Source organism: Castor canadensis, chromosome 14, assembly GCF_047511655.1.
Source record: "Castor canadensis chromosome 14, mCasCan1.hap1v2, whole genome shotgun sequence".
Lineage (NCBI taxonomy): Eukaryota > Metazoa > Chordata > Mammalia > Rodentia > Castoridae > Castor > Castor canadensis.
The window spans coordinates 109,617,664-109,689,752 of NC_133399.1; the positions used below are offsets into that span (position 1 = coordinate 109,617,664).

General features: G+C 37.6%; 3 protein-coding genes across 3 annotated transcripts; 2 read left to right on the forward strand and 1 right to left on the reverse strand.

Annotated features, from left to right (window-relative positions):
• The first annotated feature begins 26,072 nt into the window (after window positions 1-26,072).
• On the forward strand, window positions 26,073-29,356 carry LOC141416294 (beta-defensin 13-like). The gene is made up of 2 exons (XM_074053333.1): window positions 26,073-26,130; window positions 29,208-29,356. The coding sequence occupies exons 1-2, from the start codon at window positions 26,073-26,075 to the stop codon at window positions 29,354-29,356; spliced, it is 207 nt and encodes a 68-aa protein (XP_073909434.1).
• Window positions 29,357-54,267: 24,911 nt separating this feature from the next.
• Window positions 54,268-56,468, reverse strand: LOC109674449 (beta-defensin 12-like). Its single transcript, XM_020151403.2, has 3 exons — window positions 56,264-56,468; window positions 55,893-55,934; window positions 54,268-54,441 (listed from the first exon to the last, which is right to left on the reverse strand). The coding sequence occupies exons 1-3, from the start codon at window positions 56,331-56,333 to the stop codon at window positions 54,317-54,319; spliced, it is 237 nt and encodes a 78-aa protein (XP_020006992.1). The 5' UTR covers window positions 56,334-56,468; the 3' UTR covers window positions 54,268-54,316.
• An 8,922-nt stretch (window positions 56,469-65,390) lies between these two features.
• On the forward strand, window positions 65,391-68,838 carry LOC109674450 (beta-defensin 104A-like). The gene is made up of 2 exons (XM_020151404.2): window positions 65,391-65,448; window positions 68,678-68,838. Exons 1-2 carry the CDS (start codon window positions 65,391-65,393, stop codon window positions 68,836-68,838), a joined length of 219 nt encoding a protein of 72 aa, XP_020006993.2.
• The last annotated feature ends 3,251 nt before the right edge of the window (window positions 68,839-72,089 follow it).

The following is a 72,089-nucleotide window of genomic DNA, read 5'->3' on the forward strand; positions in this document are numbered from 1 at the left end:
GGAATGCAAACTAGCGCAACACTTTGGAAAACAATATGGAGACTTCTGATTAAACTAAACATAGATCTGCCATATGACCCAGCAATCCCACTCCTGGGGACATACCCAAAGGAATGTAACACAGGTCACTCCATAGGCACCTGCACATCCATGTTTATTGCAGCACTATTCACAATAGCCAAGCTATGGAAACAGCCAAGATGCCCCACCACTGACGAATGGATTAAGAAAATGTGGTGTTTATACACAATGGAGTTTTATTCAGCCACAAAGAAGAATAAAATTTTGTAATCTGAAGTAAATGGATGGAACTGGAGAACATCATCTTAAGTGAAGTTAGGCAGGTTCAGAAGGCCAAAAATAATATTTCTCCTTCATATGCAGATTATAGACCTAAAGCAAATGCAGTAATGTAATACATGGTAATATATGGGTCACGCACTAAGAGGAGAACACATACAGGAGGAATAGGGAAAGGGAAGGAAACCTAAAACTTGAAAGTGGTTGGTGTGCCCACTGTAGAAGAGCAAATAAAGTAATCTTAAACTGGTCAAGGCCACTATTGGAAGGTGACTGGGAAGTAGTGAAGAGTTCTGGTAGAGATGAACCAATGTGAGTTGTAATACACTTGTGCATGGAAGCAGTGCTAGGAATCTCTCTGTATAGCTGTCTTTATCTCAAGCTAGCAAAAAACACTATGTCTTTCTTATTATCTTTTATGTTTTCTCTTCAACAAAATTGGAGAAGAGGGAAAAACAAGTTCTTTCTGGAAGTGAGGAGGGTTGCGGGGTAGGGGGTGAGATGGCCTAAAAAATGTATATACATATAAATAACTGGATAAACAATTTTTAAAAATTAAAAAAAAGAAGTAGGTTCAACAGTAGTCAGTTGTTACTCCAAGGCAATGTTGGAGCAAGATGACTGGCAAAATGTACCCAGATATGGTGCTTCATCCGTTCCTTGGCTTCTTCACGTTACTATCATTCCCTTTCTACCAGTATCAGAAGATCCAAGATCAAGGCTCAAGCAGTTAATATATGGTGAGGACTTAGCTCTGCTGTCAAGATGGCATCTCTTGCTGTGTCCTTAGGTGGCAGAAAGATGAATACCATCTTTTCACATGTGTGAAAGGAGAAAAGCAGCTTCTTTCTTCAATCATTTTTAAAAGAATTTAATCCCATTCATTAGGAGTGGAGTACTCATGACTCAATCATCTCTTAACACTTTCATTTGGATTTGTTTTAAACATGATTTTTGGAGTCACATATTCAGATCATAGCAATGAAATTAAGGTATTAAATAAGAAGATAATTTGACAAGTAGTTCCTAAAAAGCAGACGAAAGTGAGTTTGGGAACGAGATCCCAGTCCTACTGAGAAGCATAGGGACAATATTAATCTCATAATTATGGGTAGAGGACAATCCATAGGAAATATTTAGTTGGTCCCAATTAAGGGCATGGCACCAAGATGATTAATTTAAACAGATGTGTGGCATATGAACATTTTTGATATCTATTATCTATCTACCTATCATTTATCATTAATGTAACTATCTATTTAGATATATTTATCTACTTATCATTTTTCTTTCCTTCCTCCTTCCTTCCTTCCTTCCTTTCTTCCTTCCTATTTCTATTCCTCCTCCTTCTTCTCCTGTCTGTCTGTCCCTGCCTCTTCTCTTTCTCATTTAATAAGTTGGTTGTAGTCAACTGCCTGAGATGAAGTTAGAGATTTATTAATAGCCTTTTATCGTCAACTTTTATTAGAAATATAAAATGGCTTTGTGATGATTACCACCCACAAATGTGTGGAAAAATAAACCAGGAGAAAGAGGTCATCAAGTTTAGCTGGTCATGTTCTCCCTTCTAAATGAAGCACTTGACAGTGATAAAAACCAGTTATTTTTATTGAAGTATCTGCAGAGGCCAGAGTATAAAGTTTTCTGGGAAGCCTAAGTCTTCAGTCTCAAAGACTGTATTCACCCTCTACACATAGCACTTCAGAGTCCTATGGCAGAGAGCAAGGAGAAGTCGTGCATCTCCCTCTAAGCTTGTAGCATTTTTCTTCAAAAGTGTATCTTGACTGCACAATGGAAGGAGCCACCTGATTTAGATCACTTTGAAGTGCATATTTACCTGGTACAGTTATAAAACACCAGTGATGATTTCTTTCAATGTGTTATAGCAGCTAATCCTGTCAATAAATGAAGAGAGCTTGAGTGTGAGGAGGACATCTCAGACAGTTCTCACTGTGGCAAGGAAGAATTGGGCTCCCCTTCTGTCTACTCCGGTTTACCTTTATGATGTTGAAAAGATGCCTAGCCCATCTGAGTCTCAATTTCTGTGCTATAAAATATATGTTAAATATGTCTTCCAAACAAAAACTTGCTGTGAGTACAATCAAATTAGAAGTAGGCCAAATTTTTTTTCTTAAAAGCACTGGATATAGAGAACTAAATTCAATATGTGAAGCTTTTATTACAGTATTCATCTTTATAGTCTGATTAACAAGAGCAATCTGTTATACTACTTTGTCTACCACCATGATGGGCATGTGTACATAGACCCAACACTTTCATTTTACATTTTCCCTTTATTTCACTTTATTGCCTATCTTGTTGCTTAGCATAAATACATTTTTAAAAATCCATAGAAACTTTAATTTTTCCCTGGCCCATTTTTTGTTTTTGTTAGAGAGCATGAGAACAGGCACCAAAAGGCATATTTACAGACTTTCCATAATTTATTCAAACCACATTTCTTAGATAATAATGGAAAATGAGAGGAATTTACAGAAGTGCATGGGAGGAAATTCACCTTCTGCACCACACACCACGCCTTCAGCAGGTTGTTTCTCTGCAGGGCACCAGGTTCAAGGGTGACTTTGCATTCTATCCATGATCACATCGGGTGTTTGCAGAGGTAAAGCCTCTGTCAGGATAACCACCTTTGATCACTTTCCTTATTTACAGGGAAAGTAGCATCTTTGGGTGCTAATTTTTGTTTTATCTTTGGCCAGAAAGAAGAGAACAGCAAAATGAGAGTTTTGACAGGTCAGCACAGTGTTCATGAGAAAAGGGCAGCAACACAAACACTTATACATTTCTGTAGACAGACAGCAGGCATCTTGATCAGCTTATCAGGATCTGAGGCTTATCAGAAATGAACCTGCTCCCTGTTCTCCTAAATAGCGCCCACACACGTTGGTGGGTGTCACTCAGTTTATAGACTGTCACTTTTCTGGAAAATTCCCAAGAAGAAAAATGGGCATGAAAGAACAGGGTAGGGTAGAGATGGATGTCTAAGTGTTACATGCTTCATATTGCTTAATCCCAGACAGTTTTGAGCTTGTTGGATATTTGGCAAGACTTTGTGTATGTGTTTGTACTATTTTTATTATTAAAATGTGTATAGAAATTAAGTATCCTTAGAAATCTAAACTAAAAACAGTGCAATTTAAAGTCTGAGATCATCCTCTGTGAGAAAAACTACTCTAGACATTACGGGTTCCCACAAGTTCCAATATGTCCTTTTCTTAATTTGAGCTATACAATTTATGCAGAAAGGCCCACATTGTCCACTGTAATTCCTTACATTTCAGAAACAGGGGAGGAGATGCACTTCTCTAAGAAAACATGAAATTAGGGAGATAAGCAGCCCTCCATATCACCTACTGCTACTACTAAAGGTCAAAATACCCTTGAAGCATTCGTTAAGGTGCAAAGTCCTAAAAAACAAATAATTGCTGTTACTGAAAGCATTGGTTTCATATGAGATCTGGATGAGATCATCAGTTTGTTTCTTCGTGCCATGCTGAGATCAATAAATGATTGAAAAAATAAGTGTAGAAAAGGGACAGCTTTAACAGAAGAATTCCAGTGCTATATGTAGATACTACCCCTTTCAGAAGGTAGAACTGCGTTCTGCTCTGCTTCAATGAAACTAGGTTGCTTTCCAGGAATAGAATATGGACTGAGAAAAATAAGAACTTTACAGTAGAAAAACCTTGCAGACATCAGCTTGGCCCAGTGATCAGGGTCAACATTATCTGTGACAATTCTTTTGAGATCATGTACACCGTTACGGTGGGGGTATGCGTGTGTGTGTAGTATCTTAATTATTAGGACAGCTCTGTTTCCCTTCTCCTAAACCCCGTACTCCAATACAATCACATGACTACATCAGGCAAATGTGAATTCTGATTTCAGTTAGCAATAAAATGCCAATGTTACTTTCTTGGTTTTGACAAAAGTGTCATAGTTACATAAGATGTGAACATTAGAGCATCTTGGGAAGGGCTTACAAGAATGCTATACTATGTAATGTTCGGCATATCTCACATTATTAAAAAATAAACATTTTATTTGAAGAAAATATTCAAAAATACTTCTTTTTATTCTTTGACTCCTTAATCACATTATTTCTGCTAGGAATTTTATATATTCATTGATTATATATTAGGAATAGTCCAGCTAAAATAATAGACTTAAAGTACACATTTTCTCACTTCCTTTCCAAACCTAACTTTAAAAAGATTTTGTTTCACAAGAAAAGGCAGATTTTCTGATATCTTGATTTATATACTGTCTCATTTGTCTAATTTATCTCATCTTATTTATTTATTTACTTATCTTACAGAGTGAGTCTACTTTGCCAGAAAATTAAGGTTGCAACCATAAGAAATTCATAATTGGGACCTTTGAAAATAATAGAATATTTATGAGATAATGGAATCCCACTTTATTTCCAGGTTTCAAATGACCTCTTAAACTCAGGTTGTGTAGAATCTTGTCTCAGCTCCCACAACTAGGAAAACAGCTCTCCTGAAGAATGTGTGACTTTGTAATCTGCTCAGTGTAATCCTCTTGTTCCCAACTTCTAGTGAAGACAGCAGACCAATTTGATTGGGTAAATTCTGTGGACAGCAGTGTGTTGCAGAGTTCTAGAATCTGGAACCTGATCAAGTAGGTGGCAGGAGACAGTGACACAATACATTTTGTTCGACTGTGTTCGACAAGTTTGCAGTAGAGGGTATGTCCCTTCCAGAAGACCAAGGTGTACAGCCACTACCATGAATAACAGGAAAGGGACTGGGCACCAGTGACTCACACCTGTATTCTTAGCTACTCAGGAGGCAGAGATGAGGAGGATCATGGTTTGAAGCCAGCTCTAGCAAATAGTTTGTGAAACCCTATCTCAAAAGAAAAAATACTATAAAAATATATATATTGCTATTTACAATTTCACTTACTTGGGCATAGGGATCTTTGACAGGCAATAGAACACCCTCAAAGACACCCCACTGGGATACCCATTTTGTTCCTGTGCACCTACATGTGTGCCCCACTCTCTGCTGTTATGTCCTCCAGCCAGCTGCTGGACCCATGTAACTTGTCCAAGACAGAGTTAAGCCAAGCTTCCCTCTATGGTGACTAGGTGATTTACAGGACATTGCTGTCTCTGCTTTGTGAGGCACCAGGTGCTCAATTTGGAGTGGATGAGAGGCTTTAGCCCTTCAGGCTGCCTGCTTGCACCATGGACTGTTGGACTCTCAAGGTGCTGGTGACCACAGTGACTTGCCTGAGACACCAAAGGGTCAGGCTGTCAACCCCAACTTTCTGCACATCCAAACTCAAGTCCCTGCAGAGTGGATTGTTGGAAGAAAGTGAGAGAAAGGGGAGGCCAATTGGGGCCATATGCACTACTTAGTTGGAGACAAATGGCTAAGAACACTTCCAGTAAGGTAGGTAGGGAAGGAAAGCTGGAGCATTTGTGAGCTGAGGCTCCCAGGTCCCAGCACGTGCTGTACTGTCCCATCAGAGATCATTTACAAAGCACACATTCAAAGGAAAATCAATAAGAATATCAATACCGTGACTTCAAAGAATGAGGCCCCTAGGGGGTGGATGAGGGATTGTGCACTCTGGGTAGGTGTCCATGATGCTGCACTGCTCTGTGTTGTTAAAAATGTCTAAAGACTGAGAAATCTTAGTTTCATCACTCTTTCCTAAAAGTACACATGTATTAACCTAGCTTTTCCTTCCTTTTCTACTTTTTTTGGAAAAACTATAATTGATATCTTTTTTATTCTGAAACTCTTTTTAAATTGTGAAAAAATATTCATCAAAATATTAACAATTATCTTAGAATGTTTTTCTTTCTTCTTTAATCCAGCTACTGGAGCTTAAGTGCCTACAAACCACAGCAAAAAAAAAAAAAACACGAAAATATCAGCACAAGCCCCTTTTTTAGTCAGGAAGTGCTGAAAATGAATTAATGGTCTTGAAAAAAGTTTATGGAAAATGTGGCCAAAGGTTTGTAGAGAGCCACCTTACTAAGCACTTTATACCATGTACAAGTTAATCCTCTCAAGTACCGTGCTGAGGCAGATACCATTATTGTATCTTCATTTTAAAGATAAGGAAATTGAGATTTAAAAAATTAAGCAGTACATCCAAGCTCTTCTATTTGGCAATTCTCTCTCTCTGAAGTCATAGTTCCCTGGTTTTTTTCTTGTCATTTCTTTTTGGCAGTATGAGGTTTAAACTTAATACCTCAGCTTTCTAGACAAGTGCTCTACCACTTGAGCCACTCCACCAATCCTCCATTTTCTAATTATTCTATTTTGTATCCCAGGATGAAGAACAGACTATTATGTGAATAAGAGCAGCAAGTGGCTAAAAGGGGAATTATTTGGGGAGGGGCAATGAGATGGATATTACCTTGGAAACCCAAGTTCCACATGAATAAGAAGGATGTTTTAATTATGACATGATAAATCTTATACCTGCAGGAATTCAGAGTAAACTTGACAAAATGTTTGCTACTCCTCCCCTTTCCCTGAAATATTTATAGATAATAAAAATTAAAGTGAGGAGAGTAAGCATAAACATTTGTTGAGCTCTTGCCAGATCCTACCAGACCTATGCCATCATTCTATATGTTCAAAACACTTTTGCATTAGAATTGTAGTAGAACTTCATGAAAAACCTGGCATACAGGCAGAATACCTGCAATGGTCCTTAATTTCCTCCCGGGAAACTGAAGCTGGAAGAGATGAGGACAGTAACTAGCTCCTCAATCTTGGTTACTAAGGAAGAACTGTACATGACCCCTCGTCCTCTCATTTCTTGCCAGGTATTCATCCCACAAGCTGATCAGGCAGTGAGACACCCTTGGCTGCCAAGGTTATTTTCAGTTATATTAGCTCTTGATCATGGGAAATAGAGCACATAATTGTGTTTTGTTGATTCACTTCACTGATCAAGAGCCTATCCCATTACTTTCAAATATAAGTGAGCTTCTTGTCCTCTCAAAGAAGTCCTGTGTCTCTGTTTTGAAGACTTTCTCCTCCAAGATGATCCCATGTAGGAGGATATTTTGTCTTTTTTGTGTTCTTCATTGTGATTCTTCTGACATTAAGTAAATGGAAATGGATGTGATTTTGATGGGTCAGTTACTAATGCATCATGACTCATCTATGTTCCATCCTAAAAATGAGAACAAAGGTCACTTTGCCACAGTGCATCTTATGAGAATTTCTTAGACCTGTGGTGACGTTTTATGAGAACCAACAGCTGCATATGGTGCTTCCTTTTTCCTTTCCAAGTAAATTGGGACTTTCCATGTTGGGAATTAGTCTTACTGATTGCCAGGAGTACTGGACTTGAGAAGTACAATAAAGAGTGTAACATCATCTGTAGTCCATGTGACACATGGGATTATCTTTTATATAATATTATTTCTTGTGTTGGTACTTTTATAGAAGGTATTTTCCTTTAACTTTAGATTTTGAAGCAGGACTTGAGTATTCCCAGTCATTTCCAGAAAGTGAGTTAAATTTCTCATGTATAATTTTTGTTCTCTCCGGGGAACTCTGGCCCCATTAGCTGTCTCTGGTTGATGGAGTCAAGAAAGGGATATAGAAATGAAAACAGAATTGCCTGAATTCCAGCCCACTAACTCTATCTTCTCTTCCTCTCTTGATAGAACCTTTCTTTGGATTTTAACATTTATCGAGAAACAGCTTTGTTACTTGAACATAATTTTGTCAATGAGTTTGGACCTAGTGAGTTTTCCCATTAGATCACGGTGCAGGGTTCAATGTTATACATGCTGATTAGTTCTCCTGGAGAACATCCCTGTCCATCTCTAAAAATCTTAATCTAGTAAGTTTTGACACAACTGCTTGCTGCTGATGGAAGGAGGATCAAATAAAGAGTAAGGGTGAGTCAGTGAAGGTACAGTCATTACAGAAGAGCTGTTCATAGTGAGTGGCCACAGAGCTTACTTTGCGTAGTCCTTGAACACAGGACCACCATCACATTTTTTCAACTTTGAAAAAATATTTGTTTGTTTTTACATTTTATTGGCATGCATTAGTTGTATAGAGGGGTTTCATTGTGACATTTATATATGTGCATATATATATATATATACATATATATATATATATATATATATAAATTATATTCATCCCCTCCATCCTTCTCCCTCATCTCAATCCCCAATTTTAGAACAGTGTCAAGGATTTCATTGTTCAGTGTTCATACAAGTATACAAACACATAGACTGTATTTGCTCACCTTCACCGTCTCTGTATCTTTCTCCAGACAGGACTTGTTTTACCTTATAAGAAATCATATTGTAAACAGAATTGAGAGAAATATTCTTAAGTAACTATAGTCAACATTGAAAGTTTAAATAGTGTTTCAGAGTGAGAAATCCTAAAAGTGCTTCTACCCAAGTGCTGACTCTGAGTCAAGCACTCTATTAACAATGGTACGTTGATGGTGTCATTTAATCATCAAAACAGTAATATAGGTAGGTACTAATCTAACACAAATATCATCACATAAGTTATTTAACTTGACAACTAAACAAATGAAAAATGTAGAGAGGCATCTCTAGGACCCTAGATAAGTTTTCTCAGGACTCCTGGCCATTATTAGGTTCAGGCAAGGAATGAACATAAAATTCTTAATTGCCTCTTCAAGAATCTTTCCTGAAGATGTCCCTCCTATTTTCTAGCAAACTTTTACTTGTATGCAGTAGGTCTTTTTTTTTTTACTAGGTATTTAAAATTATCCATCTTGTTTTCTTTTAAGTTTTTGTTATGGATAAATTCCAAGCATGTACAAACATAGAATAATATAATACTTTTTTTTTTTACAAAGGCCAATTACCTGAGTCATGAAGGTTGGTTTGGCATCATGCACGAGTTCCCATCCTCTATCTGCAGCTCTAGGCTCAGATTAAGAGGAGGCTTCTCTCAGATATTTACAGATGGCCAGTTTAAAAAGATTTTGCTATTATTTCATGCTATATGTAATATATCTACATGCTAGATGGTTTCTATCATCTAGCTTAAAGGTACATTCACGTTACTTAATTTAACACTGTTAAATTAAGTAAGACATTATGAACATTGGGCCTAGTAAGTCCAACTGACAGTGAACCAAGCAGGTTTGAAGCATGAAAGTGAATACTTTGGATAATGGTCATGTTGGTGACTAAATAGAGGTAGTCAAACTCTAAAAGTTTTCTAGCAAACTTTTACTTGTATGCAGTAGGTCTTTTTATAGTTCTATAGTATATATTTAATTTTTTGTCCTGATGCTTACTTTTGGTGAATGCGAGTTTGTAAACACTTGAGAGCAGAGCTTGTGATTGCCTCTTGCTTATAACTCTCCCAATTCCATATTGAAAAGAGCAGGGGCTCTTCAAAGAATCTGTGCCAGTTCTTGAAAATACTCTATACTCAAACATACATGCTTTCTCTGTTTTGGTGCCTTTGACATGCTCCCCTTCCACAGAGTGCCAGAAAAACCCTCTTTCTTTTACAGGTGAATTTGCTGAGTGTGAGACATGCAGACTTGGCTGGGGCCAATGCAGGAAGGTGTGCATGGAGGAAGAGAAGGTTGATGGATGTTTTAAGCTGAACTTTTTCTGTTGCCAGCAGTATCTGACATATCATACCAGTACTCCTCTGAACTTAGAAGCAGGACTGGATGGATATTCAAGGAAGGCCAAAAATAAGTAAATAAATAGCTTTGTGGCTCAATCAAGTCACACAGTGAGTGAGTGTCAGGATCATTCTTATTTTGTTTTGTCATTTTTGTTTCTTTGTCTTGTTTTCGTTTTGATGTGATCATTCTAAAACTCAAGAGATGTCTGAATACTTAATGGCTATACCTAATTAGTCACTATTCCATATTTGTAGAGTATGTTATAATTTATGAATTCTATTTTCATACTTTTCTCATAAGATTCAATATTACCTATAAGGCAGTTATTATTATCCTTATTTGTATTTGAGGAAATCAAGCAAGACCCAAGGAGGTTGTTATTCACTCAGAGCTAGAGCTGTGTGTAATGATGTGCCTACTACTGCCATGTTGTGTGTATCTATATGAACTATCTCTCATGCAATTAAGAGATAATGGAAATGACATACACATATATGTTAATGGAGTTACTGTACTAAAATACATAAAAATTCTTTTTACCATTTTCATTTCTTGGCATTGTAATACATGTGATTCATCAATTCTAATACTAATGGTAAGTTTTCAAAACAAATCCCACTGACTCAATCAATGCCTGGGGAACACATTTTGCATGTCTCTTCTTGCCATTGAAAGAAATCGGTTAGAGACCAGTTTAACATGTGCAGCACAGAATGTTAACAAGTGATTGACTGTAAAAATTTTGTCTTGTGGAATAAAATTTGTAGCTTCATAAAATAAAGGTAAAAATTATGTGACAGTCCTCAAACTTGATCAGTCTGTTTTAACATTTGTCTTTTTTATACTTTCTCTGTTTTGTTCAGTCACTTTGGCACTATTTTCTACAAAGTGCATTCTCCAGGCTTCCTCATTTCTGGTTAGTTTCAGTCAACACAAGTGTCTGGCAGGGAAATGGTCACTGGAGAAAGGGGAGCACAGGGTATTTCCCCCAGCACCCCATCTCGCATATGGAGGCTCCTGATTTTGTGTCAAAAGCAGACCTCCCACCAAATGTCTGTACCCTGCCAGTCCACACTCCTGGCTACTCAAAGCCCTCCTCCTCAAAAGAGAAGCCCCGTATCCTTCCAGAACCACTGCCTCGCCCCCAGAGCAGCCAGCCTTGGGAGTTTCTGCTATTCAACCTCCTACCTTGATAAAAGTTCTGAAGAAATTAGGAACAGAAGGAACATACCTCAAAATAATAAAAGGTTATACACCTAAAACCAGCATCATTCTAGGTGGGGAAAAAATTGAAGCCACTCCTTTAAAGTCAACAAACTGTCTGTTCTCCCCACCCCTATTCAATAGACTATAGGAATTCTTAGACTAATAAGGTCATAGAAAGAAAGAAAAATAATGAAAGAAAAAGTCAAATTATTCCTATTTGCAGATAATATGATCCTATACTTAAAAGAATGTAGTTTTTATGAAAAAAACTCTTAGATCTGATAAACACTTTGGCAAAGTAGCCAAATACAAAATCAACATAAAAACAAGTAGATTTTGCATATGTCAATATTGAGCAGACTGAGAATGAAATTAGAAAACTGTCATCTCACTGACAAGATTCTCAAAAACTTAAATATCTGGGAATAAACTTAACTAAGGATGTGAAAGACTGCTACAATGATAACTTAAAATCTTAAAGAATGCAATTAAAGAAAACAGTAGAAGATGGAAAGGCATCTCATGTTCATGGATCAGCAGAACTAATATTGTGTAAAATATTATACTACTTTAAGCAATCTACAAATTGGATACAATATCCATCAAAAGTGCAGTGTCATTTTTTAATACAAATAGAAAAATGAATCTTAAAACTCATTTGGAAACATAAAATACCCCCAGATACTAAAAGGAATCCTGACCAAAAAAGCAACACTGGTGGTATCACACTATCGCACTTTATACCACAGATTCATAGTCACAAAAACTGACTGAAACTTGCACATAACACAGACACATAATTCAATGAAAAACAATAAAAAATCCCAACCTAAGCCCACAGAGCTTCAGCCATCGTTGACAAAGGTGCCAAAAACATATGTTGGTGAAAGGCAGTCTCTTCAGCAGTTGGAAAATGGCGTATCACATGTAGAAGATGGAAACTGAATCCCTGTCTCTCACTCTGTACAAAATCAACTCCAAATGTATCAAGGGTTTTAGTGTAAGATCAGAAACTTCAAAACCGGTAAAGGAAAACGGGAAAATGTTGTAGATATAGTCATGGTAACACTTTTCTGAATAGTACCCCCATGGCTCAAAAAAATCAGTGCAAAAATTGATGAATGGTATCATATCAAATTAAAAAGCTTGAGCATGGCAATAGAAACAATTAACCAGAGACAAGAAACAGCCTTAGAGAGTGGGAGAAAATCACTGGCAGTGATTCACTGCATATGGTATTATTATACAGAATATATGACAGAGTCCAAAAATTAAACAGCAAAAGGAACCATCCAATTAATAAATGTGAAAATGAATTGAGCACACAAATTTAAAAAGAAGTACAAATTCTTAAAAAATACTTGAAAAAATGTTTAACAACCTTATCCAGAAAACAAATGCAAACTTAAACAAGACCAAGATTCCATCTCACTCTAGTTAGAATCATTACTGTGAAGAAAACAAAAACAAACAACAAACAAATGCTGATGAGGATGTGGGGGAATATGGACTCTTTTACATGCTGGGAGTAAATGAAAATTAGTGCAGCCACAAAGAAATCAGTATGGAGGTTCTTCAAAGAATTAAAAATAGAGATACCATTTGATCCTCTGTACCACTTCTGGACATATATCCAACATATGCATACAGCATACAATAGATATACCTGTCCACCCATGTTTACAGCAACACTACTCATAATAGACAAACTAAGAAATCAAACCAGATGCCTATGAACTGATGACTGGATAAAGAAAATGATACATATATACACAATGGAGTATTATTCTGTCATAAAGAAGAATCAACATATATCATTTACAAGAAAATGGATGGAACTAGAGACCATCATGCTAAATGAAAGAACCAAGACTGAGAAAGACAAATATTACATGTTATTGTTATCTCTCATATGTGAAAAATGTCTTAAAAAAGAATTAAAAGGAGCACAAAATATAGATGGAGGGAGTTAACACGAGATGGATGGGTGAATGGGTATGCGATTATGATGCACTTTATACGTGAATACAAAAATAAAATAATGAAGCCTGTTAAAATTGTTTATAAAAGGAGAGAGGAACATGAAAATTAGTAATAGAGGGGGTGAATTTGATCAAAGTAAATTATATGCATGTATGGAAACATCACAATGGGATACCTTTGTACAATTAATATACACTAATAACAGAATAGAGTAAAAATGTCAATGTAATTTATGTACTTCTTTCACAGTCATCATTGATTAATATGATGCTACACATTAATAAGGTTTTCTAAAAGCAATGCCAATCTTCACTCTTAATTTTTAAGAGCATTTTTATTAGTTTGTATTAGTCATACAGGGGGTTTAGTTGTGACATTTCTAGATATACTTACAATGTACCTTGGTTAGGTTCATATCTACCACCATTCTCTCATTCTCCTTCCCTGTACTTAAAATGATTTTGACAAGTTTCAGTGTTCTGTCTTCACACATGTATAGAAAGTACATGGAGCATTTTCACCCTGCTTGACCCTCTGCATTCACCTCCTCCATCTACTAGTTTTCTCTCCCTAACAAGAACTTCTTATATTCCTGTCCTTCCTTGTAGAAGTGTCTGTTCATTGTTCAAAGGGGTTTGCAATGGTTTTTGTTTTATCAGTGAGAATATTATATTCTAATCCCCTCTATTACTCTTCCTTACCCTCTCCCCATAACACTTACTATTTGATAGCTTTCAGTTGTTTCATTATGCCTTCTTCCTACACAGGTGCAATGTATTTCAATATTATTCACTTTCATTCTCTTTTCCTCCCCCTCTACCCCCTATTATCCTTAAACAGCACCACTATTGAAAACATTATATGTGTGTGTCTGTGTGTATAAAACATTACATATAATATATATACATCTATGATCATGTTTGTATTTGAATATACGTTTATGTTTTGGATCTATCTTCCTCATATGAGAGAAAACGTGACCTTTGTCTTTCTGACCTGGCTGATTTTGCTTAAAATGATGATCACAAGTTCCATACAGTTACCTGCAAATGACATAATTTTATTCTTCTTTATGGCTGAATAACATTCCCTTGTGTGTGTGTGTGTGTACATGTCATATTCTCTTAACTCATTCATCACTTTTGGGGCATTTGCACTGTTTCCATAGCTTGACTGTTGTGAATAGTGCTTCAATAAACACAGGTGTCTAAGTGTCTTCTTCATTCTTTTTTTTTTTTCATTTTTCTTTTATTATTCATATGTGCATACAAGGCTTGGGTCATTTCTCCCCCCTGCCCCCACCCCCTCCCTTACCACCCACTCCACCCCCTCCCTCTCCCCGCCCCCCTCAATACCCAGCAGAAACTATTTTGCCCTTATTTCCAATTTTGTTGTAGAGAGAGTATAAGCAATAATAGGAAGGAACAAGGGGTTTTGCTGGTTGAGATAAGGATAGCTATACAGGGCATTGACTCACATTGATTTCCTGTGCGTGGGTGTTACCTTCTAGGTTAATTCTTTTTGATCTAACCTTTTCTCTAGTTCCTGGTCCCCTTTTCCTATTGGCCTCAGTTGCTTTAAGGTATCTGCTTTAGTTTCTCTGCGTTAAGGGCAACAAATGCTAGCTAGTTTTTTAGGTGTCTTACCTATCCTCACCCCTCCCTTGTCTGCTCTCGCTTTTATCATGTGCTCATAGTCCAATCCCATTGTTGTGTCTGCCCTTGATCTAATGTCCACATATGAGGGAGAACATACGATTTTTGGTTTTTTGAGCCAGGCTAACCTCACTGAGAATGATGTTCTCCAATTCCATCCATTTACCAGCGAATGATAACATTTCGTTCTTCTTCATGGCTGCATAAAATTCCATTGTGTATAGATACCACATTTTCTTAATCCATTCATCAGTGGTGGGGCATCTTGGCTGTTTCCATAACTTGGCTATTGTGAATAGTGCCGCAATAAACATGGATGTGCAGGTGCCTCTGGAGTAACAGGCTTTTGGGTATATCCCCAAGAGTGGTATTGCTGGATCAAATGGTAGATCGATGTCCAGCTTTTTAAGTAGCCTCCAAATTTTTTTCCAGAGTGGTTGTACTAGTCTACATTCCCACCAACAGTGTAAGAGGGTTCCTTTTTCCCCGCATCCTCGCCAACACCTGTTGTTGGTGGTGTTGCTGATGATGGCTATTCTAACAGGGGTGAGGTGGAATCTTAGCATGGTTTTAATTTGCATTTCCTTTATTGCTAGAGATGGTGAGCATTTTTTCATATGTTTTCTGGCCATTTGAATTTCTTCTTTTGAGAAAGTTCTGTTTAGTTCACTTGCCCATTTCTTTATTGGTTCATTAGTTTTGGGAGAATTTAGTTTTTTTAGTTCCCTGTATATTCTGGTTATCACTCCTTTGTCTGATGTGTAGTTGGCAAATATTTTCTCCCACTCTGTGGGTGTTCTCTTCAGTTTAGAGACCATTTCTTTTGATGAACAGAAGCTTTTTAGTTTTATGAGGTCCCATTTATCTATGCTATCTCTTAGTTGCTGTGCTGCTGGAGTTTCATTGAGAAAGTTCTTACCTATACCTACTAACTCCAGAGTATTTCCTACTCTTTCTTGTATCAACTTAAGAGTTTGGGGTCTGATGTTAAGATCCTTGATCCATTTTGAGTTAATCTTGGTATAGGGTGATATACATGGATCTAGTTTCAGTTTTTTGCAGACTGCTAACCAGTTTTCCCAGCAGTTTTTGTTGAAGAGGCTGCTATTTCTCCATCGTATATTTTTAGCTCCTTTGTCGAAGATAAGTTGCTTATAGTTGTGTGGCTTCATATCTGGATCCTCTATTCTGTTCCACTGGTCTTCATGTCTGTTTTTGTGCCAGTACCATGCTGTTTTTATTGTTATTGCTTTGTAATATAGTTTGAAGTCGGTATTGTGATACCTCCAGTATTGTTCTTTTGACTTGAGTATTGCCTTGGCTATTTGTGGCCTCTTGTGTTTCCATATAAATTTAACAGTAGATTTTTCAATCTCTTTAATGAATGTCATTGGAATTTTGATGGGAATTGCATTAAACATGTAGGTTACTTTTGGGAGTATCGACATTTTTACTATGTTGATTCTACCAATCCATGAGCATGGGAGATCTCTCCACTTTCTATAGTCTTCCTCAATCTCTTTCTTCAGAAGTGTATAGTTTTCCTTGTAGAGGTCTTTCACATCTTTTGTTAGGTTTACACCTAGGTATTTGATTTTGTTTGAGGCTATTGTAAATGGAATTGTTTTCATACATTCTTTTTCAGTTTACTCATTGTTAGTGTATAGAAATGCTAATGATTTTTCTATGTTGATTTTATATCCTGCTACCTTGCTATAGCTATTGATGATGCCTAGAAGCTTCTGAGTAGAGTTTTTTGGGTCTTTAAGGTATAGGATCATGTCATCTGCAAATAGGGATATTTTGACAGTTTCTTTACCTATTTGTATTCCTTTTATTTCTTCTTCTTGCCTAATTGCTCTGGCTAGGAATTCCAGTACTATGTTGAATAGGAGTGGAGATAGTGGGCATCCTTGTCTGGTTCCTGATTTTAGAGGGAATGGTTTTAATTTTTCTCCATTAAGTATAATGCTGGCTGTAGGTTTGTCATATATAGCTTTTATAATGTTGAGGAACTTTCCTTCTATTCCTAGTTTTCTTAGAGCTTTTATCATGAAATGATGTTGGATCTTATCAAAGGCTTTTTCTGCATCTATTGAGATGATCGAGTGGTTTTTGTCTTTGCTTCTGTTAATGTGGTTTATTACGTTTATTGATTTTCGTATGTTGAACCACCCCTGCATCCCTGGCATGAAGCCTGCTTGGTCGTGGTGAATAATCTTTTTGATGTGTTGCTGAATTCGGTTTGCCATTATTTTGTTGAGGATTTTTGCATCAATGTTCATTAAGGAGATTGGCCTATAGTTCTCCTTTTTGGAGGTGTCTTTGCCTGGTTTTGGGATAAGTGTAATACTGGCTTCATAAAATGTGTTTGGCAGTTTTCCTTCCCTTTCTATTTTGTGGAACAGTTTAAGGAGGGTTGGTATCAGTTCTTCTTTAAAGGTCTGATAGAATTCAGCAGAGAATCCATCAGGTCCTGGACTTTTGTTTTTGGGGAGACTCTTGATTGCTGCTTCAATTTCATTTTGTGTTATAGGTCTATTCAGGTGATTAATTTCCTCTTGGTTCAGTTTTGGATGATCATATGTATCTAGAAATCTGTCCATTTCTTTTAGATTTTCAAATTTATTTGAATATAGGTTCTCGAAGTAGTCTCTGATGATTTCCTGGACTTCCATGGTGTTTGTTGTTATCTCCCCTTTTGCATTCCTAATTCTACTAATTTGGGTTTTTTCTCTCCTCATTTTAGTCAGGTTTGCCAGGGGTCTATCGATCTTGTTTATTTTTTCAAAGAACCAACTTTTTGTTTCATTAATTCTTTGTATGGTTTTTTTGGTTTCTATTTCGTTGATTTCAGCTCTTATTTTTATTATTTCTCTCCTTCTATTTGTTTTGGGATTTGCTTGTTCTTGTTTTTCTAGGAGTTGGAGATGTATCATTAGGTCATTGATTTGGGATCTTTCAATCTTTTTAATATATGCACTCATGGCTATAAACTTTCCTCTCAAGACTGCCTTAGCTGTGTCCCATAGGTTCCGGTAGGTTGTGTTTTCATTTTCATTGACTTCTAGGAACTTTTTAATTTCCTCTTTTATTGCATCGATGATCCATTCTTCATTAAGTAATGAGTTATTTAGTTTCCAGCTGTTTGCATGTTTTTTGTCTTTGCTTTTGTTGTTGAGTTCTACTTTTACTGCATTGTTGTCAGATAGTATGCACGGTATTATTTCTATTTTCTTATATTTGCTGAGGCTTGCTTTGTGCCCTAGGATATGATCTATTTTGGAGAAGGTTCCATGGGCTGCTGAGAAGAATGTATATTGTGTAGAGGTTGGATGAAATGTTCTGTAGACATCTACTAGGTCCACTTGATCTGTTGCATATTTTAGATCTTGGATTTCTTTATTGAGTTTTTGTTTGGAAGACCTATCTCTTGATGATAATGGAGTGTTAAAGTCTCCCACAACCACCGTGTTGGCGTTTATATATGCTTTTAGGTCTTTCAGGGTATGTTTCATGAAATTGGGTGCGTTGACATTGGGGGCATGCAGATTGATGATTATTATTTCCTTTTGGTCTATTTCCCCTTTTATTAGTATGGAATGTCCTTCTTTATCTCATTTGATCAATGTAGGTTTGAAGTCTACTTTGTCAGAGATAAGTATTGCTACTCCTGCTTGTTTTCGGGGGCCATTGGCTTGGTAAATCTTCTTCCAGCCTTTCATCCTAAGCATATGCTTATTTCTGTAGGTGAGATGAGTCTCCTGTAAGCAACAAATTGTTGGATCTTCTTTTTTGATCCATTTTGTCAAACGGTGTCTTTTGATGGGTGAATTAAGTCCATTAACATTAAGTGTTAGTACTGATAGATATGTGGTGATTCCTGCCATTTATTTATCTTAGTTGTTTGAAGGTTTGATTGTGTGTACCTAGCTTGATGTTACTCTCTACTGTCTTGCTTTTTCTTATCCTGTGGTTTGGTGCTGCCTGCCCTTTCATGGTTAAGTTGGGTGTCACTTTCTGTGTGCAGGATCCCTTGCAGAATCTTTTGTAATGGTGGCTTTGTGGTCACATATTGTTTTAGTTTCTGCTTATCATGGAAGACTTTTATTGCTCCATCTATTTTGAATGATAGCTTTGCTGGGTAGAGTATCCTGGGGTTGAAGTTATTTTCATTCAGTGCCCGGAAGATCTCACCCCACACTCTTCTTGCTTTTAATGTTTCTGTTGAGAAGTCTGCTGTGATTTTGATGGGTTTACCTTTGTATGTTACTTGTTTTTTCTCTCTTACAGCCTTCAATATTCTTTCCTTAGTTTCTGAACTTGTTGATTTAATGATGATATGTCATGGAGTAGTTCTATTTTGATCTGGTCTGTTTGGTGTCCTGGAGGCCTCTTGCATCTGTATGGGAATATCTTTCTCTAGATTTGGGAAATTTTCCGTTATTATTTTGTTGAATATATTACGCATTCCCTTCGCCTGCACCTCTTCTCCTTCTTCGATGCCCATGATTCTCAAGTTTGGTCTTTTGATGGAGTCATTGAGTTCTTACATTTTCTTTTCACAGGTCTTGAGTTGTTTAATTAATAGTTCTTCTGTTTTTCCTTTAATTACCATTTCATCTTCAAGTTCTGAGATTCTGTCTTTTGTTTGTTCTATTCTACTGGATTGGCCTTCCGTTTTGTTTTGCAATTCTGTTTCGTTCTTTTTTCTGAGGTTTTCCATTTCCTGGCAGTTTTCTTCTTTATTGTTGTCTATTTTTGTCCTGAGTTCATTTATCCATTTATTCATTGTGTTCTCTCTTTCACTTTGGTTTTTATACAGTGCTTCTATGGTTTTCTTTATTTCTTCTTTTGCTTTTTCAAATTCTCTATTTTTATTGTCTTGGAATTTCTTGAGTGTCTCCTGTACATTTTGGTTGACTCTATCCAGTATCATCTCTATAAAATTCTCATTGAGTACTTGTAGTATGTCTTCTTTTAAATTATTCTTGTGGGCTTCATTGGGTCCTTTGGCATAGTTTATCTTCATTTTGTTGGAGTCTGGATCTGAGTTTCTGTTCTCTTCATTCCCCTCTGGTACCTGTACTAATTTTTTGCTGTGGGGAAACTGGTTTCCCTGTTTTTTCTGTCTTCCAATCATTGTCCTTGGTGTTGTTACTGTCCCTGTACTGTGTGTAATTAAGTATTTTCTAGCTTGTAATAATAACAATGGTAATATTTAGAATGGAAGAGTGAGCTGAGATGGAAAGCAAGAAGTTAAAGAAAAAGAGAAAACAAATATACAGACAAGAGGGAGAAAGCAGAACAAAGTATCAGACAAGAGAGTTTCAAAGGTATAAACAGGGAGTGTTAGTGTACTAATCGACAGTAAGCTGAACAGACATTAGAGAGACAGAGAGAGGATTGAAAATCAAAGACAAAAAAATAAAAAATAAGTAAATGAAAGTAATATCTATATATAAAAATGAATTAAAATAAAATGGAAAATAGAAAATTAAAAAAAAAAAAAACTTCCAAGTTTATATGCAATGCAGTTTCAGTCTTAATAATTTGGATGTCCGTCTCAATCTCCAGTCCTGGAGTTGGTGCCTCAGATGTTGTTCTGTAGTTGTCTCATCAAAGGGGATGCATAAAGTAGAACAAAACTACACACTCACACACACACACACACACACACACACAAAAAGCCCCACCAAGTGTCCCCAGTTCAAATGCAATACAGTTTCAGTAAGTTTTTCGGCTTGCAGGTGTAATTCGGTTGTTCTCTCATCAAAGGTAGGGAGAAAAAGGAAAAAAAAGCATCTGGAGACAGTTCTGAGAGTGGTATCTGCAACTGTGGCTTGCCTGCCTGCTGCTCTCAGCCTGTAGCTGGCGGCGTTATTTATGCAGATCTCTGGGGTGAGCTAGCACTCACCTGGTCCCACAGGCTTTGTTTGCTCAGAGTTCTCCTGTGCGGGAGCCCCTGCTACAGGCTTTCCCCTTTCCAAGCACTGGGAAAGGTGACACTGTCCCCGCGTTGTCAGGCCTGCGTGTTTATTTACAGTTCATGTGGGAGGTGGGTCTTCCCCCCTCTCCTCTGAAGTTTTCCTCCCACTGCCACTTTCAGAAGCTTTCCTCCTCCTGCTTGCTGGGTGGTGCTGCTGCTCCTGCCGGTGCCATATTTGTTTACAGTTCACGTGGGAAGTGGGTCTTCCCTCCTCTCACAAGCTTCCCCGCTCCTGGTTGCTGGGCGCATGCCCCGCTCCTGCCAGAGCCTCTCCGGCCTGCCTGGCTTGTTTATTTACAGTCCCAGGAAGGATTCCCTTCCCCCAATCTTCAGCACTCAGGGTGCCCCACCCTCTTTCCAGCGTGTCTTATCTGTTCTTATTGCTTATTACTCAGTTTCTCTTTTTTTTTCCCGGGTGGAGGTCAGTCTGTCCAGGGGGCTATGCTGCTCTGACTCAGGCTTGTCTGTGGGGCTACCGCGGTACCACAAAGCTCACCTGGTCCGCGTCTTCCCAAGCCGTATGGGCACCGGCCACTGGCGGCCCCGGGGGCCCTCCTCGTTTCTCTGTTTAAAGTAAAGTGGAGATTCTCTGTGCCGGCTGAAGATGTGGAGGGGTCAAAGTTATGCCTTTTCTCGGTGATTATGCCTGCAAAGTGTGTCTCCAGCATCTCTCCAAGATTTCACTATAGGAGGGTCGCTTTCTGCTTCCTACCTCTAGCTGCCATCTTGGAATCCTGATCCTTCTTCATTCTTAATTTTTGAATCTACTGAGAGTTGATATTAATTCAATTTATCTGAAATATACAGTAGAATCTTGCCCTCCACTGTGTTTCATTTATGCTATTTTTGCTGTCTATAAACTCACATGGTTTTAATTTTAAGAAGCCATATACATTTCAAATAAGATATAAGTATTATTTTATATTTTCTCAGATAGCTATCACTCCTTATGTGTTTCATTATAAAGTTTCCTTCTAGTATGATTTTCCTTTTTCCTGAAGAATTTCCTTTAGCCTGGCTTGTAAGAACTCTCTTGTGAAGAAAAATTCTTTTATCTGAAAATGTCTATATTTTACTTTAATTTTAAAAGATATTTTCCTGAATATTGAATTTAGGTTGACATTTATTTCTTGAAGATTTTCACTTCAACAACTTAAACATGTTGTTATGTTGCCATCTGACCTTCTCCTTATTTTATGATAAATTAGTGGTGTTTCAAGCATTGTTCCTTGGAATAGAATATATTTCTGTATTTCTTCTGGAAAGTATTATTTTCTTTCTGTTTGAACTTGTAAAGTTTGAGTATGATGGAGTCAAGCACGAAATTTATGATCTCTGGGATTTGCTGGTTACTTTGTTTTTAAAGTTTATGTTTTTCATCAAATTTAAGAACTGTCAGCCATTGTTACTTTTTATTACTTTTTACTCCATTCTCTCTCTCTTCGTTCTGGGACATCAATTGCAGACTTTATATAGGTAGTTTTGTATGCATATTTAAAGTCTTCAACATGGTGTTATGAGATACAGTGGAGATAGTACATCAGTTACTACAATGGAGTAGATGAACATATAAATCCCTTCATTGTTCTTTTTGTGACAAGAATGGGTAAAATTTACACATTTAAATAAATTTAGTAAAGTTGCATTTCAGATTCCCTTTCTTCATTTCAGATCTTTCCAAAAGACATGTCTTCAAATTCAGAATTTCTTTCTTCTGTTTGATCTAACTCGCTGTTGAAGCTTATCTTTTATTTCATTCATTGAATTTTTCAGCTACAAGACTTGTTTCATTTTATGATGTCTTTGTTGAATTTTGCACACAGATCATGAATTATTTCCTCAATGTATTTAATTGCCTTGCTGTATTCTCGCATGTCTTTCTGAGTTTCCTTAAATTCATTATTTATGCAATTCTTTAATTGCTGTTGATTGAGAGTCAGTTACTACAGAATTTCCTTTGTTAGTGTCATTTTCTCCATTTTCTCAATTTTCCTTTGTCCCTGCATTAATATGTGCACATCTGTTGAAACAGTGGTCTTTTCCAATTTTATAGAGTGTCTTTTTAAGCACAAGGCTTGTGTCTTGTTAAACAATTCTGGCATCTTTGAAGTGAGCATAGTTTCATTTTCTTAGGTAAATGTGTATATAGATGTTCCATCAAGTTAAGGATGGTGACTCTGAGACACTCTAGTACCTACGGACCAGGGGCAGAGATGCAGCTATGACTGTGTTTCTGGGGGTCACAACACAGCACAGTGGTGTTCCGGAGGTTCCAGCTCTAGGAAGTATGAAGCAGCTATAATTTGGTTTCTGGAGTGAAAGGGGTACAGCAGCAACTTTGGCAGAGGACAGGTAGTACTGTGTAGTGACAACTCAGCATCTGGAATGATGGGACTCAGCAGTGTCCCAGGTCCTGTGATGATGGTGAAGTGGCAGTAAAGGGAACAAAAATGTATGGACAGAGCAGTGCCTTGGGTTCGGTGGGGATTCAGGACAGCTCAGCAGTTCAGAATCCAGATGATTGATTCATATGCAGGCAGGCAGGGCAATGCAGCTGCTTGGTACAGCTTGGTCAAGGGTTTATTTCCCCCAAGAAGCCAGTCACCATATGTGTTCAAGTTTCAGGATCATGGCTGCTCCTCTGGGGTGAACTTCTGTTAGAAGGATGAAACTCTAGGTTGTTTCAGCCATGGGGGGAGGGGGAAGCACAATTATTCCACTGGCTAGAGTAAAACTTCTCCTCTGTCATAGAGCACCTGGTCCAGAATGTCTACTTTGCCACATGGGCTTGGGTGCTGGGGTCATAGTTGCTCTGATGTATCTAGGCTCTGAACACTCAGGGGCAGCAAGCGGGATGCAACAATTGAGCAGTCTCTGGGATGGAAAAAAAATGGAGTGCTTCCTAAGGAAGAATGTTCCCACAAGATTGGGAGCTGCAAAGTTCATCTGGGGAATGGTGTATTACCATATGTGATTATGTTACTATAATTGTAGAGTTCATGTATAGAGAGATGCAGTAGGCATGGGTTCTCAGAGGCAGACACACTTTAGTGGTGGCTTTGGTGTCAAGATGGCACAGCAGAGTAACATTTGGAGCATGAATAAGGAACAGAACATGGGCTCCTTTTTGGAGTAGCGTAGCCAAATGAAACTTAGGAGTCTCTCTAACTTAGATAAGGCCTGAGCAGATGGCAGGATATGCCAATATCAAAGGCTGAAAATGTCCATAGCAGTAATGCAGGATTCTGGGGGATCCTGATCCCCTCTTCCACAGAGAGAAGTCTGTCCAAGTAATGAGCTGTCCAGAGACAAAGCTTTTCTTTCCCTTGTCTCTTGTGCACCACAGGATTTCTGCTACTCCCTTGCTGTACTCTACAATTGTTTTTAGTTACTCTGCTCAAAATTCACTTGGTTTTCATAGTTTCTATCCTATTTGTGAAAGAGGTCAGCCTCAGGCATCTCTGGTTAGCATCCTGTTGATATCTTCCCTAGAATTCACTGATTTCGATGTTGCCCTAAAACACTGTGAAGACTGGATTTCAGGGTATTTTTTTAAAAAAATCCCTTTGTAACTCATTAAGGATTGCATAATTTTTATTGATTCACTGACTTTTTAAGCTGTAATATTCACAATTTTATCTGATCTATTCAGTCAAGGTTTTCAAATATTTTGTTTTTATGTATAATTTCAATATGTATAGTTTGCATTGTCTGATGAGATTTTTTAACACCTCATTTCAAGTCTCTTTCCTTTTCCATACTCAGTACATTGAATGGGTATGTTAAATTCCTTTACAGATCATACCAGCATTTAAGTTATGTCCTGGACACTGATTAGCATGTTGAAGTCAACCTGAATGTTGTTTCTTTGAAGGATGTTCATATTTTTAACAAGAGGCTTACAATGTTCAATCCAAATTGCAAACACTGTCTTGTCCATGATGGGTAGGAACTCAGATCTCAAGGTTTTCTTGTTTATCCATTTGTTGTTTTGTTTTTTACTTTAACTGGGCTACTTTGAGATGGCCCTGCGCAGGCATGGTTTAGAAGGACCTGAACAGAGTTAATTTACAAATAGAACCCGGGGTCAATTCTCTGGATCTAATCCTTTGAATATCATCTAGTATCTGTGACTACCTTGTGTCCTAAATTCACAAAGATGATAGTGTTTTTGTTTTGTTTAGCTTTAGCATATTATTGTCACACTAAAATTACAGAGAGATTATTCTATTTTTGTCACTTTACCATTTCTTCAAAATGTGTCTGACTTTGTTTCATATCTTTTAGATAAATCATTATTTCCCAGAATAATATTTATTGTTAGTAGGTAAATTGGTTTCTTAGGATTGCAATTTACTGGAAATAGAATCACCCAAAGTTAAGTCTTTCAGATAAGTATCCTACTTAAAACACTTCAATGACTTTCTTTTGGATTTAGGAGAAAATTAAAATCTTTTAGTACTCCATATTTGTGTTATATAAATAAACATATTTGTTTTTTAATACACGGATGTTGAAGGAAGGCTATTTCCATAAAACATGAAATATTGGCACATACATTTATGATGTTATTGTCATAAAATATCTTACACTTGCATAAACTTTAAATATTTAATATTTCTCATTTAATTGCTTGACTAGTCAGGATTCTCCTAACTAGACAGCTTTCAATAATCAAATCAAGCAACACACATATTTTGAGTACCATTGTTACAAAGCACTGATGCAAGGAATGACTAGGAAAAACAAGAATGAGAGGGAAGCTGTTCTCCTCTATGGAGCTTACTGTCTATTTAAGCAGATAAATTTTTATATACAATAATTCTTAAAAGCAATTATACCACACACTAATTAATAACTGTTGAATGAATATTATAAAAGAATAAAATGTAAAATATTAAAGTGAGCAAAAAATGGAGTGATGACTATAAATCCTATTGAAGTGGTGAAACATGAGGCAAAATTGAAGGAAAAATTGGAGGAGTCTAGGCAGAGACACAGAATACGGTGTTTCAGACAGGAAGGTAGGATTCTTTCTCTACATTACATTCCCATAAATGTGATTTAGGTAAAATCTGACCTCTTAGCCCACACACTATTCAATAGAGCATGGAAAATAGTTCTCTCTTAGTGAACATGACAAAGCAAAGTTGATTTGCAGCCATTGCCAATGCAGAGCTGTATAAAGTGTGTTAGTCAAATTCTCTTGATAAAACAGCTGGACTCTAGGCACTACCTTCTTCCTTATCTCTCCACTGATACCTGAAGTCATGAGAATCTTTTCCTTATTTTTTGCTGGCCTCATTATTCTTGCTCAACTTTTTCCAGGTAAGAGGGAAGTCCTTGGAGGGTAAGGTCAGAAATCTGTTCAGGATCTGACTTTTAAGAAGAAATCTACACTTTAGCAAAAACTCATTATTCATGCCTCTAAACTGTAAAAGTCCCAGGCCAAACCAGTTCCCAGAAAATTTTTCTGAGCTCAGAAATAAAATAATGTGACCACGCGGACGCAGATCATCTCCAACTACAGAGGTATCTACTTCATTTACCTAATAGCTCTATGAAGAGGTTTGGACTTTTAAATGTCATTCCTGATGAATAAATTTAATCCATCTCTGTATAAGCCAAAATTATTGCTTTAAAGTGATATAAAATATCAGAGGAAACCTCCAAATACATTTGGTAATTTAGGGAAGTACAACTTTTGTAGCCTAAATTAAAGAGAATGGTTTTGTAGTAGGCTGTTTTTCCATGTCTCAGTAATTGGTACAAATCTCTCATCCTTGGATATTCCAGACCATCTGTTGGTTCTCTCATACTGATGGAAAATTCCTTCACTGATACCATTAACATCCTCAGTTGTTTGATCTCAATATTTTGAATCATTTAAACTGATCTCTCTAGTCCTCCTTAACCATCCTCCATTCCTTTAGTTATGAAACCTTTCTTAATGTGGCTTCACCATGTATACCAAAGTTCCCTGTCTCTTCTTCATGACCTTTGAACTTCTACAGTTCTTTATTATATATATCAATCAGCCTGAGTAGTTCTTGCAAACCAATAGATATTGAAAGTGTGCTTGGCATTACGGGCAATTGTTCTGAACACTATAAGTTAGTAAAATAAAAAGATTAAAATATAATTCAAGCATGGACTTTTTCCTTAATTAGCTTGAAGCTTATTACTCTATTATTTCTGTTACTAAACAATATACTATCTGTAAGTGCAAATACATTAAATAAATTTTAAATGCATAAACAAGTACAAGGATGAGACAGGAAAGTACACAAATAAATAATTTTACACAAAATAATTTTCCTAAGTGACATAAAAGATACAAAGTACAAAGAGAATCCGTAGAAGTAAAAGTTTGATTATAAGGAGGAAAGGTTCCCTGGGATGTGTGATTTGCATTGAACTTTTGAAAACAGAAAGGGCAAGAACTAAAGAACAGGCAAGGAAATGATGGCCTTATGCTTGAAGCTCTCACTTACAGAATTAATTCCTTACCTCAGTCCTTAGTCCCATTCCATAGATGTGAGAAAATGGATTAAGGCTAGAAAACACATTTTAGGCTGTCTTTTCCATTCTTTCCCAGCAGGATTACAATTTACTGAGATCAGTGTAGATGCTTAATAATTGCTTTCTCCAAAATTCAGCCAATACATGTTTGAACCCAAACAATAAGCACAGTCAGACCGCCAGTTATGACCACCATCACCTCAACAATCACATAGAATCTCAGACTTGAAATGAATTTGATAACAGGTGTAAGGGAACACAGGTTATTGGGGGAACTAGTTGAGCTTGAATATTAGTTCCAGTCTCACAAATTGAGATCATTGCTTCAGTGTCCTATCTATAACTGGGAATGTTGATGGGGTTGTTGTTGAAGACTAGTGACATTATTAATTCGAACAGGGAAGAGACTAATTTGGTATTATAAAGAAACTTAAAAACAGATGAGTGAAAACAGTGGAAGTTTGTTTCTATTTAATGTAAAAGTACTAGCAAATGTAAATTGATGAGGTTGGGCAGGGCTCTTCATGAATTCATGCTGGGATTAGGGCTGAAGGTCAACCCTGCCATCCTAACAGCTCCAAGACTACTCTAAGAGTATGGATTAAAATGTATGGAAAATGACAATAAGAAACTCATAAAATTACACTCCAAATTCATTATTCCAAACATATTCATATAGTCACATGGAAACATTGAAGCCATACAAAGCTCAAAACTAACATTTTTAACTATGTATCCACATTTCCAGCTTAACCCATAGCTTCTACTTCTAAAAGTCTCAAGGGAAATGCCTGGGGGACAGTATTACAATCTATTTATGAAAGTGCTTCAACGATGCCAGGTACATATGCTGTGCTATGTTAGAGCTACCAATCACTATTGTCTTACTGTCATTTGTTCTTATCATTATTTTTCTTATTCTAGGACCCAATTCATTATTTGAGCACCTTATACATATCATGTAGCAATTAGTTCTATAGATACTTACTAAGTTTTAATGATCTGCAGGTGACTTCAATGTACTTTGGACTATTTAAAAAATTCCTATTATTTTCAGCAGAGATCTAAGCCTCTAAAACTTCTTCCCATTGGTATTAGTCCTAACTTGATCACTGTCAAGTCCACATTCTTTTCATCATGGTAATGTTTCAGGGACATGACAATGTAGGTAACCTTTTTGCCCAAAATTATTCTTTCTGAAAATAAAAATTGTTTCTTTTCACAGTAACTGCCACTTATTTTAGCTATTTCTCCTAAGAATACATATTACCATTTTTTAAAAAAATTCACTTCTCCTTCAAAATAATTTTATTCTCTTCAACTTACTCTCTGTTTCTAAATGGACACAAATTGCCTTTGCTCCTGTAAATTTGCTTGCCAGAGCTAAATGCAGGATTACATTACATTGGTATTTTTAGCAGAGTGAGAAAGGTTCACGTCTTCTATTTCTAACACTATGAAACTCTTAGCTCATATGACAACATACTTGGTGTTTCATTCATCTTTCTATAATGTAAATTGCCCAGTCTTTTCATTTGTTGTATATCAGACATGTTTAACTTAGAAATACTAAAAATGTTGGGAAGTATTATTTATTGGAATTGGAAAGTACAGTGACACTTTACTGGGAAGAGACATTTGCTTCTGTATAATCTATCTATGATTTTGGCAGGGGAACATTTTGTTTTTATAAATAGTAAGAATATTGGGTATAGTGTACCAAGGTCTGAGTTTAGACATGTCTGTTCAGGTCACACTTGGTTTTCTGATCTTTAGATTAATACTCTATCTCCTTGAGATTTGGTAACAAATAACTCTGATTTGGGCCTGGTAATACAGTTTTGGATTACAGTAAGTAAAAACTAAATTTTTTTTTCACATAGCCAGGGGAGGAGTTTATAGAAGAATATATTGTGCAAAGCTGAGTGGTCGCTGTGAAGTTGAATGCCTTTCCTTTGAAGTAAAGATTGGAGGCTGTAGAGCTGATTTAACACCATTTTGCTGCAAGCAAAGAAGACACTTTAGAAGCTAAGCACCAGGTACCAGAATGAAAGAGAAGACACTCTGGCAGTATCTGTTATATCAGTGGAGCAAACTTTTCTGGATCTCCTCTCTTCAATCTCCAAAATTTGGATTTTGTGCAGTGCTGTCAGTCCAGTTTTTAATGTTATACGAAAATATCCTTCCTAGCCTTTAAGATTCTCCAGGGCAGACACAACAATTCAGGTCACTTTTGTACCCCTCTTCTTGGTACAGAGTCTATTAATTAGTTTATTGAGTGATAAAGTGAGTGAAAAACATCGATAAAAAAGATAGCAAGGAAATGTTGGATAAGTTGAAACAAACTGTCCAAACCAAAAAAAATAAGAAACTTTGCAAAATCCTTCTTGTGTTTCTCTGATCCTTTCTCTTTCATGGAAGTGGTGTCCTGGAGCTTACTTTTACGTTAATTTTCCAGAATTTGGAATCCCTGTTTTCAGACCCAGCACAATATCTTTCATAGTCCACTTCATCATGGAGGATCTCCTCCTAGAAGAGAAAATATGCAGTCCTCAGCTCTGCTCAGAAGGATTTCCTTGTCTATTCTGTCAAGCCACTCTTTAGAGATGTAAAGAAAAGACCCGGGAGCCATAAGTCCACTATTTAAATGGCAGTACCATAAAAGATAGAAAGAAAAAGAAAATAAAGAAAGAAAAAAAGAAAGGAAGGAAGAAGGAAAGAAGGAAGGAAGGAGAACAGAATATAAGAGAAAATGGAAGATGAAAGAATGAAAAAGAGAAAGAGCAAAAGTAAGAATGAAGGAAAGAAAAAAAAAGAAAAGAGAACCAAACAAAACAATTATCTGGAAGAAGTCTGTAAAGTGTTTTATCTAACCTAGAGAAAAGGTTAGATAAAAAAGAATTAACCTAGAAGGTAACACCCACGCACAGGAAATCAATGTGAGTCAATGCCCTGTATAGCTATCCTTATCTCAACCAGCAAAAATCCTTATTCCTTCCTATTATTGCTTATACTCTCTCTACAACAAAATTAGAAATAAGGGCGAAATAGTTTCTGCTGGGTATTGAGAGGGGTGGGAGAGGGAGGGGGTGGAGTGGGTGGTAAGGGAGGGGGTGGGGGCAGGGGGGAGAAATGAACCAAGCCTTGTATGCACATATGAATAATAAAAGAAAAATGAAAAAAAAAAGATTATTCTATTATTTCCAAGTGTCTTCATGGTGTTAAATTTTGTCTTATGAAACTATACCTGAGGACGGGATGGAAAAGTTGGATAAGGTACTGGTTTGGATCAGAGGAAAATTCTCAGTTTGTGGGAATTTCACAAAATTTACCAGCTTTGTCAGAAAAAACTAATGGCCTTTGAGAATCTTACATGTATTTCGGCCTTCTCCTCTCTCTCTTTTTTTCCATTTTGTTTTCTTTCTTGCAATGCCAAATATTTTGAAATGTAGTAAACACTTTCCATCTCTGCAGGTTTCATACCCTGTTTGCTTCTTAACCTATAAAAAATGTCTTCTGTCTTCATCAAACAAATAAAATCTGTCTTTATAAATACTTTCAGAACACTAAAACTCTGCTGGTTGTACCTATTGATCCCTTTCTCCTGCCTCATAAAACTCTGGCAAATTATTATCGTTTTACTATCTGAAGAGTTTTACCTTTTTAAAAATTGTCAAATAGCATACAATCTTTCCAGATATTCCTAAAGGAAGCCTGTGTCCTAGGCTGGACTTGGATTAGCACCCACTTACCCTTTCTTGGCCAAAATACACCTTGCAAACATTGCCCTGTGATCACTGTTCATCAATGTTTTCTGGCTAAGCGGGAATGTCCCGACTGTATGAAGTCTTCTCAGGGGAACCTTCACATAAGTTTCATATCCCAGAATGACTCTCAACAACAACGTGCAAGGGACACCACACGTTCCTTCATCTAATACTGCATCTTTATGTACAGGAGACCCCACGTAAATAACTGGAATTGCCCCATCATTGAGGGTCTGGAACTCTGCAAGGTTAATGTGAGCAGGATATGGGTAAAATGTACCTATGGATTTTCAACCCAAACACAATGAGTTTGTGTTCCACTTTTCTCACTTTGCACTTCTGGATTGGGATGTGTGCAAATGTGTCCGGGCATCTGTGGGTGTCTAGACCAGCACTATGCCACTGTGATTTGTTGCATGAAAATGTGTGATTGATCTGCAGCAAGATACTTCGGATTTCAAGATACAGCGCTGCCTCATTCTATATTTGAAATATATGCAAAATCTTGTATTAATGTTCTGTATGAGTTATATAAGTTTAATAAATGTTTTATTTTTGACCGTGCTGATAATTTGCATAGTGTGTGCCCTGGTTGCCTTTGGTTTGATGCTTACTGGCTGTTCTTACGCGATCTAGGTAATGTTTGGAGGAGATAGAGATATCTATTTGAACCTCCAGGAGTGAAGGATGAAAATGTGCTGGACTGAAACTACATCACAAATGATGGTTGTAGAGCTGGCTCCTTCTTCCTTTCATGATGCTGAGTTCAGGCAGCCAGGTGGTAACCTTTGGAACTCTGCTCCACAGATACCCATGCAAAAATATATCTTGTTCTGAAGATTAACTTAATTGAATATGCAGCATTCTTTCTTTGTATCCAACTATGACAAATTTTTAAAATATTTGCAAACAATATAAGCTTGTATTTGGAAAAACAGTGATCAGAGGAGATATTTCTATCTGCTCTAAACATTACCTAGATCATGTCTGAATAAAACAACACATGGAGATAGAGTTTATTTTCAGAAAACTGCCTGTCAAGGGCAAGCCCCTGGGTTCCAACCCAATATGTAAAAAACAAACCAAGTGATTTAATTTCAAGTAGTATATACTTCTATAGAGCCAAAAGGAAATCATTCTAAGAGTTACGCCTTTTTCTTTTTCATTTTCATTTTTTATTTCTTACAATTTATAGTTCAGATTACAAATTCTTCTCACTTTTTCTATAAAAATGTTTTTTATATTTGCAGTTTACGTAAAATTTTTTAACTTGACCAGTGAAAACAACTCACATGGGTTCTTATTATATGAGATGATTGAACAAAAATTTTTTGGGAGTGGGTGGTAAGGGAGGGGGTGGGGGCAGGGGGGAGAAATGACCCAAGCCTTGTATGCACATATGAATAATAAAAAAAATTTTGGATTAAACGTAAATAGATGGGACAGAGTGAGGGGACATATGCATTTATATTTATTTTACATAGAGAAATCTATATTGTTTTATGTGTTTTTCATTGTTCCATATTTAACTATTTGTGTTTCAATATTTTGGGAAAGGAATAGTCTCAGTGCATGTCATTTGATGCACTTCATGAGCCAGAAGAAATACTCAATAAGACTGAGACCCAGAAATCTTTCTCTCCATTGTAGTCAGTAGTCATGGTATAGCCATTTAATATTATTTTTCCTCTGTCAAGAGGAGGGACAGAGAAAGGATCTAGTCCAGAAATTTTCCGTAATTCACCAAGGGAGGCAGAGGCATAATTGGAATAAAGTGACAGAATTCTGTGACTATCTGAGAATGAGTCTCCCCACTGGTATTCCTGGGTTTATCCCTTCTGTTTTCTCTCTTCCATTTTCCCCTGTGAATGAAGGATTTGTTAATGGTTCCCATCTGGCTAATAGGAAGCCAGATTGTGTGCTTTGCAGGTGCATAGTACCCTTTATTTTTCTTTTTGGTAATTGCTTCTATGTCTTCAATAATGTGCAAGTGAGGATATGTGAAGGGTTTTAATCTGATGCCACCAAAATTTAGAAACTTACATGTAAGAATATTGAATTTTGCAATGACTAAAACTCATTAGATATCCTCCTATCTTAAATTACCATTATTCAATTAGCTCCTTAGAAATATAAGAAAATGCTTTTTATCCAACAGAACAACAATTAAATTTCTCCTAGAACAATATGGCTAAATCCTGAATTAAACATGGAGAAAATAGTAAGTACCCTGCCTTCCAACCTAGTCATGATTACCCTATCAAATTACATGGGAGAGATGAGAAAATATCATACTGAACAGGAAAATTACCTGCCTAACCAGTGATCCAAGGACATACAGATCCAACATCCATGAAGACTGACTGGCTAAATGCCTTGTATGGGAGGGTGCCTCAGAGTTAACAAGAGGAAGAGCAAGCAGCACAAGTCTCTCCTTGTATTCTCATGATTTTAGTCCATAAATTGCCCTTATGAAGAGGAAGGGGACACATGGGCAGGGACAGGGAAGTCAAGAGATGGCCACTGAGATTTGCAAATAAGATCAATGTGAATTACATTAATTTATGAAAAAGTCATATTAAAGCACATTAACAATTGTATAAGAGTAGTCTCTTATATCTTGTTTTTTTCTCATATTTATTGTTTCATAAATAATTTTCATCATTTAATCATAGAATATTTAGTACTGTTTGTGTATAAATATCTTTCAATGATTTGAAATTATAAAAAATAAGATCCAATGATTTCCTTGCATTTGATGAGATCAATCAACATAAATGAATTAGATTTTAATAAGCTTGATGGACAATTCAATAGATATACATAAGAGTTTTTGCACTGTAACAAAATGTATAATTTATTATGCATTATGTAGTTTTTCATTATTCCATTTTGAGCTACTGTTGTCATTTTTCTTATTAGATATATATCATTGGATGTCACAGATTTGTGTAAAATTGCAAAATGCTTAGAAATTGTAAACCAGCAATCACAGCACTACTTACATGAGATGATTTGCATTCACAATGATTGTATTACAGGCTATGATTGGATTGTTATATTAGTAGGGGAGGTGAAACAGACTGGTGAGGAAATGGTAATGTTTAGAGATAAATATATAAACATACACATATGTATACACATACATATTTTACAAGTATTTCCTAAGTCATGTGGGTATATGTGTATATGATAAAAATGCTTTCAAATGGTAAAAAAAGGGTAAGGATATTTTGTTTCCAAAGATGAGGAGGTCTAAAGGGATTGGATTAAACTAATTGGATTAGACTAATTTGCAATCAAGGACCCTGGTTTGGACAACCTAAAATTCCTTTGGGAAGCAACTTCCTTTGTTACAATTTTCTCCAGCAATCTGGACACTGCATCAAATCCAGGAACTCCCTCCAACAAAGTACAGTCATTTTCCTCCAGGGTAATTGGACTCTTGTCATTAACATGCTCCATCAATAATTGACACACCCAGTCTTCAACATTCCCAAATTTGGGCCAAAATACTGAATGTTTTAATATTGGTTCTTAGGTCCAAACAAAAGAGAAATATCTTATGAGCTTTTGTTTCTTTGTACACTAGTCTGGGGATTTTCTCTCTAATATTTGATTATAAGTCCCAAAGTAATATGAAGGAGAAATTGGTCTTTCTTTCCCTCAGCTTCTTTCTTCTCTTGAGTTGAATTTTTATTTCCCATCTTGGGTTCATGGCTGTGTCCCTAGGTAGAGACTCATCACCTCTTCTTGTGTTAGAGGTTTCTTGCACTCTCCCCAAATCACTTCCTCTGACTCTGGCCAGCTCCCTTGCAGGAAGAAAAATGGAATCACAGGTCAGGGTTCTGCCCTCATTTCATGTCTTGAGACATGTCTCAAACATACACACATACAACCTTGGAGATGTTCCAACCACCAAGGGATTACTTAAGTTTTACATCCTTGATCTGTAGACAGGGTTGCCTGGCAGCTGCAGTACTTGCTATTAGGGACCTTCCCTGCATTGATGAGTGACTCTCAACCTTGGATTCATTTTTGCCTGTTGATGGTGAATCTCCCCACTCTGATACTGCAGCAACTAGGTAGAAGGACACATCTCCAAGAAAGGGGTCCCCATGTCACCTATGGTGACAAAATTGAGCTCTGTACAGACCACCAAATTGTCACTGTTTCGGGACTCCCAAACAGTGATCAAGAGAAAAACTTGAGAGTCCCTCAGCAAGGCAAAAAGTTTTATTTCTGCAGAAGGTTTTGCAACCTACAAGAAGTCTAGTAAGCAAGTATACTGAGTGGGAATTCCACTTGGATTTTCTCTCTAATGCAACCTGTCCTCAGAAGAATTGCTCCATGCTTGGGTTCACAACTCTTCGTGATTGGTTTGGGGTAAGGGAGGGGTTGACATTTACAGCTCTGCACAAAAGTGAAACTCAGGGCTCCAGGAATATGAATCTGAAAGAAATGAAACTTCAAGTCTGTGAAACTAAAGTGGCTACTGATTCAAGATGACAGTGTTTTGGTTAAGCTACTTTGACAAAAAGACAGATCTAAATCTTACAAAAGACAATGAAACCTCTTGAAATTGCTTGAATTGGGGCAGGAAGGGATCCAGGTAGAGAGACAGAGGGGCAATCTAACCAATGTACAATGTTAACCTATCTAGAACTGTCATAGTGAATTCCCTTGGACAATGACTATATGCCAATAAAAATATTAAAAAAAGACAAATAGAAAAAGAAAATTTAAATAAGCTGTTGGCAGAGTGAAGCAGTCATATGGGAATATGTTTATTTTTCTCAAAGAATATCTAGGGCTGGGGACATGATAGAGGCCCTGCACAGAAAGCACAAAACCCTGAGTTCAAACCCCAATAACATAAAAATCAAAGCAGAAAGAAAATCTACATTCTTTAAGGGGCTTTTGTGTTTTTCAATGACCCATTTTAAATTTTTTTAATTATTCATTTATTCATATGTGGATACATTGTTTGGGTCATTTCTGCCCCACCTCCACCCCCTTACCCCACCATCTTCCCCTTCTGCCTCCCTCACTTCTAGGCAGATTCTGTTCTGCTCTTATTACTAATTTTGTTGAAGAGAAGACATAAGCATAATAAGGAAGATGAAGATTTTTGCTAGTTGAGTTAAGTATAGCTATACAGAGAGATTCCTAGCATTGCTTTCAAGTACCCATGTGTTACAACCCATGTTGATTCATCTCTAACTGATCTTTAAAATGGTTACTGATCCCCTTCTCTTGTTAACCTCTGTCGCTTTAAGGTTTTTGTATTAGTTCCTCTGGAGTGGGGACATCAAACGCTTTCATGTTTTGGGTTTTCTACCTATTCCTATATCTCCTGTATGTGCTCTCCCCTTGTCACTGACCCATTTTTAAATGCTATTTGTGTTTTTATTTTTCAATTTTCCTTTTTTTCTGCCTAAACACATATTAGTAAAGATTGGAAGTAGGTAGTCCGGGATTTCAAACTTTCAGTAGCAGAAAAGTCACCTGATGTGATTCCTACCTGCAGTCTTCTGAACATAGAAATGTTGAGAGTCCCTAAATTTGCTTTTGGGCATTAGATAAGAGATTGCCAGGTACCCATGCACAGTAACCAGATTCCCATAAGAAACCAAGACTCAGATACTGTTATGACCCAAGAAAGCATTGGCAAACCTGGCCTGGATCATCTCCACACTACGCAGTCTACACAAAATACCAATAGATTTGGATTCAAAGTGTCACCCCAAGTGACCAGGAAAACATCAGCACATGTGCAGAGTAATGACACAGTGCCACCTCATGTGGAATCTGCCATGTCCTGCCCCAAGTTCAGTAACCCACTGTTCAGCCATTTTTCCAGGCTAACCCCTCAGAATGGTCTTCATAGACTGTACAATGGCAACTGGAACTCAAGTTGAAATGAAGTTGCTGAACACTAAATTCTGCCATTTGTAGGTGATTTTGTTTCCTTATGCAAGGTAGTCTGCCATGGGAATGCTTGGACGTGCCATAGTGGCGAGTCTAGGACTCTCAAGTGTGCCTTTTCTACTACATTTTCAATCCAAAACACTGTGCTTGTGTTTGTTCTCCCTCACTTTGAACTTGTGGGCTGGGATTTCTTTCACTTCCAACATAGCTTTGTTAGAGTATGAACATACAAATGGATCATAGAGCTGGAAACCAAGTTTTGTGGTGTTTGGCATGGATGCAAACATTTTGCTTATTCAGTTTTGTTGGTCACCTTCTTTTTCCCAACCAGATGTGGGTTTTAGCCCTGGACCCTCAGATGTTACTAAACCAAGCAAGACCTATATAGTCCTGTCCATGACACTGAACTGGTAAAGGAATCACCTTTGCTGAATTCAGTTATCTCATACTGGATTTTGACAAAACTGCTTTCCACTGGAAATACTGGTATCTGTCACAACATTGGTGGACGTTGAAAACATTATCCCAGGTGAAAGGAATATACCTCGAAAGGTTACAAGTTTTGTAATATGTTTTATATGAACCATTAAAAATACTTAAGTTCATTTAAACAGACATGGCCCTGTGAGATCCATGACTATAGGAGGGAATTAACAAACAAGTTACTGTTACATAGATAAGGGGCCTACTTTTGGGGTTATGAAAAGGATTTTGTACTAGCTAGAAGTGAGGGTTGCAAATATAGTGCATATGCTGAATGACACCAAATTGTGTACATGTAAAAATGGACAAATTCATGCAATTATTACCTCAATTAAAAAATAATTTCAATTTGATGAAATGTCTTTGACTCAGTGTAAGTGGCCTAATTACTTCAAACTCTAACATTAAAATATGTGAGTCTTTTAACATTGGTGAAGTTTCCAATGTTCAACTTGACACACAATGTAGTCTAAGGGCACAAAGTAGAGACTCATGTCCACTGGGCAGAAGGACAGAGAGGATCATGAGTATCCTCAGCACAGTGCTGAAAAGGCCCATTCACAAGGGTCCCAATATTCTCTAGATCTGCTTCTCACCAGACTGCGGTTCCCTGCTGATGTGGTAGGTGGTTTGTGCTGGTAGGGTGAGTTTCTGTATTTCTACTTCAAACTCAAGTTGAGTTCTCCCATTGTCCTGAGAGAACTGAGTGAATAATCTCTAGGGATCTGATGATACCCACAATTCCACTGCATCTGTGGGAGACCTGCGGGGCCTTTTTCACTAAACTCTCTCCCAGGCAGTGGTCACAATGCCTTGGCTTTCCTTACACATTTTACCTTCCCCCTTCCTCAACCTCTGCAGTATTGAATGCTCACTCAGTAGGTGAATTCTCTTATATTTTGTTCATCCTGGGATTCAGGGATGCCACACGGTCTTCTGAGCCTGGGAATAGGCAGACCCAATACCTGTCTCAAGATCCACTCCATCCTCACCAACTTTTGGTACTGGGTCCTGAAATCCTCTTACCTCCCTTTATTATTCACTAAGTAATGGATGCCCCTGAGTAGTGGGCTGGGGAAGGTCCCCAATTCTGTTTCATGACACTGTTTTTGTTCTTAAATCTTATATCTCAGACTGTTTTTTGGTGTGTTTTTCCATTCCAGCTGTCAAGAATATCAACATAAAATCATTCGGTGAATGAAAAATACTGATAATGAAGATTCAAGGCACAGATTTGAACTCCAAGAAAGTCTTCTACAGGCATGGAAAAAAGGAAAGTTTCACAGATTTAAAGTGACTTTCAAGAGAGAACAGAGGGTCAGAGACACACCACCCAGGGAACTCAATACTCTGAAAGCCTCTACTATGATCACAGAGCCAGGTGACATCTGCATTGCCACTGTAGGAGGCTGATCATGGGATACAGGTAGCTTTCCCTGGATTCCTGACACACAAGAAGTTTGAGTTAAAAATTTTTGTTGTTTGACACTGAATTTTTGAAAATGTATGACATAGAATCAGAGAAAAAAACAGATAACTATTTCATTTTCCTTGACTCACTCTATGTAAGTTCAAAATCCAAACAATTGATGAACATTTCACATATAGCAGACAGAACAGGCTGAAGAAGAGAAGTATGGTGAAAAACATCAACCATATTTTCATGTGAGGCTGGTGAGATGATAAATAAATGGAAAGAGAAATCGTACTCTCTTTTCTTTATAGTGCATACATCAATTCCTGCTATATGTTTTTTGTGTCTCAGTAAAAAATGAAAATATTCAAATAAACATTCAAAGATTATGAGGAAAATGTTGGCATTGAAGGAACCAAAAAGTAAAGCTTTCTTTTTTTTAATGTATTTCTTTCAAATTATTATGGTGTTCTTTTCTGTTAATGTTGGCCTGATTAAAACTGAAGATTATTTTAACTTGCTGTCATGAGTTCCACAGTTCATCTTAACACAGTGGAACAATAGATAAACCCTAAAATGAGAACACAAAACCCAAAGGTGGATACTCTGGAATTGCACATATGTTATGGATCTTCTCTGAAGGTTTCCACCATGAGTCCAGAAGGAGGGAACTGAATATGATGTGAAAAGTTAGAGAGGAGGAATATAGAGTCTTAGATGTACAGAGTGGCAGAGTAAGCACTCCTTAGGACACTGAGAAACTCAATGCAGCAAGTGAAGAAGCCCCAGGCTCCTGGCTTCCCACCTCATCACTGTCTATGTTAGCCTTTTGTTACACTTGGCAGTAGTTCTGTGAAGCACCATAAAATTTAATATACCTGGAAGGCACAGCATTGCAGGGTTCCTAGTTTCCTCCACCTTTTGGAAACTGAGTATCCACCCTTCAAATTCCATTAAGTTTGTTGTATTCCAAGTGGGGAGGGGCTGCTCCCACCCACTGCAAGTGAAAGATAGCAAAATATTCAGGGGAAAGCTTAGGTGTCTGGAGTGTTATGTTGAACTTGGAGTTGGTTTCTCTACAGTGTTGATGATTTAAGATCAGGCTCTTTCTGTAAAGGGCTGGGAAGAGCAACAAGCTACTTCAGCAGGCACTAAGTCCTTTAGTCTTGGGAACACGGACAGTGGGTCCTCTGGATAGTGGCTGCATCAGGAACCTCTTGGCTTTAGTCATGGTATTAATTTATCCTTACATTTTGATTGATTTTTACCATTGAATATACAATCTTAAACACAGCCTGTGTGCTCTGTGCAATTTCACACTACTGACTGCAGACATAGAGCTTCTTTGGCTCCTCCTTCACTACAGTGCACAGACAGCATGAACTCTGCTCCTGAACATCACAGGCCAGCACATGGGTACTGAGGCAAATGGCTAATGAACTGACTTAAAAGAAAAGAGCTGTTATTCTGTGCCTGGCTTATGTCACTGAACTTACTGTTCTCTAGTTCCATCTGGGTCCTTGCAATGAAACATTATGTATTATGTATTTGAGAAGAGAGGCCTTTCAACCTTCCTTCCATAATGAAATTGTGCTTGAGGTAGTGGAATAGATTTTGCACATTGCACTATATATACATGTATGGAAACACCTGTCCCATGTATATGTATAATTATTATTGCCAATTAAAATTTTTAAAGAACAGAATTATTGCTTGCATATAAATTATTTCCTCTTTACATTAATTTTGTTCTATATCAAGTAATTTGTCTGAAATACCTTAGAGACAAACTCTGTATGACACAGTATAACTTGCCTAAACAAACAATCTCTGGACTTCATGCTTGCTAGGTAAGTTCTCTGCTCCTTCAGCTGTGCCTCTGATCCCTGCTCACATGTGTGTTTATTCTCAAGGGTATCTGAAAATAATTTTTATCTTGAAATGCACTTTTATTTATATATTTGTTTTTTTCTGAATAACTTATGAATAATGAGATCTTTACTATTTATACTCCTTGGGAGATATGTGTAATTCACTTTTATTCAATGAAAAATTAGTTATGGAAAAATTTCAGACCTTCCACTAAAATGTCTACTGTTTTACATGAACATTAATGGAGAAAACATAATAAAACTAAAGTTTCAAATTGCAATAACTTCATTTGTATACTTAATATATTTTAGTATGAAAAATGTGAGTTAGTTTTTGGTTATCTATATACCTCCTGGTAATTCTCATATGAATGCTGTGTGGAGTTTGACAAAACAAAATCCCACTATGTAACACCCCTTTTATGCATTTTTAAATAGAGAATGCCTATGACTCTGGGAGAGTTTCTAAAAGTTCAGTGTCAGCCAGTCATTGGGAATGCCTAGGCCGGCGCCCTAAACAGTGTGATCTCCGTATGCACAGCTTCCCTTCTGCTTCAGTGCTCTCATCTCAAGGCTCCTATGCTGGATATTATTTTTAAAATTAATATATTAGCTTCAATTAATACACTAAATACTTTGTAAATGGATGTTGTGCCATGATCACTGTGTTTATGAACAAAGTAGTAAAATTTGCAGATTTTGAGCATATTTGTGGATCACATATGGGATTTTATTTGAAAAGATTGCCAAAGAGAAGGCAATGAGATGAAACTCCTTGGGTTTTTTATGATTCCTTTCATATACCAATCTCACTTGTATGTTCTGCTATCATTATTGTCGGCTATTATTAAAATGTCATTAATGTGTTTATTTGAGTTAAATTTCTATTCAGTGACTCTTGGCCTGATCTTCTGCTTGAAAATATTCTGTCTTTACCTTCCACGCCTCTCATCTCAATATGACCATCTTATAATCTAATAAAGAAAATTATCCATATTACCCAAGGTGTTTCTCCTAACAAGTGTTTATCTTCATTTGATACCTCATTGCCCTGGAAGTGCCAATTTTGAAACATTACATAAATGGATTTTGGTGCTTTTCAACATTTTTATTGTCCCGTTTTCATGGCAAAAATTGTCTTTTCAATGATTATACACAGATCTAGTACATGTGAAAAACAGAGAATAATGCCCACAAAGCATATCCTAAGAAGACAAACCCATCATCAAGTCAATGGTAAGTTATATAGATGTGAATCTGGTCGTAAATATCAAAGAACAGGCAGAGGGATAGTTAGTAATAAAAGTTAATTACATGACTGTAATTAAGTTAACATTAAGTACTTTTTGATATGAATGCTCCAGGTAGATTGAATTTAGTGAGAAGTTAAGATAGTTCAAAGCAATAACCTCAGACCTTTGAAAAGTTAACAATTACACTTAGTAAGTGAAATATATCAGTGTCATCCAAATTAATCTGATAGTCCTGTAACTGGGAAACCATGTGAGAGAAAATATTTTCCTTCTCTCAAAGTAGCATCCAAAATTCCTTTTACCTCTAGACTAGACTGATCAGCCTAGTATTCCTGTAAAAGGAAATTAATGTGAGGATGAGTGCAGAAAAATGATTAAACACACTTCATCTCCTACTCATAGCAGAAATCTCAAACTCCAGAAGATTCATTTAAATTGAATGACTTTGGGGAAGATGCATCTCATAGATATTTATGAACTGAAAATTGCTTGACTCACACAGAAAAGGCACAGTATGTCAGCAACAGTGTGGACAATATCTTAGTGAATGCTCATACAGTAGTGGGCGTGAAGCAAACTAAAGAGATCAATAATTCAAATGTCATATCTATGGGAAAGGCTTAATAAATTTGACAAACTTTAGATAATACAACTTGAATCACAATTCGGAGAGGCTATATGAATGTCACCTTTGTGGAAAAGCCTTCTCCAAATATGTGAATTTCAAGACTATGATGGAATTCACAGTGAGGAAAAACTGTATAAATATCTTTTATGGGAAGACCTTCATTTCCACTTCTGAACTTAGACATCATGTAATAATGCACACTGGAGAAAAACCATAATAAAGATGCCCATATGCAGAGGCCTCCATCCATTGCTCTGACTTTAGAAAACAAAGCCTGTTACATATCTATGTGGGAAGCATTGCAATAATAGCAATGGCCTTAAAACACAAAAGATGAGTCACATTGAAGAGACCCTATGAATGTAGTCTGTAAGGGAAAGCATTCAGCCAACCATCTAGGCTTAGGTAACATGGGAGAAAAAGATTGCCATTGTCATCTGTGTGGGAAAGCCTCCAGTCCATCATGTCACCTCAGTAAGCATAGAGAACACACAATGGCAAGAAACCATACAAATGTCTTCACTGTGGCAAAGCCTTCAGTTTATCATATTCCCTCCATCAGGAGGAGATATCACACACTGTAGAGAAATTGTAACATCATTTTTTTGTATAAGAAGTTATCCTGCCAATAGCTTGGACTTTACAGTCAAGAGGGAGCACACAATGAGAGAACAATGAATGCCTGCCACATATTCATGACATGGATTGACAAAATACTATATACATATCGAACATGGAAGTGACCTTAAACTTAGGTATAAAATTTAAACCTGATGAACTCACCACTACCCATGGTAGTCATTGTGAAAAGTCCTAAAGTGATCCTTACTCCTCTGTCTGCACAAACTCATTTAAGAGCAGGCATATGTGTGGATTGTATGTGGCAATTCCTCAGTCAGTGGTATGTCATAGATGGTGTGTGAGAACTTACCCTATATTATAATGAACATGGAGGTTCAGCCTTTGCACTCAGCTTTAAACACACTGGCAAACTTCACAGGGAAGAACTCTAAGTAAAATGAATATTGGTGTTCCTCTATCTGCAATGTATTTTACAAACATTAAGATGTTTTATTTAGGATAACTACTGTTCTTCAATCAGTATGAACATTCACCCAAACTTCAGACATGGTTATTAAAAAGATGTAGTGAACTAATAGGTATAACACAGAAGTATGGAATGACATTTCTCAAGGAATGTTAATTAATCACTCCGGAGTAATGAGTGAATATGAAATCATGATCAATCCTTTATTCAAACAGCAAAGCATGCGGTACATGTAGTGATTAATATTGGAGATAACATTCAATGTCATGAATGAAGAAAATCCTGAATCATGAAGCAAGTAATGGTCAATAGTAAACCTTTCTCACTGGGGAGACATCAATTTTTAAACCAAAAATGGTATAATTTCTGATTTTACATCACGAAACAATATGTAATAATCCCACAAACAAATTCTAAATAAAATTTTAAACATACAATAAATCACATCATTTGGAATTATTGCAAAATAACTGCTCATCAGAAATATAGTCTATAGAAGTAGGACAGTGAGATTATCTATAATTATCAAAGGTATATTTTATGAGAAACTAGATAAAAATTTAAAATATATAAAATGCAATATAACTAGCATATAGAACTTAGATAACTCATTCCAAATGGTTAAGAAAACATTTTTCATGACGCATATTTAAACTTGGATTTGGTTCTGGACTCTTCTTATTCTCAGACTCCCTTCTTTAATAATCTATTCCTCATTCCAAACTCCCACCATAATTACAAGTCTCCATTCATACACTGGTGACACAACAGTGAACTTCATCTTCCTTCCAAGTTTCTAAGACTGCCATGACTTTAGGTCAAAGGGTCAAGATAAAGAGAGAATATTAGAATGGGTTGATCATATTAAAGACAATATATGAATGTGGGAAATACCACAGTGAAAACCTTTTAAATAATGAACATGGATGTAAAAATGAAGGACAGGGATATAAAACAGATCTGTTTGTGGATAGATACAAGTGTGAGAGTGGCTGGGGAAATGAAGTGCTTACCAATTTTTTTCATTTATTCATATATGTATACAATGTTTGGGCCATTACTGCCCCCTACCTCCTGCCCCCTCTCTCTCCCTCACCACTCTCTCCCTCTCCCCCTTACTCCCTTGCTTCGAGGCAGAAATAGTTCTGCCCTTATCTCTAATTTTGTTGAAGACAGAGTATAAACAATAATAAGAAAGACAAAAGATTTTTGCTAGTTGAGATAAGGATAGCTATACAGGCAGATTCCTAGCATTGCTTCCATGTACAAATGTGTTACATTCTAAGTTGATTCTTCTCCAACTGACCTTTTCTTTAGTTCCTGATCCCCTTCTCCTATTGGCCTCTGTCGCTTTAAAGTTTCTGCATTAGTTCCTCTGCATTGAGGACATCAAATACTATCATGTTTTTTGGGTTTCTTATCTATCCCCATACCTCCCTTGTGTGCTCTCGCCTTATCATGTGACCAAAGTCCAACCACATTGCTGCATTTGCCCTAGATCTAAAGTCTGCATATGAGGGAGAACATACGATTTTTGGTCTTCTGAGCCTGGATAATCTCGCTCAGGATGATGTTCTCCAGTTACTTGCGAATGATAAGATTTCATTCTTCTTCATGGTTAAGTAGAATTCCATTGTGTATAAATACCACATTTTCTTACCCACTACATTCATCAGTAGTGGGGCATCTTGGCTGTTTCCATAACTTGGCTATTGTGAATAGCACTGCAATAAACATGGGTGTGCAGGTGCCTCTGGAGTAACCTGTGTCACATTCCTTTGGGTATATCCCCAGGAGTGGGATTGCTGGATTTTTAAGGGTGCTTACCAACTTTTATGCAAGTAATCACTGTTGCAATATTTTTAAAATGTCAGTGTATATATCATGCTTTAGTAAAATTAGCCACCCCTGTTATTTATTCTTTCTCTTCCATGTTTCCCTACTATTCAACAGCTTATGGTGCATTACATTATATTATATTCATATATAGATGGGTTGTTTCAATATTTTTCATTCTCCAACATTTTCTTTCCCTCTCTTATCTCCTGCAATCCCCTCAGCTAGACCACTAATACAATCTTGTTCTCTGTGTCTCTCTATATAAATATATATTTATGTATATATATACATTTATTATATCATAGTATATTCATACATGATCATATATGTATTAATGCATACATTTTACTTGCAGGTCTAGCTTCCACATGTGAGGGAAAATATCCTTGGCCATAAAGGAGATTCAAATCCAAACAACATTGAAATTCCACCTCACCCAGAGAGAATGGCTGTCTTCAATAACACAAACAACAACAAATGCTAGTGAGGATGGGGAAAGAAGAAAACCTTTACTCTGTTTTTGGTAATGTAAATAACTGCAACTGATATGGAAAACTTTTGAGGTTCCTCAAAAAACTAAAAATAGAACTACAATATGTTCCAGCAATACCACTCTTAGATTCAAAGGAACGTGGTGCAGGATACAATAGAGCCACCCGCACACCCATGTTTTGTAGCACTGTCCACAATGGCCAAGCTTTGGAAACAGCCTGGATGCCCACAACTGATGTATGGAATAAGAAAATGTGGTATATATACACAATGGAGATTTATTTAGCCATAAAGAAGAATGAAATTATGTTGTTTGCAGGTAAATAGATAGAACAGGAGAGCATCATCTTAAGCAAAATAATCCATGCTCAAACACTCAGAGTTACATTTTTTTGTGGTTTTGTTTTTCAATTTTGAATCTTTTGTTTGGTTTAAAATTTTTTGCTTTTCTTGTCTACAATATATGTTTTACTAAATTTTCAGTGGTAAATTTCTTTAAATTCTTTGAAATTGCAAACAACAAGAAGCTATATAATTTTCTCATTAGATGAATGGATACAATGTAATTGGATTAAATTTTAATATGCTGGGTGAAAATGAGCAAACAGTACACATAAATGTTTGTTTTATTTAGAGAGATACACATTCCTTAATTAGATTTTTTCATTTTTCATTTATCTATCTTAAAAGTTTTGGTTTTTTTCTCTATTTTGCTTTTTAATTAGAAACATGTATTATGTATGTGCAAATTTCTTCAAATGTTTAGAAATGGTATACAAGTCAAAAAGCATTCCTTCCAAGAGAAGATTACATTCAATGTAATCAGAGTAAATTTGAATTGACTAGTTGCAGATTTATTGAACTGATGCACAAAAGTTTGCTTTTTAGAAAAATTTATGCACATGATACTATGAGAATTCTCCTAAATCTTGAAGGTCGATGTGTACTTCTTAAAATGCTTGCAAATTGTAAACAGCAAGTTAGGATGTTTTGCTTGCAGACATGATAACATCCAATGTCTTTGTATTAAATTAATTGGAGTAGGTGACAAGAGCAGTCATGTGACACTGGGTGGAACAGGATAAAAGTGCTTTGGGAAGCAACTTTCCTCACTGCCCTTAACTCCAGATCCTGGAAACTTCAGGGATCTTTCTCCAGCATCCACATCTCTGAGAATCTCCTGACAGACAAGAGGAAGACAGCTGAACTACTAGTAGGATCCCTTTACCAATTTAGTGTTCAGATTATTGCTCAGAAAATTGTCCAATGGGAGAAATATGGAGAGCTGGATTTTTAGTGCTTGGGAAAAGATTATTTTATTTTAGTCAGGCATGTTGGTACCTACTTGTGGTTCGAGAATTTGGGAGAGTGTGGCAGTAGGATGTTGAGGTTCAGGTCAGCCTGAGCTAGGTAGGGACTTCAAGTCAATCTGATACGCATAGTGAGACATTGTCTCAAAAAATGAGGATATGTAACTCAGTGGAAAAGTGATTGCCTAGTATAGACCAGTCTTGGGTTTCACCAAAGCACTGCAAGTAAAGACAGAAGAGAAGAGAGGAGAGGAGAGGAGAGAAGAGGAGAGAAGAGGAGAGGAGAGAAGAGGAGAGCAGAGGAGAGGAGAGAAGAGGAGAGGAGAGGAGAGGAGAGGAGAGGAGAGAAGAGGGGAAGAGAGGGGAGGAGAAGAGGGGTGGAGAGGGGGTAAGAGAGGAGAAGAGAGGGGAAGAAAGGGGAGGAAAAGAGAGGGGAGGAGAGGAGAGGAGAGTAAGGGAGATTTTTGTTGTTGTTTTATTGGGGTTTCATGTTTGTCAGACAAGTGCTCTACTGCTCTACTGTTTTAAAGAGGGTCTCACATTTTTCCCTGGCTGGCCTGAACCTTGATCTTCTAATTTATCTTCCCACTGTAGCTGGGATCACAGGCATACGCCTTCTTTCCCAGATTTTTCTTTTTTCTTTTTTATTTATTTAGTTTTTTCTTTTATTATTCATATGTGCATACAAGGCTTGGGTCATTTCTCCCCCCTGCCCCCACCCCCTCCCTTACCACCCACTCCGCCCCCTCCCTCTCCCCCCACCCCCTCAATACCCAGCATAAACTATTTTGCCCTTATTTCTAATTTTGTTGTAGAGAGAGTATAAGCAATAACAGGAAGGGACAAGGGTTTTTGCTGGTTGAGATAAGAATAGCTATACAGGGCATTGACTCACATTGATTTCCTGTGTGTGGGTGTTACCTTCTAGGTTAATTCTTTTTGATCTAACCTTTTCTCTAGTTCCAGATTTTTCTTTTGAGACCATATTTCTCAAAGTTATTGCCTGGGCTGACCATGAAGCATGATCCTCCCCATCTTAGTCTCCCATGTGGCTAGGATTATGGCCATGAGCCACCACTGCCTGGCTGATTATTTCATTTTGAGCAGTATTTCCTTGCACAGAGTCTCATAAAGGAAATCATTCTAAGTGCTAATAAACAGTGGATGTTCAAGTTTCAAGGAAACATTCCCCAATACTCTGATTTCCATGGGAAGGTGGATGAGCAGTGGAACTTAGTAATTTTTCCATGGGCATTGAAACCCTAATTAATTCATCTGTTTAAAAAATACTATTTTGTGCTTAAAGAAAACCAAAATTAGCACTTGAGTAAGACTGAGCTTATATATATATTTTGAGGCCAGCACTGAATTGAACACAAGACTGTGCACCATCCCTAAATACAATATTGAAGTATGATTTGAAGATCTGTTCTTATATGGACACTTGAGAGCTTCCTGGGATTTTGTAGTTCATAAGCAGTGAATAGCCATTTAACACTCTTTGTTCCTCAGGAAGGAGGGCCAGCAGAGGAAGGTTCTACTCCAGAAATTTCCCAGGAGTCCCCAATAGAGGCAGCAGCAAAATCAAAAGGAAGTGACAGAATCCAGTGACTATCTGAGGATGAGTCTCCTGCTGTGACCCTATTCCTTTTCTCTTTGCCTTTTATCTGTTCTGTTGACTTCCACTTCCCTTGTATTTGAATAATAGGATTCCCATTTGTGCATTTTCCAAGTGCCACACTTCCATTTTCCTTGCATTTTCATAATTCATTCCGTGTTTTCTGTAATGTTCCAGTGCGGGCATATTGAAGTAATCTATTCAGATGCCTCCAAATGTAGAAAACTTCATGTAAAAAATATTCAACATTGCAGAAAAACTTTGATGTTTTTGAAAACAACTCATGAACCATCACCAGCTGGGAAAACAACATTGTTCAGTAAAGCTCTCAAGAAGTGTGTAAGAAAGAGACCACAAGGGAGCTTTAGATTCTGAGGAGCGTCAGAATCCACTGTGCAGATAACTCTCTTGGCCTTGTATGATGCTGCTATTTAATGACTTGTAAGCATGTATTTAAAATTAGTTTCAATGCTAAGCAAAATTCTTTCAAAATGGCATATTGTACCTAAATTTTCACTCTCAACAGGGCAAGTCCTTCTTAAAACCACTTCTTTGAAACTATAGTTTTATACAGAGTAAGAGATCTTTGGAAGTACTACAGCTTATTAAAAACTCAAACTCCAGCCATCATACAGATCTTCTGTTGTCACACTATGATAATCTTGTCACCTTGTGATAAGCACTGCTAGATACTGACTTCCTATTTGCCTCTCACTGGAATCACCTGAATTTGTGCTCAAAATCTGAATGTTAAATGTAGGTTATTTAAACCTATCTGACATTATACCACATTCTTGCTAAAAAAAATTCTTACATCTCCATCCTACCACTGTCAACTTTTGCTCTTAATTACTGAGCTATGGGGGAGCTATGCAGAATAGTGTCACCATGCCTGTGTCTACAAGGATTTCCCTATTTTCCTCTACCAGTTTGAAATCTTATATTAAGATTTTTTATCCATTTGGAACTGACTTTTGTATAGCATGAGAGATAGGGCTCTACTTTCAGTCTTTGACAAGTGATGTCCAGCTTTCCAACTGTTGAACAGACTGTCTTTCCCCTACATATATCTTTGGCACCTGTGTCAATGATAGCTGTAGCTGTGTGGTCTTATTTCTGAATTTTTAAATTCTATTTCATTGATTTATATGTCCATTTCTTTGTACAAATTTCAAGCTGTTTTTGTGACTATGAATGTGCCACTCTTTTTGCTCAGGATTGTTTTTGGTATTTGAGGTCTTTTGTGTTTTCAAATGAGTTTTAGGATTCATTTTTCTGTTTACATGAAAAAAGACACTGCAATTTTCATGGATTTGCATCAAATGTATAGATTGCTTTCAGTAGCATAGCCTGAGAACCTTGTCAATGAGATTGTTTTCTAATTCCATTCTCTGTCTGTTCATTATTGACATATAGAAAATCTACTTATTTTTATGTTAATTTTGTATTCTGGTATCATAAAGTGTTTATCAAATCTTAAGAGTTTTTTGATAGAATCTTTACATTCTTTTAGGTATAATATCAAATTGTTTGCAAATAAGGATGATTTGACCTTTTCTTTTACTATTTTTGTATCTTTCTGTTGTCACACTTTCAGGCTAGGAATTCCAACAGTATATTGAATACAAATGGGGAGAGCAGACATTCTTGCCTTGTTCTTTACTTTAGAGAAATGGTTTCAGTTTTCCCCTATTTAGGATGATGCTGGCCATAGGTTTTTGGTGTATAACTTTTATTATTTCTAAGGTATTTTCCTTGTATTCCTAATTTTGTTTGAGCTTTTATCATGAAAGACAACTGAATTTATCAAAGGCTTTTTCTGCATATATTGAGATGATCATGTGACTTTTGTCTTTTATACTACTTATGTGCTCTGTTTCATTTATTGATTTGGATATGTTGAACCATCTTTGCATTACAGGACTGAAACCAGCTGAATCATGATGTATAATGTTTTTAATGTGTTGTTAAATTTGGTTTACAAGAACTTTATTGAGAATTTCTACATTATGTTCATAGAGAAAATTGGTCTGTAATGTTCTTTTTGTTGTCCTTATCTAGTTTTGGTGTCAGAGAAATACTGGTTTCATAGTGTGAGTTTGATAGTGTTCCTTACCTTTCTATTTTATGGAATAGTTTGAGGAGCACTGGTATTAGTTCTGTTTAAAATATATAGTAGAATTCAGCAGTGAATCCTTCCAGTCCTGGGTTTTTTTATGGATTTTATTAATTCACTCAATTTCACTGATTCTTATTGATCTGTTTAGGTAGTTTTGAGCATCTTGGCTCATTTTTGTTAGTTCCTGTGTGTCCAGAAACTTACCTACCTATTAAAATATTGGCTTTTCTAGTCTATTAGAAAATAAGTTTTCAAAGTATTTCCTAAGGATCCTCTGGATTTCACAGTATTTATTGTAATATTTACTTTTTCATTTCTAATTCTATTAATTTGGGTCTTCTCCCTTTTTCTTTTAGTTAGCTTGGCTAAGGGTTGGTCAATATTGTTTATCTTTTCAAAGAATCAAGTATTTGGTTGATTTTTTTATATTGCTCTCTGTCTCCATTAATTTTTACATGATCTTTTTTACTTCTTTCCAACTATGCATTTGTATTTTGATTATTCTTGCCTTTCTAAGAGCTTGAGGTGCATTGTCAGGATATTTATTTGAAATCTCTCTGATTTTTTAATGAAAGCACTAATAGCTATAAACTTGTATCTTAGAACTGCTTTTGCTATGTCCCAAAGATTCCAGTAAGTTGTGTTTTCATTTTCATTTGATTTAGGAATTTTTTATCTCTCCTTTTATTTCTTTAATGAAGCACTGATCATCTAAAAGTAGACTGTATAGTTCTCATGTGTTTGATGATTTTCTATACGTTCTCTTTGATTTCTCGTTCAATTCTCACTATATACAGGATAATATTTCATTTTTCTTTTATTTTTAGAACTTGCTTTATGTCATAAAATATGATCTATTTTGTGTAAAATTCAGTCATTGCAGTTTATTCTCCTGCAGTCTCTGGCCCTCAACATTCTTTTTTTAAATTTCTTTTACTCATATGTACATATAATGATTGGGTCATTTCTCCCTCCTACCTCTGTCCCTTCCCTTTCCTCCTCATTCCCAGGCAGAAACTGTTCTGCCCTTATCTCTAACTTTGTTGAAGAGAGAGTATAAACAATAATAAGGAGGACAAAGAGTTTTTGCTAGTTGAGATAAGGATAGCTATACAGGGAGATTCCTCGCATTGCTTTCATGTGCATATGTGTTACATTCTAAGTTGATTCTTCTCAAACTGAACTTTTCTCTAGTTCCTGATCCCCTTCTTCTATTGGCCTCTATCACTTTAAAGTTTCTGCATTAGTTTCTTTGCATTGAGGACATCAAATACTGTCATGTTTTTTGGGTTTCTTACCTATCCTCATACCTCCCTTGTGTGCTCTTGCCTTATCATGTGAGCAAAGTCCAATCCCCTTGCTGTATTTGCCCTTGGTCTAAAGTCCACATATGAGGGAAAACATACAATTATTGGTCTTCTGAGCCTGACTAACCTCCCTCAGGATGATGTTCTCCAGTTCTATCCATTTACTTGTGAATGATTTCATTTTTCTTCATGGTTGAGTAGAATTCCATTGTGTATAAATACCACATTTTCTTAATCCATTCATCAGTAGAGGGGCATCTTGGCTGTTTCCATAGCTTGGCTATTGTGAATAGTGCTGCAATAAACATGGGTGTGCAGGTGCCTCTGGAGTAACCTGTGTCACAGTCTTTTGGGTATATCCCCAGGAGTAGGATTGCTGGGTCATATGGCAGATCTATGTTTAGATTTTTAAGAAGTCTCCAAATTTTTTCCAGAGTGCTTGTACTAGTTTATATTCCCACCAGCAGTGTAAGAGGGTTCCTTTTTCCCCACATCCTCTCCAACACATGTTGTTGGTGGTGTTTTTAATGACTGGTCCTCAACATTCTGTCTGTGTTTACTCAAGTATCTCCTCTGAGCCTTAGAGTGACAAGGATTCTCTCTGTGTGCAGCCTGGGTTTGATGTTCCATGGTTGGATAAGGTTCTGGACTAGGGGAAATGCCTGGAGTGAGTAAGGGCAAGTTCTGTAGAATAGCAGAAATTCCCAAGGCAGGTTGGTCTGGGAGTGAGGCAGCTGTGTTCCACTGCAGGGTTTCTGTCACAGCTAGTGGATGCTTCTCTTTTGAAGAGGAGGGATTTGAGTGAGCCAGGAACATGGAATGGCAGGGCTGTACCTGTGGTAGTAATGCCAGGTGAAAGCTGACACAAAAGCAGGGGCCTTCAGATGGGAGAAAGAGGCTCTGTGGAGAAATACCCTGAGTTCTCCTTTTCTTCCACCTACTGTTTTCCTACCAGACACTTGTATTGACTGCAACTGACCAGAAATCAGGAAGCCTGGGGAATGCAGTATGCAGAGAATAGTGCCAAAGTGATAGAACAAAGCAGGGAAAGGATAAGGAATGAATCTGAGCACAAAAAAGACAAATGATGTTAAAGTTAAATGATCAAGTTTGAGAACTATGACAAGGTTTTTACCTTTATTTTATAGAGCTACAAATTTTATTTCATAAGACAAGATTTTTACAATCATTTGTTCATATTATATGCTGTGCATTTTAAATTAGTCTCTAATCATTTTCTTTCAAAGGCCGGAAGAGAAATGCAAAATAGGTGCCATAGGCATTAATTGAGTAGGTGGGATTTGTTTTAAAAACATACCAGTAAGTACTAGAATCAATGAATCACAATATATTACCATACCAAGAAGTGAAATGGTAAAAAGAATTTCTTGTGTTCTGTGGTGTTGTGACTACATTAACATAGATGTGTATGTCACTTCCATTATCTCTTAATTCTAGGAGAGATAGTTCATATAGATATACACACACAACATGACAGTAGTAGGCACATCATTTTCACACACCTCTAGTTCAGAATGAATAACAATTTCCTGGGTCTTGCTTGATTTCTTCAAGTACAAATAAGGAGAATAAAAATCTACCTCATAGGCAATATTGAGCTTAAGAGAAAATATGAAAAAGAATTCATAAATTATAGCATACTCTATAAGTATGTAATAGTAACTAATTAGGTTAGTAGCCATTAGGCATTCACTCATGTCTTGAGTTTTAAAAGATCACATTAAAAATAAATCTAAGCAAAGAAACAAAAAAGGGACAAAACAAAATAAGAATGATCTTGAAACTCACTCACTGTGTGACTTGATTAAACCACAGAGCTTTTTTTTTTTGACCTTCCTTTAATATCCACCCAGTCCTGCTTCTAAATCCAGAAGAGTGCTAATCTGCTATATCATACCCTCTGCCGGCAACAGAAAAAGTTCAGCTTGCAGTATCCATCAACCTTCTCTTCCTCCATGCACACCTTCCTGCATTTACCCCGACCAAGTCTGCATGTCTCACACACAGCAAATTCACCTGTACCAAGAAAGATGGTTTGGCTGGCACTCTGTGGAAGGAGAGCATGTCAAAGACACCAAAACAGAGAGAGCATGTATGTATGAGGACAGAATATTTTCAAGGAATGGCTGAGATTCTTTGAAGAGCTCCTGCTCTTTGTGATATGAAGTATGGAGAGTTATAAGCAAGAGGCAGTCACAAGCTCTGCTCTCAGGTGTTTACAATCTTGCATGGGCCAAAAGTAAGTATCAGGCAGACAAATTAAATATGTACTACAGAACTATAAAAATACCTACAAGATACAAATAAAATTTTGCTAAAAAACAGGAGGAATATCTTCTGGAAAGATTCTGGAAGAGGCGGTTAAGAATTTTATGCTCAATTCTTGTTTGGGCCAATCAATGGTCAGGTGTCCTCAGTAGATTGCTTATCTCAGCTAGCTCATTCCTCCAATGGACATCCTAGAGATACTTCTCTACCTTTTCTAATTTTTTAGTTGTCAAATTAAATAACATATGTGATAATATTTGGATTAAATAACAGCATATGTGCACAGTTCTTAACATAGTGCTGGCCCATACTCTTCACTCTGTTACGAGCACTTTTAGTATCTCTTACTCTGAAATACATGTAAACTCTGCTTGGTGTTGTCTATAGTTACCCAAGAATATTTCTTTCAATTCTGTTTACAATATGATGCCTTGGAAGGTAAAATAGGTCCTGTCTGGGGAGGGTTAACAGAGACAGTAAAGGAGGGCAAATATGGTTAATGTGCTTTGTATACTTGTATGAAAATTGAACAGTGAAATCATTGAAATTTTCCTCGGAGAGGGGATGGGGAAGAGAGAGATGGATTGAGGGGATGAACATAATTAATATATATTATAAACACATATATAAATGTCACAATGAAACCCCTATGTACAACTAACACATGCTAATGAAAATGTAAAAATAAATAAATAATTTTTTAAAAAATCAAAAATATGTTGTCTTCCTGTATAGGAGGACCACAAAAAGTAAGCTATATGGCTATTCATTGTGAGTGGCTCTTCTATAATGACCATGTTTTCTCTGACTCATCTTTGCTCTACTTGATCCTCCTTAAACCAGCATCAAGCAGGTGTGACAGAATTTACTAGGTTTGGATGGACAAGCATGGTCTCAAGCAGTGCTAATCAGCAAGTATGAGGTTGAAACATGCACCATGATCTAATGGGAAAGTCAATGGGTCCAAATTTCTATGGCAAAAATTATGTTCCAGTTACAAAGATACTTCCCTGTAAATGGTAAAATCCAAAAACGATTTTGTCAAGAAGAGGAAGAGAAGATAGAGTTAGCAAGCTGGAGCCCAAGCAATTCTGTTTTCACCACTGTGTTCCTTTCTTGACCCCATCAGCCAGAGATAGCTAACTAGGCCAGAGTGCCCAAGAAAGAAGAAAAATTTGTATTTGAGAAATTTAACTCACCTCCTGGAAATGACTGGGAATACTCAAGTCCTGCCTTACAACCTAAATTTAAAGCAAAATACCTTTTAGAAAAGAATACCAACACAAGAAAAGTCATTATATAAAAGAGTAATCCCACATGTGACATGGTACATAAGGGACTACAGATGACAGTGGCTCCTGGCAACCAGTAAGAAAAATTTACAAAGGAAAGGGAAAAAGGAAGCACCAAGTGCAGTTGTGGGCTCTTAAAAATGTCACTGCAGGTCCAAGAACTTCTCATAAGAAGCTCTGTGGTGAAGGGACCTTTACTCTCAATTTTAGGGTGGGACATAGACGAGTCATGAAACATCACTATCTGCCCCATTAGTATCCCATCCATTTTCATTTACCTGAAGGCAGTTGAGCCAAAATGAAGAACAAAGCAAAGACAAAATAAAATATCTTCTTGCATGTGGCCATCGTTTAGGGGAGACTCTTCAAAACAGGGGTACAGAACTTCTTTGAGAGGACAAGAAGCTAGTTTATATTTGAAAGTAGTGGTGTATGCTCTTGGTCAGTGAAGAGAATCGGTAAAGCACAATTGCATGCTCTATTTCCCAGGATCAAGAGCTGCTATAACTGAAAATAACCTTGGCAGCCATAAAGCGTTACATTTTGGGGTGTCTCACTGTCTGATCAGTTTATGGGATGAATACCTGGCAAGAAATTGGAGAACAAAGGGTCATGTACAGTTCTTCCCTAGTAATACAGATTGAGGAGATAGTTACTGTCCTCATCTCTTCCAGCTTCAGTTTCTTGGGGAAAAATAAGGACTACCACACATGTTCTGCCATCTGTCCAATTTTTTTATGAGGATCTAGTATAATTCTAATGCAAAGTGTTTTTAACATATAGAATGATGACAGAAGCCTGGTGAGACACTGTAAGAGCTCAACAAATGTGTATGCTTACTCTCCTCACTTTTATTTTTATTGTCTATAAATATTTCAGGGGAAAGGGAGGAGTAACAAATATTTTGTCAAATTTACTCTGAATTCTTGCATGTGTAAGATATGTCACAGACCAAAGTCATAATTAAAACATTCTCCTAATTCATCAGGAACATGGGAATCCAAGTAATATTCATATTACTACCCCTCCCCAAATAAGTTCTGCTTTGGACACCTGTTGCTTATATTTATATAATGTTCTATTATTCATCCTAGGAAGCAAAACAGAATAATTAGAAAATGGAGGGCTGGTGGAGTGGTTCAAGTGGTAGAGCACCTGCCTAGCAAGCTGGGGCCCTGGGTTCAAGCACCATACTGCCAAAAATAGAAGAGAGAAGAGGGGAGGAGAGGGGAGGGAAGGGGAGGGGAGGGGAGGGGATGGGAGGGGAGAGGAGAGGAGAGGAAAGAAAATGGAATTATGAAGTCAGAGAGAGAGACTTGCCAAGTAGAAGACCTTAGATGGATTGCTTAATTTTTCAAATCTCAGTTTCCATACCTTTAAAAGGAGGATACACCTCAACAGGGTACTTGAGAGGATTAACTCATATATGGTATAAAGTGCTTAGCTGAGTGCCTAGCTGTCATTACTACTCTTGCAGTCACATTTCGGTCTACATACCTTTGGCCAACTTTTCCATAAACTCTTTTCAAGACCATTAATTCATCTTGAGCACTCCTGACCCACGAAAGGAGCTTATGCTGATATTTTCACAGGTTTTTTTTTCTGTGGTGAGCAGGCATTTCATCTTCAGAAGCTAGGTTAAACAAGAAAGAAAAAACTTTCTAAGATTTTCATGAATACTTTTTCAAATTTTAAAAGAGTTCCAAAATAAAAGAGATATCAATGATAGCTTTCAAAAAAATAGAAAAAGAAAGGAAAAGTCAAGTTGATACATGTGTACATGGACGATAGAAGACAAACCTAAAATTTTTCAGCCTTTAGACATTTTTGACAACACAGAGAAGTGCAGCATCACGGACACCTACTCAGAGTGCACAATCCCTCATCCACCCCTTAGGGACCTCATTCTCTGAATTCAATGTATTGAAATTCTTATTGATTGTCCTTTGAATGTGAGCTTTATAAATGATGTCTGATGGGACAGTACAGCACGTGCTGGGACCTGGGAGCCTCAGCTCACAGGTACTCCACCTTTTCTTCCTTATTTATGCTACTAGGAGGGTTCTTAGCCACCTGTTTCTTGGTCCCTGGCACCTTCAGCCTCACTTGGCCTCTCCCTTTCTATCACTTTCTATTAATAATCCACTGCAGGGATTTGAGTGTTGATGTGCAGAAGTCTGCTATTGACAGCCTGAGTCCTGGGTGTCTCATGCAAGGCACTGTGGTCACCAGACTCTTGAGGGGCCAAGAGTGCCATAGTGTGAGCAGGCAGCCTGCAAGGAGAAAGCCTCTCACCACTCCAGATTTAGCACCTGATACCTCACAGAGCAGAGGCAGTGATGGCCTGGAAATCACCCAGTCACCATGAAGTGATGGTTTACTTAACTCTGGCTAGGAAAAGGAACACTGGTCCAGCAGGTGGCTGAAGGGCATAATGGCAAGGCAAAGTGTGGGTCACACATTTAGGCACTTCTGTAAATTCTTCTCATTTTCCATTATTATCTAGGAAATGTTGTGACAGGTTTGAATAAATTACAGGGAGTCAGTAAAGATGCCTTTGGGTGTCTATTCTAATGCTCACTAACAAAAGCAAAAAATGATCAAAGGAAAAATGAAAGGGTCTTTGAATATTTTAAAATATATGTATGCTATACAGCAAGATATGTAATAAAAGAAAATAAAGGGAAAACTGTAAGAGGAAAGGGTTGGCTGTATGTACTCATGACCATCACGGCATTAGACAAAGTTGCATAACAGAGATTGCTCTTTATTAATCACTAACTAACGATGAATACTGTGACGAAAGCTTTACATAATGCATTCAGTTTTCTAAATCCAATGCTTTTAAGGAAAACTCTCTCCTACCTCTAATTTGCATGTACTGACAGCAAATTTTTGTGTGGAGGATCTATTTTACATATATTTTATAACTCAGAAATTGAGACTCAGATGAGCTAGGCGTGCTCTCTATGTCATCCAGGGGAGCAGGAGTAGACAGAAGGGGAGCTCATTTCTTCCTTGCCACAGATAATGAGGACTGTCTGAGACATTCTTCACACACTCAAGCTCTCTTCATTTACGACAGGTAAGCTGCTATACCAGCTGTAAAGAAATCATCACTCATGTTATACAACTGTACCAGGTAAATACACACTTGAAAGTAAACCAACCCAGGTGGCTCTGCCCTTATGTAGCTGAGAATGCATTTTTTGATGAGAAATGCTGTACCCTTAGAGACATGTGACTTCTTATTGGAAAAATGAACTTATCGCTGTCTGTCAGAGGACTCTGAAGTGCTATGTGACAATACAACCATGTAGGAAGAGTGGAGATAATCTTTGAGATGGAGGGCTCAGGCTTCCTAAAGAACTGAATGACCTAGCTTCTTCTTTTTACTCTGGCCTTTGCAGATACGTCAACAAAAGTAAAGGACTGGTTTTGATCAGTGTCAACTGCTTCATTTAGAAGGTGTAACATGAGCAGCTAAACTTGATGACCTGTTTCTCTTGATTTATTTTTCTATAGATTTGTAGAGGGTAATCATCACGAAACCATCTGATATTTCTATTAGTAGATGACTATAAAAGACTATTACTAAACCTCTAACATCATCTCAGGCAGTTAACTGCAGCAAACTTATTAAGGTGAGAGGGAGAGGAGAAGCAGGAGGAATAGAGGTGGGAGGGAAGGAAGGATGGGACGAGAGAAGGAAGAAAGGAAGGAAGGAAGGAAGAAAGGGAGGGCGGAAGGAAGATAGTAAGTAGTGAAACATATCTAGATGGATAGTTGCATTAATGATAGATGGTACATAGATAATAGATATCAAAAACTTTCTTGTGCTACACATCTGTTTGAATTAATCATCTTGATTCCATGCCTTTAATTGGAACTAATTAAATATTTCCTATCAATTGCCCTGTACCCACAATTCTGAGATTAAATCTCTAGGTAAAAGATTTATAAACATTCCTATGATTCTCAATAGCACTGGGATCTCACTCCCTAAACTCACTTTCTACTCACTCCTTTATAGGAACAAGTTGCTAAATTATCTTCTGACTCAGTGCCTTAATTTCACTGTTATAAGATTATAACAGTCCCTCTAAAAATCATGTTTAAAACAAATCCCATTATAAAGGTGTTAAGAAATGACTGATTTATAAGAGGACTCCACTCTTATGAATAGCATTAAATCCCTTAAAAAAAGATTGAATGGAGGCACTGCTTTGCCCTTTTCACATACGTGAAAATACAGCATTCCTCCTGCCACCTGAGGATACAGCAACAGATGATATCTTGGCACCAAAGGTAGGGTCCTCACTATTTATCAAACTGCTTGAACCTTGATATTGGATATTCTAATATGGGGCATGCAGGTAGAAAAGGAATGATAGTAACACAAAGGAGCAAGGGAACAGGTGTGGCACCATGTATGAGTACCTTTTGCCAATCATCTTGGTCCACAATTGTCCTGGAGTAAGCACTGTATACTGTTGAGGCTACTTCCTGGTAGAGAGGTCAATGCTTCCCAGAAACTACCTAACAGGGACTTTCCTAACTCTAGAGGTTATCCACTGGCCTCATTTACATCTCATTGTAGTTACAGCTTCATGGATGCACCTCCCCTCAAATCGCCATCTTGGCTCTGAGGACATACTATCATGTAAACCTCTCCGTGTTCCCTGTATATGGTTATGCTTATACTTACACATAGCATAGCCATTATCACACTCATTAAATCCTACCCACTAATTTGCCTAAGACATGGACTTGTGGTACTTAACTGCTTCGTCATGCTGCTTACCTTCAGCTTCTTTTGGCTGTGTGCTATCCCTTTATAAACATTTTTGCTTTAATAAAATCTAGCTTTTGCTTACAGAAATGTGCTCTGTTAAAGTCTCCAGTGTGTCCACTCCTGAATTCTTTCTTCAGAGAGGCCATGGATTTGCTATTTGTCTCCCCTGATACTTCTCACCCCTAAAACTGAGCAATAAATGTGTATTATTATAAAGTAATCAGTCTAGAGTGTTGTGTTATATCAGCATAAACAGATTAAGACAACTATCTACTTTAAGGAATGCTCTATAATGTTCCCTATGCTTAAAGCCAAGTTTTGGTTTCTTGCTAGGTCATAAATCTTACTTTACCTTCCTCTCCATTCCTCAAGATTAATTTACTTAATCCTGTTGGGATCTATGACACTGCCACGAGAAGCACTTTTTAGTCACACTTTGTTTTGAGCTAATTGTATGTCAAATGCCATTGTAAAAATAATATGGAGATACTTATATCCTTAACCCACTTTCTCCCAAGAGGAACATCTTGCAGAACCGTAGTGTGATATTGAACCAGGATATCGACATTGACACAACATTTCCAACATAAGAGTCTTCCATGTTACTCTTTTAGAGCCAGACCCTCATCTCTTCCATCTCCACCTTTTCAATCCCTGATGCTCCTAACTTATTCTCCATTTCTTAAAATTTTGTCCTTTCAGGGATGTCATATATATAAAATCATACAGTGTGTGACCTTTTGGTTTATCTTTCTTTCATTAAGCACAGTTTTCTGGAGATTCATCAGGTTTGTTGCTGAGTTCCTACCTTGACATTCATCATGGTTTTTTCCCTAGCATGTTATATTCTCTCAAGGGTCTTAAAGAACATGCCTGCAGTGAAACAGAATGTCAGATGCCTTCACTACTGTTAGAACAGCACAAATATGATCATGATACACAACAAAAGGTAAAATTCTTGGTAGGTTTCTTTTGCATATCTGATGTTGTGACCTGTGGGCTCCATGCTGGAACAAAGATGAGACAAGAAAGATGGTGACAGAGAGTGGCATTTTATGTACTGGTTTTGCTCAAATAATTTAATGAGAGACCATCAAACTGAACTGGACTTGTGATCTGGGTTCTCTATTAACAAAGTGAAACCCAACTAAGTATGAGTGGCAAAATAAAACATTAGTAAATTGGAAATTGCCAACTAAGCTGTAATTAGAGATTTTCTACTGGATTAATCCCCAAAAGGTTAAAATTTCATTAGTCAGTTGAGCACTTTCTCTGCCTTACCGCCATGGTTATTCTCCCCTCATGCTCCTTTGGTGGAGCCCAAAAATGTTTGAGATTTGCAGTATCCCAACTCATACCTTGCTATTTGCTCAAATATAAACTTTAAAACTTTAAAGAATGTAAATTTATATTTAACATTACATTTATGCAGATCTCTGATTTATTTCATCAAATTTTTATACTTTTTTGTACATACACCCTGTATATTTTTGTTAAATATATACCTCAGATTTTAACTACTTCTGGTGTTATTGTAAATGACATTGTGGGATTGTTTTTCAAATTCCTACTTTTTATTGCTAGTATATAGGAAAGCAATTTGCTTTTGTAATTTAACCTTGTGTCTCACAATTATTTCCAGAGTTTTTTGTTATAATTGATTCTTTGGGATTCTCTTTTTTATTTTTTATTGGAGAGGGGCTGTATTGGGGTTTGAACTCAAGGCTAGGCAAGCACTTGACCACTTGAGCTACACCTCTGGTCCTATTTCCTTTACACTTTTTGCCTGGGGCCAACCTTCACCACTTTCCTCCTGATCTGTGATCTCTGTCTCCAGAGTAGCTGGGATAACAGGCATTGGCCACTTATCCCAGCCTAGGATTTTCTACAAAAACAATGGTGCCATTTGTGAACAAAGACACTTTCATTTCTTTATTTCAAATTTATATGAACTTTACATCCTTTTCATGTCTTGTTGTACTAGCTGTAACTTTTAGTTGAGGTTGGTTTGTTCATGCTGACAGATATTGATGTTTTTGGAAATATATAATTAAAAACAAAATATTTTCCCAGGCCAGATATCATTCAATAAACATCACACAAGTACATGCTCTGCACCCCAGGCAATCTACCAACAGATTCCAAGACAGAAAGGAACCTCCCTTATACGGACAATCAGATTTCGCCCATTATATACATGACTGGTCATGTCAGTGCTTCTTGGTTCTCCCATTCATCTGCCTGACAGCCTCTACCTGCTTTGCATTTGCAACCTGCTGCATGAATACCACTGTCACCTGGTTTGCTTCCAGTCAGTGAATCAAGTGTGGGAATAGGACTGTGACATATTTGCTATATTTTACCATTGGTCCTGGTCCCCCATCAGCAATACTGAATCTTCCTGTCTGCATCCTTCTGCTGTCCTCTGCCCTCTTCTCCAGCCTTTTTCCAAGTGTCAACCTGCACCTGGAGCTGAAGTCCTTCCCTGCCATCTTACTCCTCTTCCCTTAACCTCCTCAGTCATTTCCAAATAAGTTCATTTCCCTTCTAATTCCTGTTGGTGTCTGCTCTTTGGAGGACCCAAATGCACACATTTGGTGATTTTCTGACTGCATCCTATTATTGTGTAAGGAGGACTCGTCCTAAGAGGGTACTCTGTAGGACACACAGGCTGCTACATTTTTCTTAAGGTGTGTGATCAAGGTACTACCTGTCAGGGCTGGTCCAACCAAGGTTGTACATGTTCACTTCCTCTAAAATACTTCATTATTTGTGGAGAGCTGAGTAGGAGAAGCCTATGAGGACATAAGTACAGTTGTACTCAATATTCTAAGGCTGAGTCTGGCACAACCCCAGCCGCAGAAGAGAATGAGAAGGTGAGCTTCAGCTCAACTGCTTTTCCTAAGTTGTTTACTTTCAAGAAACAGGAACACAGGTTTCTCCTGTTACAATGTCATGCCCCTCCCCAAGAACTGTGCTCCACCTCCTTGTTTATCACTGGGTATAAAAGACTTGCTGAAGGAGGACAAAGGCTTTTTGATGAAGGGAGGCTTTTGGATGGGGGATATTTGGCTGAAGGGAAATTGCTGGAGGGAGATTGCTGAAGGGGGAAAATGAATTGCTGAAGCGAGGATTGCTGAAGGGAAAAGACTTGCTGAAGGTGAATTGCTAAAGGGGCTAGCATGTCTGAGGGCTGAGACTTTAAGAAAGCTAAAGAGAGAACACGGGACAGTGCAAGTCTGCACTAAGAACTTTATGCATAGGCTTTAGGAAAGCTAATCTAAAAAAAAAGCTAAAGAGAACATTGGACTGTGCAAGTCTGAGCACCAAGGCTTTAAGAAAGCTAAAGAGAGAACATGGGACAGTGCAAGTCTGGGGGCAAAGACTTTAAGAGAGAATATGCTAAAGAAACGCTAAGAGAAAACGTGGGACAGTGGGAGTCTAAGGAAAGAGACTTTAAAGAACAGAAAAGAAGACTTTAGAAATGAGGTTTTAAAGAATAGAAAGAAGAAAGACTTTAGAAGCAAAGTTTTAAAAAATTATAAAGGAGTAATACCTTAAAGAATAAAGACAGAGAAAAGAAACAGAGTAAATGAGGAGAATAATAGAGAACAGAAACAATGAGGCTGTTGTGCGTCTCCACCTGAGTGCCCAACACACCTGGCCCAAACTTTCTGTCTGTCTGTCTATCCTGTGTCCTTTCTGCATCTCTCATTGCCCCCAGGTATGTCCAGTTAGGTTCAGTAATGACCAGGAGCAAGAGAAAGCTCACTCCAATTATTTTTTTCTTAAGATAAAATCATATGATCTTTTGCCTAAGGGCAAATGACAGAAGGCTGAGCACTTTGTGTATTGCCTATGGGCAGAGGTAGGAATTAAATCCAAGTTCATAAGATCTCTGGAAGGATAAAGAGTAAAATTACCCATTATTTGCTGCATTGTCAGAAATGCACCATTCCCATAAATTCTCCTCATTTTAACTCTCTTCTCATTCTTGCTCCTTTCCCTTTGAGCCCCTAGCCAGTCTGATGTTCTGAAGGCAGACACCACATTGTTTGATGTTGCCCTCCACAAAGTATGCTCAGTGTCACCCATTGCTGTCCTCATCTTTCATGCTTCTGTCCCTGTACCCAAGACCCCCTTGGGTAGTCATGAACTCCCAGATGCCATGCCATTCTTTTCTTCAAGGTACTATGTTTTCTCCTTCTTTCTTTGCTTCTGAGGGATCCTGGAAATTTACATGAAGCAATTTAATGCCAGCTTAAATGAAACAGAACTGAAAGTACTTTCACCAGGATCACATAATGTCAAAGCTGAACAGTATTTCGGCTAACATCTAATTGAATTCTTATTTCAGGTGGAGAGACAGATGAGATGACTTGGGCTTTCCATACAGAAAACACGCTTCTCACCACCAACACTGCTAACATGCCATTTCTGATGTCCCAATGCCTCCCCTCTCTGCGCATTGGTGAGTACTCACTAAGGAATGCAGCCATGGGTAAGCTTCAGCTGCCAGAAACCATACTCTGCCCATAAATAGAGCTGATCCTCATGCCTGGGGGTTAAGTCCTCACCTTCTTCTGCTTCTCTCCGGGAACCCTTGCATTATGAGGAGTCTTGTGCTGCTTTTAGCCATTTCTCTCCTACTCTACCAAGATCCTCCAGGTAAAGAGACTCACCTAGAAACACATAGACTGGCACAGAGGAGAGGTGGGGGAAAACTTAATTCAGAAAATATATCTTGAAGGATTCAGCAACCTTCTTCAATTGTAACATTTACCTCTTTGAGTTTGTTGAATCTGTTAGTAAAATACTATAAATAATTATCCACTTATCTGCCCCTTTCAGTGAGGCTAACTAACCCAAGGAGGAAAACAAACAAAACAAGCAGGGACCAGGACTCTTGGGTGTCATAGACAATCCCTAGCTGCCCATGATAGGAATTCCTCATAGGCTCCTATCTTAGGTAATGGGGATTCACTAACCATTCTCCCTCCATTGTATGGCAGGTCCAAGTAAACATTGTTGATTTTGTGAAATTAGATGTCTTCTCCCCTCTGCCTCCTTTGGAATAGCTTTTCTCTGCACATAAGGGGACCTACTCAGCTTCCTAAATTTGACACTTTTTTCTGTCAAGTCAGGACATTAGAATTAAGTGACATGCAGTGAGTCAAAGGGGTAATATTGATAACTCAAAGAGCAGGCACTGTGGACTCTGCTGAGATGTCAGCAGTCCTTGGACTCCCATGTTAATCTGTGTATCTAGAAACATACATTTACAAAGTATTATATTTGTAATGGTATGAGGTGCCATCTAGTCAAATCCCTCTATTTAAAGTGGATCTAAATACTCTGTAGTACAGAGTCACTTAACAAGTCTAGCTGTGTTGGGTATAAGCCAGTGGTTAACCCTTAGACCCACCCAATCCTCTCTCTCTCACTGCCCAGTGGATTTCCTGGGCTCCGAGGAGTGGCCAACCTGCTCTCTTTCCCTGTCCTTTCCCCATCCTACATACAGTGTCTTTCGTGATTCCAATAGGTTCATCTTTATCAGAAGGTAAGTATTTAATTTAACTCCTCTTGTCCTTCTTCTAGGTGTTTCCACAGACACTTATATAAAATTCTATCACCATATCCCAGGATAATAATATATTCATCAAAAAAACCCTCTCCTCAACTAACGATCATAAGGCAAAGAAGCTGTCCATGTAGAAACTCCACAGGGCCCCTCCAAGCAGATCTGACTGCCAGGTCTGCACTTGGCAAGTGAGGCTGGGCCAGGCGGGCTTATGTGTGTAATTCAGAGACACATTTAGGAGGAAGCTGATCAGAAGAGTGTAGAGGTGACCTGGGTCACAGGTGAACCATGGCATGTTGCCCACTACTCATCACATTCTGTTCTTGATTTTGGTAACTTTGACTTTTACAGACTTTGAGCCCCTTCAAATTCCCACAAAGGCTGGGGATTAGTGCCCAGGTGCACAACCAGTAATCTAAGTAATAGAGCCAGTATAATTTAGCTCACCCTAGAATGTATTTCTTAGGCTACATTTACTGCTTGGTGTATAGATTTCATTTTCTCTTTTGCATTCTGTTTACTCAGATGATATGACACACTAACTGGGTTTTTGTTCCAGCTTTGACACTTAAGTTATTATGTGATTTCAGATTAGTCACTTTCCTTCTCTGGGCCTTAATTCCCATCTCTAAATAGATACCCTATGAGGGCTTGCTCAAAACCGACAGTCTGGCATTTTGATGGCTATACTTTTCTAGCCCATTCTGCATCTGCCTTCATTTGAAGCTTCTTTTCCCTTGAGCTTACACAATGCCCCACATATCTCTAGCACTAGACAGTAAAGTGGCTGGATCCAAATGTGTCTAATGCCACCAAGCTGGTACCCAGCCTCCACCTAACCACTCTGCTTAGTAAACATTCGACTCCCTTCACTCCCACCTTCATTGCCTCTGCTATGACCCACAGGCTTGCTGCTGAGTGAAGGTCACCCTCTATTGAGACATCCCAACCCCAAGTCTCACCAAGATCTATAAGTATATGATTCAGTCAATGCACCCTGACAGTTTAAGCATTAGAAATAAGAAGTTTTTTCTAGGACAAAGAAAACAAACAAACAAAAAACCCTGGCCCAGAGGCAAGCAGCCCATTCTGCCCCATCTTTTTCTGGAAATGGAAAGGTGGGGAGGAAAGAGATGCAAGACTCAGGTGACACAGATGCCCTTGGGGCTGATTCTCTGCAGAAGACAACAAACATCCTTGACCCTGTCCACCAGACCTTCTGCTCTTCTCCTGACACCATCTCCTAGATCTGGTTCCTGCTGATGCAAAGAGGTAACACTGTAGAGAACCTCCTGCAAATCTCTGTGCAAGAGGCCCTTTCAATCTCCCTCAGACTCCCATCTCTATCAGCAGCCCTGCTTCCTGGCAAATTTGCTGCTGCTACAAGGTGCTCAGTTTGGCATGTGAGGTTACTAAGTTAAAAGGCTGCTTTCCACCTCCAAAAGCAGACCTGAGATGAGTAACAAAATCCAGTTCTCCCACACTGACTCTAGGCAGAGTGCCAAATGACAAAGATTCTACTCTGTTCCAATCTTCTCTACTTTACTAACACCTACTCTAATCTATTCCAGTCCAGTTTGTCCAGTCATTTATTCAATAGACAGTTATTAAATGCATGTCATGTTTCCAGTATCAGATAAATGGCAAAGCAACAAGAACTTATTCCTTAAACTCAGTGAATTGTTATTCTAATTAAGAGGGAAATATGAAGAAAAAATATCTCCAACTTGGGCTAATGGTGATAAAGAATGACAATACATAGGGAGAAAGACATTATGGAAGCAGTACTCACTGAGGGCATGGGGGGGTCTCCCTAGTGTTGTGATCTTTAGGATGAGAAATGAAAATTCAAAGAGGTCATTCACTGGGCAGGGGAGAAACAGCACCAGTAAAGGTGTTAAGAGTGCAAAGAGAAGGTGCAGGAGGTTGTGAAGGATGGGCAGGCACGTACAGTGCAAAGTTAGTGCCAAATGAGGCAACATGCATTTAAGAAGATGGCCCAGGGTCAGACCAAAGTAGCTTTGTAGACCTGGCTTGGTTGGATTTAATTAAAATGTAATAGCCAATGATTGTAGGGAATTAAGATGGAGTGTGACATGGAGAGGTTTGCTGAATGGGAGGCAGAGGGTGAAGTTAATTATTTGGAAAGTGGATGAAGGAGGTGTTGAGGGAATGCTTCTTGTGTGTTCCCTCAGCACCACTACCCATGGGTTTTTAGTCTGTACACCGTAGTCCTTCCCCAAAAGACCCTGCTGTGCAGAGTCTTGCCTTTGTGTCATGGAGCCCAGCTAATCACAGTGACTTCTCTGTTGTTAGTGAGAAGTGATCTGGAAGTAAACAGAATCTGTGGCTATGGCACTGCTCGCTGCCGCAGGAAATGTAAAGAACAGGAAAAGAAGATTGGAAGATGTCCCAACACCTCTGACTGCTGCTTGAAAACATGGAGTGAGAGCGTTTTGCGTACTATGAAACAGTAAACGCAGGGCTGTGGGGTCCTACAGTTGCCCTCAACAGGACCTCTCTCTTCCCTTTCCCAAGACTGTACAAAGAGGACGTTGCTAGCACAACCACATCCAGTCATCAAGCAAGGTCATACTCCCCCACTCAATGCAAAGCCAACATGAAGGACTGCAACAGAACATGAAGCCCAAAGGGCCTTCTCTGGATGTGACAGGGAGTGTATGGTGCAGGTGAGGCAGGACCTGGATACATAGATGAATAAATAAAGAAAATATGGTAGACATAAACAATGGAGTAGTATATAACCATAAAGAATGAAATTATGTCATTTTCAGGGAAATGCATGGCACTGGAGATCCTCATGTTAAATGAAATAAAACAGTCTCATAAAGACACCATCACATGTTTTCTCTCACATGTGGAATCTGGAAGAGACAGTACATGAAGGTAAAAGGGGAACTATTTGGAATATGGAAGGGAAAAATGAGAAAGAGAAGGGGAAAAAAGGGAAATAGAGGGTATGAGAAAAATGAAGAACATTATATGCATTTTGGGAAAGTTACAATGAACTCCCCTAGTTTGCATAATTAAAAATTAGTTAGCCAGTCACCAGCGACTCACTCACGTAATCCTAGCTACTCAGGAGGCAGAGATCAGGCGGATCACAAGTTTGTAGCCAGATGGGACAAATAGTTCCTGAGACCCTATCTCAAAAATTCTCAACACTCAAAAGGGCTGGTAGAGTGGCTAAAGTGGTACAGCACCTTCCTAGCCAGTGTGAGGCCCTGATTTCAAACCCCAGTGCCAATAAAAAAAGAAAAAAATTGATTAACAAAATCAGTTTTAGCTGAATGAGGACTAAATGTATGTATACATATACATATATATGTAATTAGCCATAAACAGAAATGAAACATCCTTTTTTTTTGCTTGATTTATACCAATTTGTTTGGATGACACTGGCTTTCTTTGCTGATCAGAATTTCTGATTAGCAGTTATGTCTACTGGTCATTAAAATGGACAATAAACCAGTATTAAATGAAGCTCATTTAGAAAACATTATTTTCAAAATGCAGACCTCTCAGGAGAAAAACAAAGTGATAAAAAGTGACGAGAAGTTTAAGGGACCCTTTGTAACCTAAGGGGTTGACAAAATAAGTGTCTATAAGCCATCATACCGGGCAGAGGGCAGCAGAGAGCAGCTCTGCCGCTGGGTAGGATTGGGTGGGATGCTTTGGGCTCATTACCTTGAAAACTAGTAAAGAAAGGAAAGCATTAAATCATATGAACTGTATTTTCAGCCCAAACTGTACTGCACGGTCACCAAGTGGTTTATGAAGAAAACCTTCTCTCTACAAAAGTAGTTCAGCAAAAAATGAAGTATCAACATTTTAAAAACACATAGGGAAATAATGATGTAGCCAATTAATGACAGCAGCCACTAAAATAAGCAAGAAAATCAACCTGATGTCTTGTGCTGACTTAGAGATGTACACAGACTCATGTATGAACTGCTAGACATGGAAACTAACATCACCCTCAACTTTTAGGTGCATAAACCTAGGCTGGGTTTACCTCACATCCTGTACAGTGCAGTGAACCTACAGTGGTCATCAACCCTCTTCAATTTGCTCAGTCTTGTTTCATTGCTTGTTAACCTCTCCCTCTCCTAGATTATTTCCAAGAATGGTAAATTATTTTAAGGTTTTCCATCTGAATAGAGGGCAGACTAAATTAGGGAAGTTGAGGCACAAGAAGAAAAGCAAATGAAACCTCAGGGCATGAAAAAAAATTCTAAGAGAATAACCAGCCAGTGCTAAGAATAAGCTCTACACAAATAGATAAAAATGAAGGATAACCATACTTTTAGACTTACAGTAGTAATTTGCTCTAGATAACTCATTCTGAGTAAATATCTCAAGAAAAGCACCTGATACAGTTCATCCATGGACTGAAAGGAGACCTTATTAAGAGAGAATAAATATTTCCTAATGATGGAGTTTTCTGCCCTAAATAAACATCTTTTAAAAGAAAGAATGTGGTAGATTCTCAAGCATAAGTTATCATTAGAGGTTGTTAAGACTGCAAAATTAAACATTGTAAGTACAGCACACATTTATTTTTCCTCAGAAAATATATAATGTAGTTTCTCTGATTTTGCTTCTAATGAGTGACACTGTACCTAAAACCTAAAGATAGTTGGCACTTAATTTAAAAGTGTGGCAAAAAAAGTTACAAGAAACATGTTATAAAGTCTCTTCCATTAGTAAGGCCATCTCAGACTCACTGTTTCCTTGCTTGGGAGTATGTCAATATTTTAAACAGCAAAATGATTTGGATAGTACCAAGTGCTAAACATAAAGAGCATGCTTCTCTGGAGGAAAGTTTAACTACCCAAGACTGACTTGACCCTGTAGCTATCCCGTACACTATCCCATACATGAAGGACTTGGTGTTCTTCCATGTGCCCCCATCTCCAGCCTATTGGGACATATTTGTTTTTTGTGCTTTTCTACTTTGCTAAATAAAACTTCTATAAATTTCTCCTCTAACTAGACTCATCCTTAAATTCTTTTCTGTGATGATGTCACAAACTCAGCATCAGGACTGTGAACATGGAACCCCTTGTCACAAGCTTGGCAACATGGGATTCAGGTTCATGCCCTCTGGGAACCTCCCTGGGTTTTAGCTAGATCTGGTTCCCTTGACAAAAATGCTTTGGAATATGTAACTCAGAAAAAGACTCTTTAAAAATAGTAACCACAGTGCTATTACTACCAGTGGGGAAAATCAGCACTACTACTTTAATGTTACTTAATAGCCAATCTATATTCAGATGATCCTGGTTGTTCCACAGTCCCTTTTTAAGAGTTGCTTTCTTAGAATCAGGACTCTAAAAGGTCCAGCACTGCATTGGTTATCCCCAAGGACTCTTTCATACACAGTGTTGTATATTCCATTTGTTAAACACTGTGCCAAAGTGACTGCACATCTGAACCTCTATAACTTACCCCTGCAACTCTAGGGTTAAAAGAACCCTGTGAAACAACCCCCAAGGACAACACTGAAAATGCAGAATATGCCGTACAACAAAGTAATGCTTATTTCTCAAACAGTGCTAGTATCCATTTCATAACTCTCCTACCTTGTATTTTATAAAGCATTTTCTTACCTATAATCTCTTCTGAGCTTCAAGGAACATGTTTGAATTAGGCCAAATAAATAGTCATCTTTCTCATCTTCTACATGTGGAAACTAAGGCCCATA

What these genes read in the sequence shown, in the direction of transcription:
- LOC141416294 (XM_074053333.1), top strand. Translation starts at nt 26,073, where the DNA reads ATGAGAATCTTTTCCTTATTTTTTGCTGGCCTCATTATTCTTGCTCAA. An exon ending in TCTTGCTCAACTTTTTCCAG is followed by an intron (nt 26,131 to 29,207) that starts GTAAGAGGGAAG and finishes TTTTTCACATAG; the next exon opens with CCAGGGGAGGAGTTTATAGA.
- LOC109674449 (XM_020151403.2), bottom strand. Translation starts at nt 56,333, where the DNA reads ATGGCCACATGCAAGAAGATATTTTATTTTGTCTTTGCTTTGTTCTTC. An exon ending in TTTGGCTCAACTGCCTTCAG is followed by an intron (nt 55,935 to 56,263) that starts GTAAATGAAAAT and finishes CTTTAAATTTAG; the next exon opens with GTTGTAAGGCAGGACTTGAG. An exon ending in TTCCCAGTCATTTCCAGGAG is followed by an intron (nt 54,442 to 55,892) that starts GTGAGTTAAATT and finishes TTCTTGGTACAG; the next exon opens with GTGAATTTGCTGTGTGTGAG.
- LOC109674450 (XM_020151404.2), top strand. Translation starts at nt 65,391, where the DNA reads ATGAGGAGTCTTGTGCTGCTTTTAGCCATTTCTCTCCTACTCTACCAA. An exon ending in ACTCTACCAAGATCCTCCAG is followed by an intron (nt 65,449 to 68,677) that starts GTAAAGAGACTC and finishes CTCTGTTGTTAG; the next exon opens with TGAGAAGTGATCTGGAAGTA.